The 63,907-nt window shown below is 40.5% G+C and overlaps 1 protein-coding gene and 1 long non-coding RNA gene across 2 annotated transcripts; one reads left to right on the top strand and one right to left on the bottom strand.

The window, feature by feature from the left end:
• Nucleotides 1–6,749: 6,749 nt before the first annotated feature.
• On the top strand, nucleotides 6,750–36,407 carry LOC127578850 (1,25-dihydroxyvitamin D(3) 24-hydroxylase, mitochondrial). The gene is made up of 12 exons (XM_052031370.1): nucleotides 6,750–7,006; nucleotides 7,231–7,421; nucleotides 7,794–7,887; nucleotides 8,795–8,891; nucleotides 13,816–13,907; nucleotides 16,996–17,107; nucleotides 25,778–25,923; nucleotides 27,649–27,815; nucleotides 28,448–28,526; nucleotides 31,087–31,284; nucleotides 31,389–31,502; nucleotides 35,294–36,407. Exons 1-11 carry the CDS (start codon nucleotides 6,785–6,787, stop codon nucleotides 31,497–31,499), a joined length of 1,509 nt encoding a protein of 502 aa, XP_051887330.1. The 5' UTR covers nucleotides 6,750–6,784; the 3' UTR covers nucleotides 31,500–31,502; nucleotides 35,294–36,407.
• Nucleotides 7,989–42,456, bottom strand: LOC127578851 (uncharacterized). The gene is made up of 4 exons (XR_007957581.1): nucleotides 42,350–42,456; nucleotides 36,682–36,753; nucleotides 11,678–11,744; nucleotides 7,989–8,436 (listed from the first exon to the last, which is right to left on the bottom strand). It is a non-coding gene; the product is annotated as an uncharacterized LOC127578851 (long non-coding RNA).
• Between the last annotated feature and the right edge of the window lie 21,451 nt (nucleotides 42,457–63,907).

The raw sequence follows: 63,907 nt of genomic DNA, 5'->3' as shown, positions 1-63,907 counted from the left end.
ATCTCACAACTTACTTTCCTACTTACCATTGTCTCAACAACAAACTTGGATGCATTATACCTAGCTCCTTCATCCAGCCTGTTAAGATAGATTGTATATAGTTAAGGGCCCAATGCTGATTCCTGTGGCATCCCCATGAGTTACATTTTGCCAACTTGAAAATAACCCATCTATCTCAGTCTTGTTTTGTGTCTGTGAACCAATCCACTGTTGTAATATACTCCCAAAACTCTATGAGGCCTTACCCTGTGTGCTAACTTCTATGTAATATATTATCAAATGAGCTTTGGAAATCCAAACAAAGTACATCCAGTGATTCCCATTTATTTATCCTACTATTTAATAAATTTGCTAAATATGAGTTTCCTTTCATAAGACAATGCCTTTCCAAGCACTCTGTTATTAGTTCCCTAACCCCATGGATTTCAGCATTTTCCTAACAATTATTAGGATGATTGCCCTGTAGTTCCATGTTTTTTCCATCCCTCCTTTTTAAACAGTTTGTCATATTTATTATTTCAAGTCTTCATCAAAGTTGTACTGCAGCATACAAGTGAGTAAGAAACTAACAAGTAACAAGAGCTCATCGTATTGGGGGAGGTGTGTCAGCATGGATTGAAAATTGGTTATCACATAGAAGACAGCGAATTGGAATAAATGGGTCTTTTTCAGGCTGGAAGGATATAACTGGTGGAGTGCCTCAAGCATTAGTATTGGCCCACAATTATTTACTATTTATATAAATGGTCTGAAGAGAGTAATGTATCCAAGTTTGCTGATGATATGAAAATAGGTGTGAGGGCAGGGTGCAGTGAGGATATTTGGACTCTGCAACAAGACATAGGGTGAATGAGTAGGTGAAAACTTGGCAAATGAAGTTTAATATGACAAAGTGTGAGGTCATGCATTTTGATAAGAGGAATCTCAAGGCAGACTAGTATTTAAATGGAAAGAGATTGCAGATGAACTAAGTACAGAGGAATCTAGGTATTCATTGGCATGAATTACAAAAAGTTAGCAAGCAGGTACAGCAAGTGGTAAAGAAGGCAAATTGGCCTTTATTGAAAAAGGGTTGGAGTTTAGAAACAGGGAAGTATTGCAATAATTGTACTAGTTGCAAGTGGGGTCACACCCTGAAGTATTGTGCACAGTTTTGGTCCCCTTATTTAAGAAAGGATATGCCAGCATGGAAGACAGCCCAAAGGAGGTTCACTCAGCTAATTCCTGGAATGAGAGGGTTGTCCTTTCACAAGCAGCAGAGAAATTAGATCTATATTCTTTGGAGTTTAGAAGAATGAAGGGTGATTTATTGAAACATATAAGCTTCTTAGGGACTATGACAGGGTGGGAGAATCTCAAGCAAGAAGACATAATTACCTGACTAGAGGGCAGTCATTTAAAACTGAGGTGTGTAACAACTTCTTGCAGATGATGGTGAATCTCATTGGGTTGTGGAGGCAGATCTTTGCAGGTATTTACGGAGTAGGTAGATAACTTTCTGATTGATCAGGGAATCAAAGGCCGTGGGGAACTGGCATGGAAGAGGAAGTGAGGCCTGGGGCAGATCAGCCGTGATCATATTGAGAGGCCACCAGACCTAATCTTGCTCCTATTTTCTCATGCTCTTCTTAAGTTCAATTCAATTCATCAGTCTAATATGCAGTGCACTCAGAGGTTTGTGTGCATGTGTCTTCATGGGCACACGCATGCATGTAAGAATATGCTAGGTCAGGAATTTATAACTCACTGGCAGTAAATCAAATGAAGAGACTAGATTCTGGCCATTGCAATTGGTGAGTAAATAAAACATGTCTAGGTCATGGAGGGCAATTTGGCTCATCATGCTTTCAGTAATGACGCTGGTAGTAATTTCACAAACTTCTCTTAGGAAACACTTTCTGATAGTGCAGCTTACTGGAAAGAATCCGGTGACCTGATTGAATGTCTCCTGAACCTGCTGATCCATTTTGTTTTGCTGGATAGAAAGAATAAAAGCACAGAGCCTTTCAATATTTCTATATCTTTGTTTTAATTGGTGGAAAAAATATATATACCACAAAATTATTGAATGTCCAAATCAAAAAGTATGCAAAGTTTATATGCAGAAAAGGTAAATAAAATACATTGGAGGTTAATTGAATAAGGAATGGCAAAATGCTGATTCATTGTTTTAAATGATTGCTTCATATAGCCAGAGCCACCTGTACTTTGTTTTAGCTACAAGCATCAGCAAGATGTCCAATATTGTGAGTTACCAGGTGCTATAGGAGATAGTGTGCATTTCTTAAATTAGAAATACATTATGGGAGCAGGATGTGGTGGAATAAGTCAATGTTCAAAGTAAGACTAATTATGCAAGAGAGTGAGTACCAAGCTGCAATGCACTACATGCTTTCATGCAAATAATGAGAAGATTGTGAGGTCAAGAGTTCATTTTATCATACAGAAGGTCCGTTTAGTAGTCTTATAACTGCGGGATGAAAGCTGTCCTTGAGCCTGATGGTACATGCTTTCAGGATTTTGTATCTTCTGCCCAATGGGAGGGGGGAGGGGGAAGAGAGAATGTCAGGGTGGGAGGGGTCTTTGATTATGTTGGCTGCTTTACTGAGGCAGCGAGAAGTGTGGACAGAGTCCATGGAGGAGAGACTGGTTTTCGTGATGCGCTGAGCAGTGTCCACCACTCTTTGCAGTTTCTTGGGGTCTTGGGCAGTTGCTTTACCAAGCTGTGATACATCTGGATAGAATGCTTTCTATGGTGCATCTTTAAAAATTGTGAAGGTCACTGGGGACATACCAAATTTCCTTAGCCTCCTGAGGAACAAGAGGAGCTAAAATCAGAAGTAAAGATCCAGCACAGGAAGAAGTTTAACAATCTGAAATTATGTAAAATGGCATATTTGAACATAGAACAATACAGTACAGGAACAGGCCCTCCTGCCCACCATGCCTGCACCAACTATGATGCCAATCTAACTCATCCCATTTGCCTGCACATAATCTGTATCCCTCCATTCCTAGCTGTTCGCTTGTCTATGTAAACGCCTCTTAAATGTTGCTAACGTATCTGCTTATACAACTTCCTTTGGCAACATATTCCAGGCACCCACTCTCTTTGTAAAACACTTGCCTTGCAAATCTCCTTTAAACTTTCTCCTTCTCACCTTAAACCTATGCCCTCTAGTATTTGACATTTCAACCCCGGGAAAACGACTCTATCTATCCTATCTGCGCCTCTCATGATTTTATGTACTTCTACCAGGTCGCCCCTCAGCCTCCAACAATCCAGAATAAACAATCCAAGTTTGTCCAACCTCTCCTGATACCTAATACTGTCTAATCCAGCCAACATCCTGGTGAACCTCTTCTGCACCCCCTCCAAAGCTTTCACATCCTTCCTGCAGTGTGGCAACTATAACAGCACCATACTCCAAATGTGGCCGAACCAAAATTTTACATAGCTGCAAAATGACTTCCCGACCTTTATACTCAATGTGCAGACTGATGAAGGCAAGCATGCTATATACCTTCTTTACCACCCTATCCACTTTAAGGTGCCACTTTTAAGTAACCAATGACCTGCACCCCAAGATCCCTCTGTACATCAATGCTCCGAAGTCCTGTCAATTAATGTATTCTTTCCTCTTGCATTTGACCTCACAACATGCAGCACCTCACAGATTAAACTCCATCTGCCATTTTTCCACCCATATTTCCAGCTGATCTATATACTTTTATATCCTTCCCTCACTAACCACAATTACACTAATTTTTGTGTCATCTGCAAATTTATTAATCAGCGCACCTACATATTCATCCAGATCATTAATATATATCACAAACAACAGTGGTCTCAGCACTGATCCTTGCAGAACACTACTGGTCATAGTCCTCCAGCCAGAGAAACACCTCTCCCCCACTATCTTCTATGACCAAGCCAATTTTGGATCCAATTTACCAACTCATTATGGATCCCATGTGACTTAATCTTCTGGACCAGCCTACCACAAGGGACCTCGTCAAATGCTTTACTAAAGTCCATGTCAACAATATCCACTGCCCTGCCCTGTAGTATTTGACAATCAATCTTCAAATATAGGCTACCAACTGTGCCAGTAGCCACCCACTAATTAACCATCTGTCAAACATTACTAAATTCTTCATTTGAAACACTTTACCTCACCTCATGCACATAACACTATTACAAGCCTTGTGCTCATTACTGGCATTGTTCTCAAAAGACATAACTGAAGCTGTGACCACTAGCAAGGCCAGAGGCAAGGCAGTGAGAGGGTCCAGATACTAAATTATCCTCTCTTTTTTCACTTCTTCCTAATCCCACAATCTCCTCTGATTTAGAATCTGCAGATTGTACAAACTATTCTTACTATCTCCACTTACTATAACCTAACCATTTTATCTTTTTTAAGTAATGGTCTCAAAAACTAGTGTCTTCCTAGTCAGCAGAGGAAGATGAGGAAAGCAAGGAGGATGATGAAACACCATTACTTGAGCCCACAATAGCAGTGAACAGTTCTGAGGATGAAATGTGGGAATATTTTATAGGCTAGGATAGAGGAATGGTCTTCATGTGTGCAGGAGCTAGCTCAGGATGGCTCATATTTCTGCAAGTGCATCAGATGAGTTTTCATTGGACCAGACTATGGAAAAAAATGTGAACAATCAAATATTTGTTGGACTGGAAAGCCAGCCAGAAAGCCTGTGCACAAATAAGGGAGCTCGGAGGAGTCCTGCACAAAATTGGCATGAAGCATTGTGCAGGGCTTAGAAGCATTCATTTCCAGCATGGAACCAGTGGTCAAACTTGTGGAAGCCATCCTGATATAGTGGCAGATAAACAATGTCACAAATTCTATTGCAGCACAATGAACTTCCATCAGAAGTCTAAGCATTAAAGTAGGAGCTCAGACTGGTGTATTACAAGTTTAAGTTGCTGCAATCATGACTCTGGATACCACTGTTCAACGAGACTTCCAGGACAGAACAGCAGTCCTCCAATTTTGTTCTAGTAGATGGGTTGGGTTGTTGCCCTGAGATATGCATGATGGTGTATCCTGAAGCTCTTCCATTCAGTTCTTCTGAGCCAGAACTGTTTATGGTTGTCCTCCAAGGCAGCCTTCCATTCCCCATGCTGCTGCCATTTGGAAATACCTTGGAGGCAACAAGAATTAGCAAAGTCACACAGGAGGCAGACACTGAAGGAATGCACAAAAATGATATAATGAGAGAATTTACAAGATTGGACAGGAATGTGCATTTTCTGGTGGTTTTATTTTTGAGTTGTTGGAAAGAGAAGCATGGGCTGAACAGTGATAGAGAAAAGGGAAGTTTGGGATGGTTGGTGATTGGGAGGGAGGGCTGACATTAGTGGTCCCACTTGTAGATTTAAGCAAAAACACTGCTTTTGTTTTTTTCTTCACCTGCTATTGTACATTCTCCTTACCTTCTTCCTTATTCTGCTGCTTTTTCCATCAATGATATGGTAGCAAAGGTTGTTTACTTACACTAGTAATACATGCAGCATACTTATACTGCTATAAATCTTGATAGTTGCTTGGCTGAGTTTTACAGGAATCCTCCAGAACAATTTGGGCACCAACTTGAGCATTCCAATGACATGTTCTATATTATTCCTTGTGACCACTGCAGACCTGCTGTTCCTGAGTGCACCAGAATGATGAGCCATGCCAATTGTGGATAAATCTCTTCCCCCTTCACTAGATTTTGACTTGGTGTGTTAAATACAGGTAACACAGAAGAGTTCTGCACACACCATGCCTGTCAGAGGGTCCTTAGAAGGTAGATATTGGGATTACATTCCAAAGATATTAACTTTGCAGAAGAGTCTCTTTGTCATGCCAACATTCTATGCTAAGCAAATGTTCATACTGTATCTTCAGGACAGTCTGAAAATTTCTACAACTAATCAATTGCAATCGCTGCTTTTAAGTTGACAAACACTGAACCCAATTTTACATATTTCAAAAAAATCATTAAAATAAATAAGATGCTTCTGTGACATTGGTGAAGAATATTGGTTCAAATATTACCGTTCTTTTAAAATTATGTTGAGGTATTTAACACTCAATACACCGTACAGCCAGCAGACTATATATTCTGGCCCTAAAATATGTAATCCTCACAAATTCCAGTTTAATATTGGTTTCAAAAAGAGTTGTAATCTTAAACTAGATTCTGGGAGTTGTCCACCTGAGTCATATGCATTCTGGGAACCTGCTTCTGGAGTGATTCATTCTTCTCAGGGATTTCCAAGGTATACAATAGAGTTTGTAATTGCAACGTATTCAGATTGGATTCAATTCATTTGAAGTGACCTTTCCAAAATTGCAGCCATTTGTTTGCATGCTCTGTTCTTCCATTTTTTTAAAAAAAAGTTAATCCTAATTGAGTTTTCCATTGCGATTCCTTTACTAGTCGAAACGATTCCAAACTGCAGTGCCCTGTTGTTGACTGAAGCTGCAGCCTGAAGCACTCTCAGTCAGGTGAGAGCCAACTTGGAGAGGCTCAGGGTGCGCTTGAGTTCATTCCCAGAATCTGCCAGTCTCCCCACGTGCTTGCAAAAAAACATAAATGAATAGTAGGCTCGTCAACCACACCAACCAAGCGCCGTTCCTGATTGGTCAGAAGTTGAGAACGGTACCAGCCAGTGCATCTATATATTTGGTGAGAAAATATCATTCTAAATAGAGTTGTCAGGACCGCTAATTTGTTGTTGTGGTTTACAATTAGAGATTTATTTTCAAAAATGCGATTTCAGTTTAAAAACGCAAATTTACTTCTGCAACTTTTAAGAAAAGGGGACAAGTTGCGGCAGACCGTTCCGATTTCTACTGGCAGTAGTGACTTTAAAAAAGTCTTGGCACCGTGTGAACATAACTCCATCCCGGGCCCCACCAGGTGGCCGGTGGTGGGGAGCCTGCTGGAGATCATAAGGAAAGGAGGACTCCAAAAACAACACACAACACTGGTAAATGTAGTGATGCAGCCGATTAATTCTAGAGTTATCTGTCGGGCTGCAGTATGAATGAATCATTACCGTCTTCAGAAAAGGCTGCGACTAATGCAGTGGGTCAAAACTAAAGTGTTCTTAAAATTAAAATAAAAACTAGTAATTGTAAACAGAAAGTTGACGAGCATTCATTTCACCGCGCTTTTCCCAAGCGTCACTAAGCAAGCTTTTTCTTTAAATAGGTGGAATTTCATAAGAAATTTGGGAAGATTTTTAAGATGAAATTGGGGCCGTTTGAGTCGGTGCACGTTGGGGCTCCGTGCCTGCTGGAGGCTCTTTTCCGCAAAGAAAGCAGCTACCCCCAGCGCTTGGAGATCAAACCATGGAAGGCTTACAGAGACTACAGGAATGAAGCGTATGGATTGCTTATACTGTGAGTACAAGGAAACGGTCGCTGTCAGTGAAGATTGAACTATTTCTTGAAATGAATTCATACACAAATAAACACCAATTTATTTTGTAAAATGAGCAAATATTAATCATAGACATTTTGAATTAGTTTATTTATTACTCCATGGATATTAAACTGTTACCACAAATGAGCGGCAGTTATTGCGAATATGAGCAGTATCATGGAGAATTAGACAAAAGTTAGTATTTTCAGACTGGTACCTGTCAGCTTTAATCAGCCATTTAGAAATCCTCCTTTATTTCCAGTGGCAGGCAGGGCGACCGATGCAATAAACGTGAGCGGCCGTGACTCAGGGCTTTTTTCCCTGTTTTTTATCGTTATCTTGATTTTTAGAGAAGGAAAAGACTGGCAAAGGGTGAGGAGCGTATTTCAAAAAAAGTTGATGAAGCCAACAGAAGTACGAAAACTGGATGGAAAGATGAATGAGGTAAACACACGCGTCACGCACTCTCGCACCCACCGTTTTACACCACAGCCGCAACGCATGTATTCACAATGTTGTCTGCTCCCCGCAAGAGACTCCAGATTTCTAGCCTTGATGTGAATTCGTGCGAAACAAATAACAGAGAACTGTCCAGTTTACGCGGTCCTGCATTACGATATCTTACACAAATATGGTTAAAAAATACACATTTTATTGTTAGCTCTTTGCAGCACGATTTAAAATATTAAAACTCAACATTTTGTGAAGCACACGATATTCCAAAGCACAGTTTTGCTGCCAGCGTAGAGATGCGTTTGTGTATTCAGAGTATTTCTATTGATTCTTGTGACAGTTCTGATTTCGGTGTTTGTTAAAGAGTAAGCATCTCAGTATATTTAACCCTGCATCTCATCAATATTGACCCGTGATGGCAAGGTGCCTCTATATTCTGGATCAAACACCCTGGGGGCGTGCGAGGGGAGCTCCAATTGTTCACTCGAGCCACGGTTATTCGGAGAAGTGCTCAACATTCCGAAGAACTCTCTACTACGGCTGTAGAAAGGGAAATAGATAGAAAACAGGGTTTAATGAACTTGTCCAAAAAAAAGGATAATGGACTCCAGTGAAATATATCGCTGACCGGCTTCAAATATTGTTTGGGGGGAGCGCCTGATGCAGAGGGTTGGGGAGAGGCTTAATTTACAAACTATTGGCCCAAACGCAATAGAGTTGTGTTCCTGCTCAAAGGAAGAAATTCTGCGCCCCTCATTCGACGACCGAAATCTACTTGAAGATCAGACTGACAGAGAGCTAACCAGTTCCAGGAATTCTTACCCGAGCCGCCCTAATCCCGCAATCACCAGTTGGAATCTGTGCTCCTATTCACTTCTCTTTTCTAAATAATTCTCAGGTTCTGAAAGATTTCGTCGGAAGATTAGAGAGGCTTCGCGACGAGACAGGCAAGATTGACGATTTATACCAGGAACTGAACAAATGGTCCTTTGAAAGTAAGTTCTTCAGAAAATGTTACGTTGCAAATGTCTTTGGTCATTGACAATAAGTGAATATTATCATGTTCACCGAATATTTGTTTAGGCAATATATAATTAGAAAATAATAGAGGTAAAATTGGAGTAAGCTAGTTTAGTTATGATTATTTAACGAGTTTAGCTCAATTTCGTTGAAAGAAACTATTTCTAAAAGTTTTAGTTTTGTTGGCAACTGAAACACTTAATAATTATTCCAATGAAGAGCCCAGTTACGCCATTAATCATTACTATTAATGTGACCATTGTTGACTCACAATGGTTTGTTAGGTGTCTCAGCAGAATATCTGGAAATCTGAAACAAAAGGAGAAAATGCTGGAAATACTCAGTGGGTCTGGCAGCGGTTCTGTGGAAAGGGCATCAAGCTGAAACATTCATTGTGTTTTTCTCCCCACAGATGATGTCTGACCTATTGAGTATTTCCAGTGATCTCTGTTTTAATTGCTCAATTCCAGCCATTGTTCCTGGTTGTGAAGGAGACTTTGTGGTTTGCACTTAGGCTACAGATCTCCGCTCTTCAATTGTTACTTATCATTAAGTGCTGCAGAAGCATATTAGACACTTATTTATCATGAAGCTATTATCTGCAACAAGTGGTACAAAAATGTACAAAAGTGAACAGTACGGCATAGCAACAGGCCCTTTGGCACCACTAAACCCATTTACCTGCACATCGTCGATATCCCTCCATTCCCTGCTTGTCCATGTGACATCCTCAGTGCCTCTTAAACATTGCTGTTGTATCTGCTTCCACTAGCGCCCCCAGCAGTGCATTCCAGACACCCACCACTCTCTGTGTAAAAAAACTTGCCTTCCAAATCTCCTTTGAACTTCCCACTCTCACCTTAAAGCTATGCCCTGTAGTACTTGACATTTACACTCTGGGAAAAAGACTTTGACTATACAGTCTACCCTACCTACACCTCTCATAATTTTATTTACTTCTATCAGGTCTCCCCTCAGCCTCCGGCACTCCAGAGAAAACAATCCAAGTTTGTCCAACCTCTCCTTCTAGCTAATTCTCTCTAATCCAGGCAACATCTTGGTGAACCTCTACTGCACCCACAATATTCCTGTAATGCGGCAAGTGGAAATGCACACAAGACTCTAAATGTAGCCTAACCTAAGATTTATATAGCTGCAACATGACTTACCAACATTTATACTTAATGCCCCGACTGATGAAGGCATGCATGCCATATGCTTTCTTTATCACCCTATAAACCTGTGTTGCCACTTTCAGGGAGCAATGGACTTGCACCCCAAGATCCCTCAGTGCATCAATGCTCCTAAGGATCCTGCCATTTACTGTATACATTTCCCCTTGCATTTGACCTCCCAGGGTGCAACACCTCACATTTGACTGGACTAAAGTCCCATATTTCCATAGTCCCATGGATTTCTCGACCCATATTTCCAACTGATCTATATCCTTCTATATCCTTTGCCAGCCTTCCTCTCTATCCATAAATCTGCCAATTTTTGGGTTGTCAGCAAACTTGCTAATCGGCACACCTACATTTTCACCCAACTCAATTATATATATAATAAGCAAAAGAAGTCCCAGCACTGATCTGTGTGGAAGACCAAAGGACACGGATCTCCACTCAGAATAACACCCCTCCACCACTACCCTCTATCTTCTATGCCAAGCCAATTTTGAATCCAATCTACCAAACTAACATGGATCCCATGTGCTTTAATATTCTGGATCAACCCATCATAAGGGATATTGTCACATTCTTTATTAAAGTCCATGTAGACAGCATTCACTGCCCTACCCTCATCAATGATCTTCATTACCTCCTCAAAAAATCAATCAAATTTGTAAGACATGACCTCTGCCACACAAAGCCATGCCGACTATGCATAGTAAGTCCATGCTTTTTCAAATGTGAATAAATCCTATTGCAAAGAATCTTCTCATAATTTCACACCCACTGATGTAAAATTCACTGGCCTATAATTTGCTGGATTATCCCTATTGTCCTTTTAAACAATGAGGCAATATTGGCTATTCTCCAGTCTTCTGGGGCCTTGCCTTTGCCTACAAAGATCTCTGTCAAGGCCCCAAGCATTCTTCTCTCTTGCTTCCCTCAATAACCTGGGATAGATCTCATCAGGCTCTGGGGTCATCCACCTTAATGTTCTTCAAGAGACCCCAAACCTCCTCCTACTTGATAGCAACATGGCCTGGAATATTAACATACCCCTCCCTGATCTCACTATCCTCTATGTCCTTCTCCTTGGTAAATACCGATGTACTCATATAGTACCTTGTCCACTTCCTCTGGCTCCAGGCATAAATTCCCTCCTTTGTCGTTGAGTGGCCCCACCCTTTCTTTGGCTACTCTCTTGTTTTTGATGTATGTATAAAATGTCTTGGTATTTTCCTTAATCCTACTCACCAAGGAAATTTCATGGCCCCTTTTAGGCCTCTTCATTCCCTGTTAAGCTCTTTTTTGCTTCCTTCTCAAGGGCATTGTTCAATTTCAGCATCCAAAACTTTACATATACTTTCTTCATCTTTTTGATAAATGTACAACATCTCTCGTCATCAAATTAATATCTTCCCTCCATTGGTTATTGATTCTCTCTACATACTCAGGATTACCCATTGCATTATCTATTCCATGGAAGTGATGATCTCACAACCTCTATCTTTATTAGTCTGTGATCAACCAATGAAAATTTTGTGGGATAACTGGTAGAAATGCAAGAGGGATATTATTTTTAAATAACTTACCCTTCCCATGGTTGCCAGGCTTTCTAGGAAAGCAGCTGACCTTTGTTCAGTACTCCACCCCAAAGATCTGAAAAAAATATTGCTTAAAATAAGTAACTATGTACTTTTAAATGTTTAATCCACTGCCCCACCCTCATCATTCAGTCTTCAAATACATCCTGTTGACTGAGCCAGTAGCCACCCACTAATTAACCATCTGTCAAACATTACTAACTTCTTCAATTAAAATGCTTTACCTCCCCTCACACAGATAACACCATCACAAATTTGTGCTCCCAACTCAAAGCTTGTTCACATTGGAAACTATTCATCCTTTATAGTCACAACCCATTTCAAGAGCTATCAGTGGTGAATGATAGGGGAAATGACATTACTGAAGCTGTAACCACTAGCAAGGCTGGAGTGAAAGGGTCTAGATACTAAATCCTTCTCTCTTTTTTCACTTCTTCTTAATCCCACTATCTCCTCTGCTTTAGAATCTACAGGTTGTATAACACATTCTTACTCTCTCCCCTTACTATAATCCAACTATTTTTATCTTTTTCATTTCACAAGATCACAAGATCAAGGGAGCAGAAGTAGGCCATTCAGCCCATTGAGTCTGCTCCAAAGAAAAGGGGAAAAAGAAAAAAGAAATGAGAAATGGGGGGGGGGGGGCAGGTAAATGTTCTCAAAAACTAAAGCCTTGCTAGTCAGCAGAGGAAGAGGAAGAAATCGTGGAAGATGATGAAACACCATTATTTGAGCCCACAATAGCAGCAAACATTTCTGAAGGTTGATATTTAGCGTATTTTATAGGCTAAATACGCTAAAGGAAGGGTCTACTTGTGTAAAAGAGCTATCTCAGAAGATGGCTTATTCTTCTGTAGATGAGTTCATTGGATCAGACTACAGAAGAACATTTGTTTGCTGTGAACGGTCAAATATTTGATGGACTGGAAAGCCTGCCAGAAACCTTGTGCACACATAAGGGAGCATGGGGGAGCCCTGCACTAAATTGGCATGAAGCTTTGTGCAGGGCTTAGAAGCAATTCTTTCCAGCCTGGAGCCAATAGTCACATCTAGTATCAAACTTGCGGAAGCCACCCCGATATAGCGACAGATAAAGAATGACACAAACTCCATTGGAGTTAATAATGGTTCCAGTGAAGAGTCCAGTCACGTCATTTAATCATTTACTATTGATGAGACCATTGTTGACGTATAAGGTTTTTTAGGTGTGTCGGCAGAATGTCAAATGGCTTGCTGAATTCAAGAGCAAAATACTGCAGATGCCAGAACTCTGAAGAAAAAGAGAAAATGCTAGAAATACTCAGCAGGTTTGGCAGCTGTTCTGTGGAGAGGGAATCAACTGGAAACATTAATTCTGCTTCTCTCCCCACAGGCACTGCCTGACCTATTGAGTATTTACTGCAAGCTTTATTTTAATTGCTTAATTCCAGCCTTTCCTGTTGGCTGTGACAGAGAGTTTGTGCTTTAATCTCCACTCTTCAATTGTTAGCTGTCACCAAGTGCTGCATAAGCACATTAACTATTTATTTATCATGAAGCTTTAAATACATCTGCTACCAATGGTCCAAAAATGTTTCAAGTTATTATGTTCCCTCCATTTGTTGTTGATTCACTGTACAAACCCAGGATTACCCATTGCATTATCTGCTTTTTGGAAGTGATGATCTCACAAACTTTATCTTTATTAGTCTGTGATCAGCTAATGAAAATTGTGTAGGATAACTGGCAGGAATGCGAGAGAGAGATTATTTTAAAATATCCTCCCAACATCCCCTCCCTGTGGTTGCCAAGTTTTCTAGGAAAGCAGTTAACCTCTGTTCAGTACTCCACCTCAAATGTCTGAAAGGACCTATTGCTTAAAATAATTAACTATATACTATTAAATACTCTTCATACTTCCAAGGCACCTTTTGTTTTCCATAGGTTAGAAGCAATATATATCAATATTAACAATTTTTCGGCAAATAAATATTTTTGATCTTTCTTCAATCATTGAAATACTAAAGATGTAAAAGGTACAATATAATTTCATGAATTATGTATTTGTCAGTGCATCTGAGAATTATGTATTTGTCAATGCATCTGAGACTTGTATTATGCACTTATCAACGACTTTCTAATTATAGCAATTTGCTTGGTGCTGTACAATAAACGATTTGGTCTTCTGGAACAAAATGTGGGTGAAGAATCTTTGAACTTCATTCAGGCTATTAAAATTGTAAGTCATTGCAGTAAATAATTTTAATCTTGCTCGCTAATTTACATTAAAATAAAAATAAAAAAGCTTTATTTCTGTAAAACAATCAGTTTAACAAAGTAACATATTCACATTACTAATATAAATTGCTACAGGAACCTGCAACATAATTATTATTAGAATAAGATGTAAGATATTAATTTATTAGTCACATGTACATCAAAACGCACAGTGAAATGCATCTTTTTGCATTACTGAGAATGTGCTGGGGGTAGCCTGCAAGTGTCGCCGCTCTTCTGGTGCCAACATAGCATGCCCACAGCTCCTAACTTGTACATCCTTGAAATGTGGGAGGAAGCCAGAGCACCCGGAGGAAACCCACGCAGACACAGGGAGAACGTACAAACTCCTTACAGAAAGCAGCGGGAATTGAACCTGGGTCACCAGCAGTAACATAGTAAAGAAGAAAAATCAATGATGAAAATCTAAGTAAAACTCATGTTATGTGGCAAATGTTTGTCAAAGTCCCAATGAAAAGTCTGCACTTGAAACGTTTACCATCTTTTCTTTTCATTGTTGTTGATTGACCTGTTGTGTAGTTCTTGCATACTCAGTTTTAATCAAATTTATTAGATGTAATAGTGCAATAGAGATTCATAATGGATTTTAAAAGTGATTGTATATTGATGGACTGAACCTTTGTTGACCTGAAACATTTGACTGAAAAAGAATATATATGTTTAATTATGGGCATAATTTGATATAAATAAATAATGGATTTTAGAAATACAAACAACCAATTTAAAACAGAGCCTACAATACAACATTCTTAATAGTCCTTGTAAAGGTAGCGGTGAGCCACCTATTCGATCATCGCAGTACTTTTGATAAAGGTACCACCTGCAGTGCTGTTGGGTAGGGAGATCTAGAATTTGTCCACACAATGCAGGAGAAGTCCAGTCTAGCTGAATGCTGTCCAATCAGTCTACCCTCAGTGATCAGAAAAGTGATGGAAGATGTTGCTGTGGCAACACCTCTCCAATAACCTGCTGATTGATGCACAAGTTTGAGTTTTGCCAGGATTACTCACCTCCAGAACGTATTGCCTCATTGGGCTAAGTATGGACCAAAGAACTGAATTCCAATGTAAGGTGTCTACTGATTATTTCAAAGCAGTTTTATTTGCTGAGTGTGGCATCAAGGAGCTCTGGTAAAATTGTCAATGGACATCAATGGGAAAGCAGTCCAATGGCAGAAGGATGACTGTGATTATTGGAGGTCAGTCCTCCCAGTTTTAGGACAACCCTGTGGTACTGCCTCAGGGCAGTATCCTAGGCTGAAGCATCTTCAGCTGTTTCATCAATGATCTTTCTTCTACCGAATATTGAAAGGCCTGGATAGAGTGGACATGGAGAGGATGTTTCCAGTAGTGGGAGAGTCTAGGACCAGAGGGCAGAGCCTCAGAATAGAAGGACATCCCTTCAGAACAGAGATGAGGAGGGTGGTGAATCTGTGGAATTCATTGCCACAGATAGGTGTGGAAGCCAAGTCATTGGATAGATTTAAAGCGTAGGTTGATAGGTTTTTGATTAGTAAGGGTGTCAAAGGTTACAGGGAGAATGGAGGAGAATGGGGTTGAGAGGGAAAAATAAATCAGCCATGATCAAATGGCGGAGTAGACTCAAAAGCCGAATGGCCTAATTCTGTTCCTATGTCCTATGGTCTATCAAAGTCAGAAATAGGGGTGTCCATTGATGATTGTGCAAGGCTCAATTCCATTTACAACTCCTTCACATTCAGGCAGATCGAGACAAAATTTAGGCATGACCTCACGAAAGGCAAGTAACCTTTATGCCACAAAAGTCCTGGGCACTATCCATCTCCAACTTACCATTGCCTACTCTTCCACCATCAACATCCTTAGAATCAACTTTGACCAGAAACTCAATTGGACAAACCATATAAGTACTTGTAGCTACAAGAAAAAGTCATAGGCTGTGAAGCCTCTGGCAAGTGACTTGCTTTCTGATACTCTAAGTTTTTCCACCAGCCACAAGGACAAGTCAAGAATGTGATGGAATAGTCTCCATTTGTGAGATAAGTACAGCTCCAACAATACTCAAAAAACTTGATCTCATTTAGGAAATCCAGATCATTTGTCTAGCACCCCATCCACCACCCTAAAGATTCACTCCTTTCCACCACTAAGCTGCAGTGTACATCGTCCACAGTTACTTGACTCGGTAATGCTGATAGCATCTCCATAGAACCATAGAACAATACAGCACAATACAGGCCCTTCGGCCCACCATGTTGTGCCGCCCTTCAAACCACACCTAAGACTATCTAACCTCTTCCTCTCACATATCCCTCTATCTTAAATTCCTCCATATGCTTATCTAACAATCTCTTGAACTTGTCCAATATATCAGCCTCCACCACCACCCCAGGCAGCGCATTCCATGCACCAACCACTCTCTGGGTGAAAAACCTCCCTCTGACATCTCCCTTGAACTTCCCACCCATTACCTTAAAGCCATGTCCTCTTGTTTTGAGCATTGGTGCCCTGGGAAAGAGGCGCTGGCTGCCCACTCTATCTATTCCTCTCAATATCTTGTATACCTCTATCATGTCTCCCCTCATCCTCCTTCTCTCCAATGAGAACAGCCCTAGCTCCTTTAGTCTCTCCTCATAATCCATACTCTCTAGTCCAGGCAGCATCCTGGTAAATCTCCTCTGCACCCTTTCCAACGCCTCCACATCCTTCCTATAATGAGGCGACCAGAATCTCCCAAACCCATGACCTCTATCACCAAGGTCCAGGGCTTAAGATGCATAGGAACATCACCACTTGCATGTCTCCTCCAAGTTGCAGACTATTCTGACCTGGAAATATATTGCCCTTCCTTCATCATTGCAGAGTCTAAATCCTGGAACTTCCTGCTCAGCAGCTTTGTGAAAGTACCTTTGATAAAAGGATTGCAGCAATTCAAGTTCGTGGCTCACCACCAACTTCCTAAGGGCATTTAGGGACGGGCAATAAAGGTTGGCATTGGAATTTATTCACTGTATGTAATTTGTCTTTCCCTTAACCCTCTACGTATCTTAGATGATGAATACATTTGGTAAAATGATGGTGACTCCAGTTGCACTTCATAGGAGCTTTAATACGAAGACTTGGAAGGACCATACAGAAGCTTGGGATAATATATTCAGAACAGGTATATACCCAATTAAAAATACCTATGGAGAAGTATTTTTTGTGGAAATGATATTTACATTAATGTTCTGGAAGACTAATGTTTTAAACCTGGAATTTATATCACCCTTCAAATGAAAATCTTTGAGCATCTATGAGTAGCTAAAGTCACAATTTCAAAAAAATGTTATGGAGGTCTTGACTCTCAACTTCCAGTGAATTTGAAATATTAGAAATAGAAGGGATTACAATGATGTTTTACCTCTGGAATTTTAGTTCAAATCTTAACATAGATTGGGTGAAACACCCTCACTCTGCACTCCCAGGAGCATCATCCTACAGAGAACATTAGAAAGTTTGAAGCAGCTCAGTCTATTGTTGGTGACCTTATTGAAGATGGGAGGACAATTTTCACATTTAAGATGCTGTCAGGAATTATTTCTGACAGCAATTATGACTTGGCTTCCTCACTTCTTCTCATTTTACAAACCAGTTGCCGTACATCATTCTATCTTAATCCCTACCCCCCAACCCCACGCCACCAAACCTCATGCACATTCCCGATCACCCCTTCTTTACCTCAAGCACATTCCCAATCGCCCCACTACTGACTACACATGCATTCCCTTCCTGACCTCAAGTACCATGTTGTCTGGAGTCCAGGTAAACCAATGACTGAAGGTGACTCGCACCTCCTTTGACATGGATTAGAATTTTAAAGTAACCATGTTAAAACAGAAAACCTGTTCATGTCTGCCCTGTTTTTTTCCCCTACATGTGTTCCTTGGTACAAGCCTATTCCCTAAAACTTGTTCTCACAGCTATTCAATCTTCCATTTTATCTAGTATCTATCTATCTTAATAATTAATGTACTCAGCCACAATGAGGAATTGGTCACTTCAGTGGCTATAAAAAAGGTGAGTAATTCAAATGCTGCAAGTTTGGATGTTCAAATGCCACAATGGTAAAATGCAAATCAATAAATGGGACTAAAAAGTTATGCAACAGCAACACTGCTCCAATAAGGCCCCAATTCAATTGACATCCTAATAAAACAATTTGCTGATCTTCTGACACACATGCTTCTTTAAATTGCTTTCCTTCTTCTGTTGGCTCTCTCAGTGCAGAATTAGGATGATAGAATAGAGACATAGAATTGTTACGGCATAGAAGGAGACCTTTGGGTCCATTGGGTCAATGTTGGCTGCTGGTACAGAAATACCATCAGTCTCTTTTCCTTGTTCTTTCCCCATGGCACTCTAAATTATTATTCCTTCAGTCTCTGTCCAATTCCTCTTAGAAGACAATGATTGGCTTTCTTCCCAGCAACCTTCTGAGCAGTGAATTGTGGATCCTAATTAATCTGATAAAAAAGGCTTTTCCTCCCAGTGCTTTGGGCACTTGTCCGACATTTTAAACTTTTATGCCCTGGTCCTTGAACTGCTTGCCAATGGGGACAACTTCCCTTTATCTACCTTATCTAAAGCAGGCATGACCTTTTACATCTCCATTTTGTGTGCATCAATCTGTGCAGCTTACTCTAAACTGTCCACATCCAGAAATCAATCCCTGTTATTGTGCATGGAAGTGCAATTGGTGTGGCTGAAATGCACACATTTCTTGTGGGAATACCACCAAGACTAACCTCCCTGCATTTTTTTCTGTTTTAATGGCTCTCTTTTGATATTTGAAGTCCTGCTGGATGTCTGTTTTGAATAGTTACTTGTCCATGGTGTCATGGCCATGATTGACATTCAGTCCTGTACTTCATCTAAAGCTAATGATTCCAACTGCATTTTCTGTGGCCTTATCCTCCCTTTGCAGCATACTTCGATAACCTGTACATCTGCAAACCAAGCCCACTACCATCTCTACTCTACTTAAAAACTTAATATTTTAAAATGTATATCCTTTCCCTATTTTTACTTTAAAAATGTATTGCTTACATTTCTTGACCATAAAATGCACCTGTTCACTTTCTGGCTCCACCTTCAGTCATTGTTACAATCATAATCCTTGTCACAATTGGTCATAACCTCAAATACATCTCAATAATTATCATATTGTTTTTGCAATTGCAAAGTTTGGATTATTTGTCTGAGTATAATGAATGAACATGACCTCAAAATAAACTGGGTGGAACACTCCATCATATTTTTAGTCTAAGGAATTTAATTTTACAAATTTTTCAAGATCTATTTATATTTAACTAATTTACATTGCTAAAACACCCAAGAAACATTATCTAATAAAACAGTTTGATTTTAGGGTCCTATGTCCTTGTGCTGCTTTGTTTTGTACATGGTTATCTTTGCCTGTCTATGATGTGATGTTTTACACAGTGGTTTTCTAGAATCCACACTACAGCATTTTTCTTACTTCGTTTCTATTATTTCTGAAGACATCACATTAACTAAGCTTAAGTTTCATTAGTTTGCTATTTCCGTGTTAAAAATAGCTTAAGCATGTCAATGAAGATGAAATACTTTCAATATGTCTAGTGAAAGATATTAATCCCTCAAAGTATATTTGTTTTGCTTCCTAGGTAAACAACCGACTGTGTTCATGTTCATGGCTTACACTTCTCTCATGTGAATTATGTAAAAATGTGCTTGTCTGAGCCCCTAAAACCAACCTCCTTTGCCCAGCAGCACCCCATCCCAATCACAGTTCCAAATTTGGCCACACCCCCTTCATGCCTCAGACTCCAGCACACAAACTCATGTCCAAAAACCTCCAACTCTACCAACTGACTACATGCTTCACACCTTCAATCCTCAACCCCTGACTCCATGCCTACTTGACCTTCCTCTTCTAGTAAGCATAGAATTTTGTTGCTGGGACACTTCCCAACCATTGCAGATCCCTCTCCCACCTTTCTCTCGATGGAAGTATTTCTAGCCTAAAATATTTGTGTCAGTTGGACGTAAGACAAAGTGGTCTATAAAATCCTGTCATCTGACTTTTTAATAAACTAAATCAGTTTCTATTATTCTATCAAATGATTAAAATAATCTTCAAAGTACAAGAAATACAATATGTTATCAAAGAATCAAATTATTAGTGTCCAATTTAATAGCTTTTTACATTACTGTATTTTTAGGTTATCATGCATTTTATTCAGTTCAGAAAGAGAAATTTAGAGTCACCTACGTCACGTGGTTAATGCTGAACCTTGTGCCATTTCTCTGGAATGGCATGCACTAGGACCAGTCATCAGATTTGCACTAATAAACTGAATGACCTGGAACAGGGCATTGGAGCTAAGTGTTTATAATAGCCTAAGGTCAACAGGAGGCATTGGCTGGGGTCACTGAACTGACAGGGATATGCGGCTCTTGTTACGCACACGGCTGATTCATTCGAGGCACTATTGACTGACACACCTACTTTCCTGTTTCAGTAGTGAAAACAGCTGAAGCAGATTAGTGAAGATAAAACATTTTCAACATGACTAGCTGCAGATATTAACCCTTGTTAAGTCCACTTGTTTTGCTTTCCAAGTAAACAGGTTGTGGTCTCATTCCTTGTCTGGTTCTTTTATGTAAATGCTGCAAGAATGATATGACGAAATTATAACTATGATTTCTGAAACAGTAAATCTGGCGAAGGCTTGTAGCACGTGGAAGCCTACCAGAATCTAAATAGTATCAGAAAAGCCAACAAAATGCCCAAAAATGCTTATTGCTCAAGATTACCTCATATTGTAAGCTTTTGACTTACAGGAGCAGAAATTCGTAGTAGCTTTGTTACTCGTAGTGGCTTTTTTACTGTATTGGAAGAATAAAACATAAAGTCCAGAAGGGAATATTAAAATATTGATGGAACAGAACTGGTCATGCATTTTCTGGGTGAAAGGGTCCTGGGACTTGATCCCAGACATATTTTAAAAAAACATTTATATTAAAATGATGCTCAATCAAGAATTTACTTTTTATATATATTTCACATTTAAATGATTTTAAATCAAAAAGAAATACAAAGTGATATTTGTATTTTCAAAACACGTTGTATTTTCCTGAAATTTAACTCCATTGTTACATTTTCATATCCGAGTCCTTTTGCCTCAGTTCACAGTCACAGTATTCCTTTTCAATGTTCACATTTTTTCAGAGAAATTTTCCTCTTTCACACTTGGCAGGCCACACTGCCCAGCTGCATGGCCCAGCCCAGCCCCTTGTCTACCTCTTCCCTCTCAGTTCAACAACACCTCTTCTCACTTGCACCAACACCTTACCCCAATGCCAGGCATCATTGCATCATTTGTCGAATGAGGAACAGAATGACTACAAGAATGAGTGCATTTCAGGTTGAGGGCCCTTTGTAAGAGCTGGGAACAGATCTTCCATCTGAAATGCAAACTCGGCTTCTCTTCACAGATGCTGTCTGACTGCTGAGTGTTTCAAGCATTTTCTGTTTTTATTTCAGATTTCTAGTATCTGTGCTGTTTTGATTTTCATTCACTTGCTAGGAGGGATGGAAGAGGCTGGTATGAAGATGTGGAGACTGGGGGTAGATCACAGAGGCAGACATGAAGATGTGGAGACTGGGGGTAGATCACAGAGGCAGACATGAAGATGTGGAGACTGGGGGTAGATCACAGAGGCAGACATGAAGATGTGGAGACTGGGGGTAGATCACAGAGGCAGTCATGAAGATGTGGAGACTGGGGGTAGATCAGAGAGGCAGACATGAAGATATGGAGCTGGGGTGGGCTCAAGAAGGTTGGCATGAAGATGTTGGGGGTGAGGATGCTTGGCAGTAAAGAGGAGAGGGACCATAGCTCAGGGGACAACTAAGAGTTTGGGTTGTTTGGGAGTGATCCATTGTGGGATGGGAAGGTTGGCCAGAGATCCTAGGTAGGTTTCTTACTTACCAACTAGTTTCCCAGGTGGGTGCTGTGCATTGCTCTGATAGTGCACCCCCCCCCCCCACCTCACCCCCTGCCCCCAATAAGGGCTTTCCAGGCAAGTTTTCCTGCCACATGGAGTGATGATATCATGTGTGAGCCTGATGTGCAAGTCATGTTGAATTGCCAGGGTAACACATGACAGGAAGTGCCTGGATGAATTTCAAGAGCAACTAATTTTGATTCAGAAGTAATAGCAAAAGCAATTTACTTATGATTCAATTGATTCAGTTGTACATTAATAGACAAAAAATTAACCACAGTACAATCAAAATTCTAGGCAGGATGAAGGCCATTTAGCCCAGCAGCTGTACAACGATGTGTCTGCTGCACAGCAGCCTCCTCTAACTCTACTTAATCTAAACCTTGCAGAATTATTTTCAGTTCCTTATTCCTCTCATATTAATCTAAATTTTCCTTAAAGTGCACCAACATTAGAGAGAAAGAGAGAGAAACAAACAAACAAATGGACGTGTAAAAGCTGTGAAATGCAGGCCAGAGCTGTCATTGAGATGTGAAACCAAAGGCAGGATGCTGGAAATGCCCAGTAGATCAAGCAGAGTATGTGGAGGGAAAAAAAAGTGGAGTTAACATTAAGCATGGATAACTTTGCACCAGAACTGGCCAGTTCTAATACAAACAGAGAAAGTAAATTCTCTGAAATTGTACATTGGCCCTTGTTGGGACAGTGCAGAAAGCCACTGTGGGAGTGGAATAGAAAACTAAATTGAGAAGCAACTGGAAAATCAGTGTCGCTCCTGCGAATTGAATGAAGATGCTCCAGAAAGCAGTCACCAGTCTGTGTTTGGTTTCTCCAATGTAGAGGAGACCACATGGTGAGCCCCAAATGCAATGCTCTGGATTGGAAGATGTGCAAGTGAAATGCTACTTCCCCTGAAAGGACTGTTTGGATTCCTGGATAGAGGCCAGTTCTGCTGTAAGGTTATTCATAGAGTCATAGAGTCACAGAGTAATACAGCATGGAATCAGGCCCTTTGGCCCAACAGGTCCATGCTGACCACAGCGTCCTCCCTGCTAGTCCCAGTTTCCCGTGTTCAGCCCATAACCCTCCAAGCCCCTCCCCTCCATGTACCTATCCAAATGCCTCTTAAACGTTGCAATTGTACCCGCCTCAACTACTTCCTCTGGCAGCTCATTCCAGGTACTCACTGTCTTCTGTGTAAAGAAGTTAACTCTCAGGTCTCTGTTAAATCTTTCCTTCTTATCTTGTATCTGTGCCCTCTAGTTATGGACTCCCCAACCCTGGGGAAAAGACTATGACCGTTCACCTTATCCATACCCCTCATGATTTTATAAACTTCTGTGAGGTCACCCCTCATTCTCCTATGCTCCAAGGAATGAAGATCCAGCGTGGCCAACCTCTCCCTATAATTCAGGCCCCCTAGTCCAGACAGCATCCTCGTAAATCTCTTCTGCACACTCTCCAGCTCGACAATATCTTTCCTATAACAGGGTGGCCAAAACTGAACACAATACTCCAAATGTGGCCTCACTAATGACTTATATAACTGCAACATAATGTCCCTACTCCTAAACTCAATGCCCTGACTGATGAAGGCCAGCATGCTAAACACCTTCTTCACCACCCTGACTACTTGTGCAACTGCTTTCAGTGAATTGTGCTCTTGTACTCCCAGGTCCCTCTGTTCCACAACACTCGTCAGTGCCCTGCCATTCACTGTACAAGTCCTGCCCTGATTTGACTGTCCAAAATGCATCACCTCACATTGATCTAAGTTGAAGTCCATTTGCCCTTCCTCAGCCGATCTCCCAAACGGAGCAAGATCTCTTTGCAATTCATTGTAACCTGCTTCACTATCAACAAGTCCCCCTAATTTAGTATCATCACCAAACTTGCTAATTGTGCCATGTACATTCATAACCAAATCATTTACATAGATAATGAATAACAGAGGTCCAACGCTGACCCCGGGGCACCCCACTTGTCAGGGGTCTCCAGTCAGAGAATTGACCTTCAACCATCACCCTCAGCTTCCTATCATCGAGCCAATTCCGAATCCACCTTGCTAGCTCCCTCTGAATCCCATGCAACCTAACCTTTCAGATCAACCTGCCATGTGGGACCTTGTCAAAGGCCTTCCTAAAGTCCATATAGACAACATCCACTGCACTATCTTCATCTATCCCCTTAATTACCTCTTCAAAAAACTCCAAAAGATTCATCAAACATAACTTCCCATGCACAAAACCATGCTGACTATTCCTGATCAGACCTTGACTATCCAAGTGATGGTAGATCTTGTCCCTCAGGATTCCCTCCAGTAACTTCCCTACAACTGAAGTCAGGCTCACCAGCCTGTAATTCTCTGGCCTGTCCTTGCTACCCTTCTTGAACAAAGGAACGATATTAGCCACCCTCCCATTTTCTGGAACTTTGCCAGTGGTCAATGACAAAGCAAATATCTCTACAAGGGCCTCAGTGATTTCTTCCCTGGCCTCCCACAAGGTCCAGGGGTGTACTTGGTCAGGCCCTGGGGATTTTCCCACCTTAATGTGCTTCAAGGCTGCAAATACCTCCTTCCTTGTAATATGCACATGATCCAAGACTTAACTACTATTACCCTTATTTCTCTGGCATCCATGATATTTTTCCTTAGTAAACACAGAAGAGAAATAGACATTAAAAATCTCAGCCATCTCCTGCAGCTCCACACAGAGGCGGCCCTGATGGCTGTTAAGATGACCTAGTCTTTCCCTGGTCACCCTTTTACTGTTAATATAACTGAAGTATCTCTTGGGTTTATCTTTAACCCTGCCTGCCAAATCCATCTCATACCCTCTTGATTTCCCTCTTAAACCTGGTCTTAAACTTCTTATATTCATCAAGGGATTTATTTGTACCCAGTTACCCAAACACAATGTACGCTTCCTTCTTTTTCCTGACCAGAGTCTCAATATGTCTCATCAGCCAGGGTTTCCTAAACTTGGTATATCTACCCTTCACCCTATCAGGAACATGCTGTCCCTGGACTCTTGATATGACCCTTTTAAAAGCCTCATCTGCAATATTAACTCAGTTCTTTTTTTTCTCTCCAAATACACTGCTCGTGCATTTCCAGCATTCTGCCTTTTGCTTCAACTCTCAGCAACGGCTCTCATCTGCATTTTACAGCTTTAACATTTGCTTGATTTTTCGCTCTTTCTAAATGCCTTCATTAATGTCAACTACATAGCTCTGTAAACAGTGGAATCACCTCTGCAGCCCTGGCTTTACCCTTTAAGAGATATTCCTTCATCCTATCCATCTCTACCCCACCATTTCTGCAACTAACAGCCAACTTGTTTTCTTGCTTTCCCAGTTCCAATAGACCTTGATCTGAAACATTAACTCAATTTCTCTTTCCAGAGATGCTGCCTGCCCAACTTAGTCTTTCCAGCAATTTTTCAGATTTCAAACATTTGGTTTTTTGTGATGTACATTTAAAAAGCACTTGGACATGTACTTGAAATGTCATGACCTGTAGGGCTATAGACATGAAGCTAGGAAGTGGAAAAGCTCTTTTTCAACTGGTACAAATGCACAAAATAGCTTCTTTCTGCAATGCAAATTTTTGGTTTTAAGGATAATGCCACATCAAATTTGATGGTCTCAACGAAAATGTCTGACAGTATCTGAAGTCAATCAGAAACAGCATTTATGCCTAAAGATTACTCCTCAAATAATAATCTGTTTATTTAGCTATTTTGTTTTCTTGGAGGTATATTTGTAATTTATGCTTTCTCTGTACATTATTTTGCAGCAAAATGTCACATTGATGGAAGACTGAACAGAGACTCATCCTGCCCTGCCAATGACTTCCTTTCAGACATCTACAATGACAGTGAACTATCAAGAAAAGAGCTGTACGCTGCCATCACTGAGCTCCAGGTTGGAGGAGTAGAGACGGTAATATGCTGACTGAAATCCATATGCCGCTTTTGAGAATGAAAGATTTAGCTCAGAACTAAAATGAGAGAAAGCACTTAGTTACAATTACTAAGTATCATCCTGACCTAGTGGTAGCTTTCACAATTTGGAGTCAGAACATGCTCTTTCCCAAGCCCTGAACCCACAACCTAAGCATGACCATTTAAGGTGGGGTAAAGACCATATCGTTGAAGGTTACTTGAAAACTGTTATCTTGACTGGACATCCATCACTTTGCCTGCGCATTTTCATGGTAACATTAAATCAATGATCTGCCAATGCCAACTGATTATATATTCATCTTATTGAGGAAGTTGTGTTATGAGAAATCTGGCAGCTTCTCCATGAAGCTACACAAACAGGGTAAGTAGGAATTAGTTAGTGTCTGAGAGGGGCAGAGTGCATGGAGGAATCAGCAGTGATAGGACATCTTTTGTGAGCAAGGATGACCAGTCATGTTTGACTGAAACCTTGAAAGTGAAAGCACAACACAATTTTTCTAGCCCACCTTCTAATTCTACCTTTATGGTATTCTGAATAGTCTGAAAAGCAAAAAAAAATCAGATGTTAGAAATCTGAAATAAAAGCAGAAAATGCTCAGCAAGTCAGGCAGCATCTATAGGGAGAGAAACTAGTTTAATGTATCTTATCAATGATGCTTCATGATGATATTTCATGATAGTACTGGAACTGAATTGATTGAACCATCAACATATGTCTCTATCTGACAGCTTTCATTGTAAGTATGTGAGAGTACATGGGGCAACTATTACTTCTTACAGTTCAAACATCTACTGAATTGTTAAATATATTTTTGTGTAGGTCTTCAAAGTGGAATTGGTACTTTTTGTTGTATTGTGAACAATTGTGCTGGGAATTTATGTTACAAATCAATCCCGTTTCAGTAATTTGTTTGAGTGCTGGACATAGCAACAATCGCTGAAATATCATATGACAGTTTGAATGTGTTCACTATCCATCACTTTGTAACTTGAAATGACATTGAGGTCAACAGCAATTAGCTTCACTTTGTAGAGCGACTCTGCTTTAGCTCCAGCGACCTGTCCATCTTTATGAGGTTAACTCATGAATTGAAGGTAAACAAACTAAAGATCTCAGACCTAGACAGATTTAAGTATTAAGTGTCAACCAGATTCTGATTTTGATGTAACAAATCCTACAATAATATAGGAAAAGTAAATTCATCAAACTAATTTTATATAGGATCTGACTTCAATATAACATGTGTAATGTACCTTTAAGAACTGAGTACACCATGTGGTACAACTTTTGACACCTTGATGTACCAGATCCTGCCTTCAATAAAGGATATTTAATTGATAACTCTGTTATTTGATTATGCAAGCAGCAACACAAAAGAGCTTGCAGATATTGTATTAACAATAAAATTGTTAATGATTTAGTGATAGTTAGTATGGAAGACAGCTCCTTTAGATTTCAAAGATATGTAGAGTATCCCCAAGCTTTTATCAATCCATATAACCATGATTAACCATTTTGTGAAGAAGATAGAAAGTGGCTCTCACATATCTAATGCCTCTCATAAAACAAGTCATTTTGTTAAAATAGAAGAAATGATCTCCTTATAAATGTTGTAACTAGCAAGAATTAATTAGGTGAATTCAAATGAATGTGAAGTCTGCTGAAGAAAATTAACACTCTCTACTTCCTGTTATATTGCAGACTGCCAACTCTTTGCTATGGGCCATCTTCAATATCTCTCGCAATGCCAAAGTGCAAGAAAAACTTAATGAGGAACTGTTGCGTGTGCTGCCTGAAAAACAGACCCCAACTGCAGAAGATATTAAGAAAATGCCCTACCTGAAGGCTTGCCTGAAGGAGTCTATGAGGTTTGTTTGACTTAATATCTTTGTACTTAATTGTTTTGAACTTCCTGTTGAAATTTTCAATGTCAAATCATTTTTTGAATTGTTTGTTATGCATTATATCCCAGTCAAGAATCTCTTACCATTAGCAACTGGTAGGGAAAACACACAGAGCTTCTTTCCTCAATCTAGTGAGCAGTCCCTTTTTAATCTGGTTTAAGACTGAGAACTTCACAGAATTGTGAATGGAAACAATCCGATAATATAGTTTACCATTTTAGATCACCTACAATAAATTACATCATTGTATTTCAGAACTGGTAGATATTCAGTTTATAAAAATGCAACATTTTGTGAATTATATTTGAATTGAAAATCTTGGTTTTAGTAAAGTATGAAATGAAATTGATTTTGCTATTATTGTACTTTCGGTTATAATCATTTTTGTCCAATTTTTAACGGAACAACTAAAGAAATTTAATATCTTTATCACAATACACTCTTGACACCTTAATCTTTACTCCAAATAATTTATTGCATAAATTAAAATTTAACAATAGCTTTTAAGTTTTGAGATTTTAGCAGTCTTGGTAAATATACAGATGTAACTAAACACCTCAGTAAAATGATTACTTACACACCAAATATTTGTTTAGAATTACTCCTTCTGTGCCCTTTACAAGTCGGACCTTGGATGAAGAAACAATCCTTGGTGACTATTTGCTGCCTAAGGGAGTAAGTATCCGACAAAATACAAACCAAAGAATACAACATAACTTCAGTTAGCCTTGATCTTGCCACAATACTAAATTATTGATTGTTCAATATTTTTCAATATATTATTACAGTAAGTGATGAAAGGCAGAATCTGATCACACGCCCCCATTTTCCTGATCTGCCTGCCCCAATCAGCCATTGATACCACTATCACGACTTTAATCTGCACATAGACTGGCCAAACCAATTCAGCAACAATACTGAGGAAAAAGAATTCCTGAAGTATGCGCGAGATGGCTTTTTGGATCAATATATTGAGCAGACAATTAGAGAGTGAGCTATTCTAGATTAGCTATTGTGCAATGAGAAAGGTTAGTTAATCATCTTGTATGCAGGATGGGCAATGGCTAACATTTAAGGAATGAATGTAGGAATAACATCTATTATACACTCCCACTGGGTATAAAAATACAAAAATAAAAGGAACCATGGCTGACAAAAGAAGTTAAGGACAGTATTAGACAAAAGGGCAGTCAAATAAGATTACCTGACAAAGTAGCAGACTTGGGGACTGGGAGCAGATTAAAATTCAGCAAGGGAGGACAAAAAAAGTGTATAAGAGAATGAGAATAAGCACAGGAAACATTAAAGTGGATTGTAAATGCTTTTACAAGTGTGTAAAAAGAATATTTGTGAAACCAAGTGTAGGTCCCGACAGTCAAAAACAGACCATTGATAATGGAGAATAGAGCAATTAAGCAAATACTTTGTTCTGTCTTCACAGAAGAAGATGCAAGTAATCTTATAGAAATGTTAGGGAATGAAGAATCTAATGAAGGTGGAGGTGAGGAGGAACTGAAGAAAATGAGCAAGAAAATAGTGCTGGAGAACTTAATGGCTTTGAAAACTGTTTAACCCCGAGGACTTGATAATTGCATCCTTAAGTACTAAAGGGCCTAGTTGTGGAAGTGGTGAATGTGTTAGTTATCATATTCCAAAATACGATAAATATGGAAGAGTTCCTGCATATTGGAGGGTGACAAATGTAACCCCACTATTTAATAAAAGATGGAGAGAGAAAACATGAAACTACAGACCGATTAGCCTAACAGCAGTGAGATAATGCTAGAGGCTATTACAAAACAGGACACTTAGAAAAACTGAATGGGATTAAGCAAGTCAATATGGATTTATGAAAGAGAAATTATCTTTGACAAACTGGATTTTCTTGAGGATGTAACTGGTTGAATAGATACGAGAGAACTAGGAGATGTGGTGTACTTCAATTTTCAGAAAGCTTTTGATAAGGTCCCACATAAAAGATTAGTATGCACAAAATATTTGTATTTTTGGATTGGTGAGGATTGAAAATTGGTTGACAAATAAGAAACAGGTAATATGAATTAATTGGCCTTTTCCAGAATGGCAGGCAAAAACTAGTTGGACACTGCAGTGATGGCTGCTTAGGCCTCAGTTATTCATAATATATATATCAAAGATTTGGATCAGCAAACCATATGCAGTATTCAAAGGTTTCTGACGACACCAGACTGGATGGGATTATGAATCGTGAGCAAGAGGCAAAGAGAAATGGTATTAGATTGGGAAGTGTTGTTCCACAAAGAGACTTGGGTATCCTTGTATGATGGTCACTGAAGCAAAGCATTAAGAAGGCAAATGGCATGTTGATTTTCACACCAAGAGGATTTATGTACAGAAGCATAGACATCTTACTGCAATTATACAGGGACTTGCTTGGAGTATTGTGTGTAATTTTGGTCACCTTATCTAAAAGAAACTTGCCATAGAGGGAATGCAACAGAGGTTTGATTCCTGGGATGGCAAGTCTGCTCTACGAGGAGAGGTGAAGCTGACTAGGTTTGTATTCACTAGACCTTGGAAAAATGAGGTGGGTGGGGGGGAATCTAATTGAAATTTACAAAATTCTGACAGGGGCAGAGAAACTGCATGTTTCCCTTGGCTGTGGTGTCTATAACCAGGGGTCACAGTCTTACATTACAGGGCAAGAGATTTAGGACTGAGATGGGCAGCAATTTCTTCTGAGAGAGTGGTGAACCTGGGGAATTCACCACCACGGAGGGCTGTGGAGACCAAGTCACCGAGTATACTTAAGAAGGAGATAGTTCAATTTCTTGACACAGAATATATGAGAGAGAGCAGGATTATGGTATTGAGACAGATGATCAACTACGATTGCATTGAATGGCAGGGCAGGGTCAAAGGGCCAAAAGAGCCTACTCCTGCTACAATTGTCTATATTTCCCTGTTTTATTCACTCCCCTAACCTGGTTCTGATGCTCCCACCCACAGAGGCCCAGTTAGACACGTGGACATATTGTACACCCTTTGTGAATCAATAGAACCACATTTCAGAAAGAGAGAAAGCACAACTGCTACTATATAACAATTTAGTACCACTGATAGTGGATGATGGGTGAACTTCCAGGCATATTTATGTTTAATGTCATGGAATTGAGAGTCTAAAAGGCTATTCATTGCTTTTCAGAATAATTGTATATCAAAAGTAAGAGAAAGGTGCCCATTCTTTTTCTTACAGACTATTTTAATAATAAGCTATCATGCATTAGGGTGGAATGAAGAATATTTTGATGAAGGGATGCAGTTCAAACCTGAGCGCTGGCTGCAGGATACGGATAAAATCAATCCCTTTGCTCATGTGCCGTTTGGTGTTGGAAAAAGGATGTGTATTGGCCGGCGGCTGGCAGAGTTGCAGCTGCAGTTGGCCCTCTGCTGGGTAAGTTGTGTGTGCTGAGCATTGACATTGTATCAGCTTTTGCTTACATGCAACAAATGGCCATGGGCACGGCCTTCTCATATTTGGAATATTTTTCACTGCAGTTGGTACAAAGGTACAAAATAGTGCCAACCGATGAAGATGCTGTGGAAACACTGAATTCTGGGATAATGGTGCCAAATCGTGAGATCCCTGTTGCATTCCACAACCGTTAAAAGGTACACTCACAATTGTTTTCAATTTTATATTCAATAACTTCCTTTTGTGTTTCCCCTCTTTCTCTCTGTGCCTTGTGAATCAATCCCATACACTCCTCGCTATGTGTTGTGAACCAAACTCTTACAACGATGTCTGAGAAATGTGAACCATTCCCAGACACTTCTGTCCATGCATTGTGAAGAAATCCCTCAGAATCTTTTCTGTGTATTGTGAACTGAGTACTTTCACTCCTCTATGTGCATTGTGACCAATCTCCGACACTCTTGCGTATTGTGAAGCAATCCTTTTCAGACCAATACATGTTCTGTGAACCAATCCACTCCCTTCTTTTCAGTGTATTGTGAATTATTTTCTTTGAAACCAATATGTGTATTGTGAACCAAGTTCTTATACTCCTTTCTTTGTAGTGAACCAATTCCTGGCACACCTGTGTGTGTGTTGTGAACCCAGCCCTTACACCCTTCAGAGGATTGTGAACCAATCCCTTCCTCTCTTTTCTGTGTATTGTGACCCAAGTCATTATACTCCTCTCTGTGTAATGAACCAATTCCTGACATACCTCTCCATGTAAACTGATCAAATCCCTTACACTCCTCTGTGTATTCTGAGCCAATTTATTATATTCCTTTTTGTGCATTGTGAGTCAATACATAATATCCCTGTCTGTGTTTTGCCAACCAATCCCTGATCCTCTTGTCTATGTATTGTAAATCAATACAAGACACTCTTGTCTGTGTGTTGTAAACCAGCCCCTGGCTGTCCTGAAAATTAGGAACCAGTCCCTGAGACACCTCTTTGTGTGTTCTGAAACAATCCACCATACTGCTTCTGAACTTGCTGCAGGAAGTATAAGGGTGATACAATTTAACTTATGTTTTACATTTTATTTCTCCTCTTCTCTGCTCAGTCTTTCCAAAATGGGATCAGAAAACCACTGGAGATAACTTTTTTTTATCATTAGTGAAGTGAATGTGATGGACAAATTACCCCCGGCATCCTTTACATTTTACCTTATAACCTAACTACATGACTGAGTATTTCATCATCTCCTCTTACATCTTGAGACTTACCATCAAATTTTATATAATAACATCTCCATGAAATGTTATGATATTTTCTCTGCATTTAGAGGCACTATATGAATGAAAACTATTGTTGTAAATATACAAGTCAGATCTTCACCCCCTACCTCATCAGCCACGATCTCAGTCAATGGTGGAACAGTCTCAAAAGGTCCTTCACATGTTTCCATGTTTGCAAAGGACAGGTGATCTGGTTACAGTTCAGTGTGTGAGGAATGCAGATGAAAACCAACACCCTCAATTCAATCCTGTAAACACATCTTAGTATTTTTTTAAAAATTTAAAAAAAAAATTTATTTACAGCATTGTAACAGGCCCTTCCGGCCCATTGAGTCCGCGCCGCGCATTTTAAACCCAACTTACCTACCCCTACGTCTTTGCAATGTGGGAGGAAACCGGAGCACCCGGAGGAAACCCACGCAGACACAGGAGAATGTACAAACTCCTTACAGACAGTGACGGGAATCGAACACCGATCGCTGGCGCTGTAATGCCGCCCCTACTGGTATTCTGGTACAATAACTCAAGTTGGAGACACGAGAGACTTCAGATGCTAGAAATCTGGAGCTAAACACCGGAGGAACTCACCGGGTCAAGCAACATCTATGGATGGAAATTGGCAGACAACATTTTGGGTCGAGACCCTTCATCTGGGCTGGAAAGAAAGGGGGGAGATAGCTAGTGTAAAAAGGTGGGGGGGAAGGGGTGGACCAAGAGCTGGCGGGTGATAGGTGGATCCAGGTGAGGGGGGGTGATAAGCAAATGATGGATGGAGGAGAGTGGGAGTGATGTCAGAAGCAAGGAGATGATTGGTAGAAGTGACAAATGACTGAAGAGGATGCAATCTGACAGGAGAGGCTGGTGGAGCAATGGAATAAAGGGAGGGAGGTGGGGAGGGAGGAAGCCAGTGGGAGGAATGTGTGGGTGATAGGCAGTTGAAGAGGGTGGGGAGAGGAAAGACAGAGGGTGGTGTGTGCCTGTTGGGTCAGGAGAGAGAGAGAGAGAGACAAGAAAAAAAGGGGGGGAAAGGGACAGAAGGGAGCGGTTACAGAAAGTATTTGATGTTCATGCCGTGAGGTTGGAGACTGCCCAAGCAGAATATGAGGTGTTGTTCCTCTGATTTGTGTTTATCCTAGACCTGGCAGTGGTGCTGGTGTGGGAATGAGAAGTAGAAATAAAATGGTTGGCCACCAGGAGATCCAGGCTGGCACGGCAGATGGAACCAAAGTTCTCAGGGAAGCGATCCTCCCCCTCCCCCCCCCCCCAACTCTGTGTTGGGCCTCACTGATGTAGAGGGCCACCGAGGGATTCACCTGTGAAAGACTGCCTCACCTGGAAGAGCTATTTAAGGCCCTGGATGGTGATGAGGGAGGAGGTGTAGGGGCAGGTGTTACACTCGGCATGGTTACAGGGACGAGTGCCCGGGGAGGGAGGGGGATTGGTGGGGAAGGATGAACAGATGAGGGGGTCCAGGAGAAAGCAATCCCTGCAGAAAGCGGAGCGGGGAGGGGAAGATGTGCCCAGCGGTGGGATCCTGTTGGAGATGGCAGAGGTTGTAAAGAGTTGGATGCGTAGGCTGGTGGGGTGGTAGGTGAGGACTAGGGGACCTCTATCCCTGTTATGCATGGGGGAGGATGGGGTGAGGGCAGAAGTGCGGGAAATGAAGGAGATGCAGGTGAAGGGCTCCATCAATAGCAGTGGGGGGACAGCCCCGTTGTCTGAGAAAGGAGGACATCGCAGATGTCCTGGAATGGACAGCCTCATCATGAGAACAGTTGCGGCAGAGACAGAGGAACTAAGAGAAGGGAATGGCATCCTTGCAAGTGACAGGGTGGGAGGAGGTGTAGTTGAGGTGACTGTGGGGGTCAGTGGGTTTGAAGAAGATGATGTCGGTGGATAATAGAAGATGCCAGTGGATAATCTGTCTCCTGAGATAGAGGCAGAGAGATCAAGAAAGGGGAGAGAGGTGTTGGAGATGTACCAAGTGAATTTGAGGGTGGGGTGGAAATTGTAGCAAAGTTGATGAAATTGATGAGCTTTGCACGGGTGCACGAAGTGGCACCAATGCAGTCATCAGTGTGGCGGAGAAAGAGTTGGGGAGTGTTACCGATGTAGGTTTGGAACATGGATTGCTCCACGTAGCCGCTGAAAAGGCAGGCATAACTGGGGCCCATGCGAGTGCCCATGGCTACATCTTTGTTGTGGAGAATGTGGGAGCAGTAACATAAGTTAATGCTCTTTCTGCATCTCACCTGCACTTGTCATTTAAAGCTACAAAATATCATTGTTATTTATCCAGATTTGCAAACAGCTATCACTAAACAGCACTAATGGAGAAGATTTTTCACGGACATTTGGTATGCAGCTTGATGTCACAAGAGAACAGAGGAAAAGCTCAAGAGAGCTTCCGCTGATTAAAATAATGCAGTGTAAAGGAAATATTTATCTAGAAATTCATCCCCGGTCAGTGGCATTAAACACGTGAAGGCAGTGTGTCAAACTCCTGCCCTTGATGAGAGGCATCATATTAGTGCAACTGGTGTTCAGCATTATTGATCAGAAAATAATTTCTAGGCAATTACCTCATATAATAAATGAGCATAATTAGTAGGCATTAAATAATTAAATTTGTAAATTGGATATTTTATATTAATTTATCTCTCTGTTAGTATAGTAGTTGCATCAGCTAATGGACTTTTTCTTTTCAGGAGCACCGTGATTCTTCGACAGCACAGCCCAACCTACACTTTTGTTAACCTCAGCATTTTATAATCAGTCAAAAAGGCACCACAAGGCCAAAAGAATGTTGTGGGAATGGAAGGATTACAACACATTCACTGACCACAGAGGATTACAGTCTGCGCTTGGTCTGATAAGAAATTAAGTAATGCAACCTTATTTTGACAGACCCATTCACTGAACAATAGCCTTACGAGTAAATTGTAAAGAGATACTGTGTGATATTTGATTCTTAATATTCTGTAAAGTTATAATGTATTATATGTAAAATCATTTACCCAAAAGAAGTAAGGATTTTCAAATAACCAGAAGAAACCATCTCCATGAAAACTTGTGACTGTGCCAGTGTGCTGCAACCAAAACTTTTACAGGAACCTGCTAGTCCACATAAACTGGAGTGTGGTGAGGTGGATTTGTGTGTTGCTGAGGGTGGAGAATCTGTCCCCTGCAAACAACCATATCTGCAAGGTGAGGGAGGAATCAGAATCAGTGACATATGTCATGAAATTTGTTGTTTTGCGGCAGCAGTACAGTGCAAGACATAAAGACGTAAAAATTACTGTAAGTTACAAAAATAAATAATGCAGAAGAGAAATAATGAGGTACCGTTCATGGGTTCACGGACCGTTCAGAAATGTGATGGCAGAGGGGAAGACCTCTGTTTCATTTCTAGATTAACTGGAAAAATTGCACAGTAAAGTATAACTGGTGTAGAAATTCATCTTGAAAGGTAGTGAAAAACAGGATATATCACATTGACTATTTCATTCAATATTCAATTGTGTCAATAAAATGTAATATCCTGCTGTGATGTACAATATGTGATCAAAGTTAATCCTCCCACTCTACACCCCTTGAAGGATGAATCCCTGCTCTGTTTTCTTGGTAACATTTAACTATGTAAATAGATATTATTTAAACTGCATATTCATGTATCAAATCAATATTCCTATTTAAATCCTTATAACTATTGATAAACTGCCATTTACGGAACAAATTAATCTGTTCGTGTCAGATGTTAAACTGCACTCAGATAAATTGGCTCCTTGCATCCAATTTAAAAGTAATAGGCACTTTGTAATGCATTAGTCAATCTGTATAGCAAATTTTACGACCTGACTTGTAAAAATATCAATATGCTAATAAAAGGTAATAAAAACAATTTAATAAGCAATTAATAATTCATTCAATTCATCTTAGTAAATTTTTCATGATATTTGTCACAGTCAGTGAGTCATACAGCGTGGAAGCAGTCCCTTTGGCCTACCAAGTCCACACAGATCATCAAGCACCCATTCACATGAATCCTATTTTATTCTCCCCACATTTCCATCAACTCCAAGAATCCACCACTCACCTGGGGGCAATTTACTGTGGCCAATGAATCCATCAACCTGCACATCTGGGAAGTGGGAGGAAACCGGAGCATCTGGAAGAAACTCATATAATCACAGGGAGAACATGCAAACTCAGAGCACTGAAAAATTTGTAACACATGCAAAAGAAAATTGAACAAAATTAGGCTCTGAAGCAACCAATATTGGGGTTGCAAGTGAACGTGCATTTCCAAAATGTGTCCATGATTTGCATATGCCTCAGTGGGACAAATCATGCTGTGAGGATATTAGCAGCTTTCCAGAGACCCTACAGTGGAAGTATGCAGAACATTCAGACAAAGGTATTCAACAGGCGATATTGATGGTGGAACAGCTGTGTCTGAGCTACGTGCTCCAACTAACACTCTGCTAAACCTTGGGTACCTAAACTTGAATTTAGCATCATGAAAGAACTTTTATTGGTGCTACTTCAAGGGATCATCGGATACTAACAGTTTAGTTACTGATTGGTTTCTTCTGGCAGTTGCTATGGTTCTACAACTGTATGGTGTTTTCAGACATCAGCACAGTCCTTCAGCAATCACTGAACAGCCAAACCTTCAACTACCCACTCACCAGTGAAGACAGTTCCTTGCTTGTTCCTTGCTGAGCCCCAAACACACCGGTCAAACCTCCTGACCCTCGCATCAGTGACTGGCCTCTTCCAACAATTCAGGTTGCACTGAAAATTTTAAGTGCATCTGGACCATTGACTGGTGAGAGGCTTTGCACAGAGTGAGACACAAGGAAGGAAAGGAGTCTTTGGTTCAGTCCGAGACTCAGATTGGGTGGGGTGAATAGGGATGGTTACGGGAAGTATTCCAAGTTGTGTTTGTCTTTGTGCCACATTAAGTATCTGTTACATCACTCCCATTCCAGAGCTATGCAAGCCCTTACATAGACCTATAATGGATGACAACAGATTTTCTTTAACTATGAATCTTTTGCACTCAATTTGCAAATGATTCAATGGCTGTATTTTAAAAAATAGATCTGTCCAAATAACAAACAAACATTTCATTATGAAATTTAATGGTTAATTCATTCATTGTCAAAGCTCAGCTCCACAATTTCAAATCAACAAGTGGCAAATAGAATTTCACAGCATTTACATGCATCTAAGAACATAGAACAGGCCCTTGGTCCATGATGTCTGTGCTGACCGTGATGCCAAATTAAATTAATCCCATCTGCCTGCACATGGTCTATATCCCTCCATTCCCCGCCTCTTCATGTGCCTGGTTAAATGTTGCTGTTGTATCTGCTCCCATGGCAGTGGTTTCCAGGGACCTACTGTCCTGTGCAAAGAAAACTTACCTTGTAAATCTCCTTTAAACTATCCCCCTCTCACCTGAAAGCTATGCAGTCTAGTATTTGACATTTCCCCCCTGGGAAAAAAATTCTATCTACCCTATCTATGCCTCTCATAATTTTATATACTTCTATTAAGTTGCCCCTCGGTCTCTGACACCCCAGAAAAAAACAATCAAAGTTTGTCCATCCTCTCCTTAAGCTAATACTCTAATCCACGCACCATCTTGGTGAACTGCTTCTGCACCATCTTCAAAGCCTCCCCATCCTTCCTTTAAAGTGGCGATTAGAACTGCACACGATACTCAAAATTTGGCTTAACCAAAGTTTTATACAGCTGCAAAATGACGTTCCTACTTTTATTCTCAATGTCCTGAACAATGAAGGCAAGGATGCCATAAGCCTTCCTTACCACCCTATCTACTTGTGTTGCCACTTTCAGGGAGTCTTGCCCCCAAGATCCCTCTGTACATCAATGCTCCCAGGAATCCTGCCATTTATTGTATAAGTTCCTCTTTCATTTGACCTCCCAAAGTGCAACATCCTACACTTGTCCAGATTAAACTCCGTCTGCCTTTTCTCCACCCATGTTTCCAATTGATCTATGTCCTGCTGTATCCTTTGACAACCTTCCTCTCGATCCACAAATCTGCCATTTTTGTGTCATATGCAAACTTACTAATCAGCTCACCTACATTTCCATATATTTATGTATATCACAGAGTTCCCAGCACTGATCCCTGCAAGATCCTAGTGGTCACAGACCTCCAGTCAGACTAACACCCCTCCACCATTACCTATGGCCTTTGAGAGCCAAGCCAATTTTGAATTCAATCTACTAATCCCCATGGATCTCATGTGCCTGAATCTTCTGGATCAGCATACCATGGGGGACCTTGTTGAATGTTTTACCAAAGTCCATGTAGACAACATTCACTGCCCTACCTTCATCAATATCTTCATCACCCCTCAAAAAACTCAATCAGGTTCATAAGACATGATTGCCTCTGCACAAAGCCATGCTAATTGTCCCTAATAAATTTCCTCTTTCTCCAGTTTTGTGTGCAGATTAATTTCTATTCTCATTAGAGTCATTTTTGTGTTCTTCCTCTAATGGGATTTCATTATGCTAAAAAAAATAAAGTTTGTGCATATTTTAAGCCAACTGCATCAAAAATGACACAAACCTAAGTGGAACCAGAGCCAAGAATTAACCTTGGGTCTGGTTAACCTACTTCTAACATCATAAACACACATTCTCAGACTTACTTTGTCTTCATCATGTCCTTTTATAATGATCCTATTACTGTGAATATGTTACTTGTTGAATGTGATCCTTCTTATGCAATTCATTCATTTTCACACAACATGTCTAAGAATTCCATTTTGGCACACCACACTGTGTATTGCTTTTGTTGATTTAAATTGACCTCAGGAATTTGGCATTCTAATTATGAAGTTATTCTGGTTATAAAATAGGGCAGAAGAAACTTTACCAGCCTGTTGAACATTGGAAAACAGGCTTTTGGGAGGGGTGGGTATGTTTCTAATACAGATATCATCAATGTGTGAGATGGTAGGTCACATGGCATTGCCCACATGCCGATGATCAGAGAGTGACAGAGTCTGCTGCAGTGTCAGCCAGCCACCCTCAAGTCAAGAGTTTGGCAGTTTTGCGGTCCATTGTCCAGTGGTGAAGGTGTAGCAGTAACTAGATGGTGAGTATTGGGTGGCCAATTATTTCTTGTTTAGTACAACTGTTAAGTGTATGAGTTGCTATGGCCTAGGATCTGGATGGGTAAATTTTGAGAACAGGTTAAATAAAAATGGCTTGTATTCCCTTAAGTTCAGAAGAATTTGATCTTATTGAACATTTTAAGATGTCAAAAGAATTCAATAGAGAGGACACGTTTCCTTTGTTTTCTCACAACACAGGAGGCCTTCCTGCAACCCATTCTCTCACATACCCATCAATTCACCCTGATTCTTCTGCCACCCAGCTACATTAGGGGCAATTTACAGCAGCCAATTACCCTACCAGAATGTCTTTGGGATGTGAGAAGCAACTAGAGCACCCAGGGGAAATCTATGCAGCAACATGAAGAATGTGTAAGCTCCACACAGATTGTACCTGGGTTGCTGGAACTTTGACATAGCAGCACAACTTGCTGCACCACTGTGTCTGCCATTACAGAAAGAAAGAACATGCTATTTAAGGAGGAAATCGGGGAGCATTTCTTCCACATAAACTATAAAAGTAATTTGGAATTCTGCCCTGCAGATGAACAAAGACACATGGCAACAGGAGCTTTCAAAACCAAGAAAAAAATTGTGCTCAACTCAGCCAGTGCTTCTCAACTCTTGTGTGATTCCTGCAGCAGACTAACCTTTTACTGTCAGAATGCCTTCTCCATTGTTTCTAAATGTTTCTAATGATTTGAGACAGTTAAAAAACATTAAACAATATCAATAAATAAATGCAGAGTTCAGTATATTTTATTTTTTAAAATGTTTTATATATCTAATCTGAATTAATTCAAAACATCATTATCACTAGTTGAAAGTTCTCCATGGAGTGCCAGCTCATCATCAGCACGATCTGGCCCATAATGTTATATGTATGAGTGTCAAAGAACATGAGGCCATGATGGGTAAATGGCATTGAAGCACAGCAACACTTTCCCCTGTCTTTGTACTCAAATCAGAAACTCTTTACAGTGACAGGATCACCTGAGAAGTGGTTATTTATGACTTAGAGCTCACCATAAAAGAGATTTTCTAAAGAAAAATATTTAAAAATCCTCTTAGCTTTATGTTTGTTACATTATAAATAATACATATTGAAAGAAAACACAGCAGTAAAGAACATCATACTTCAGAAAAGTGTCAAAATACAATTTCTACACTTGTAAAAAAATTAATGATAGTATGATTTCAGTTATATATTTTCCTAGACGTTACTACAGTAGAACTTCAATCTTTGCAAATATGATGTTGGGAAACCCGAATAAATGTCATGGGGTTCAAACAATGATAAAAGTTCAATGTTCCCATGGTTATAACATAAGACAGCAATGGGATTTAAGTTCCTCCAGTGACCTTGTCCTTGTTGAACTATAAAAATAACAGAATAAACAGAATAAATTGAAATGGATTTTGGTTATCTAGGAGCTCAAACTCCATGACGTGCTCATCATTCCTGCATTACAAATATCAAGCAAATAAAAATATAAAATGATCTAATTATATTGCAAATTATTGTGACTTCTTTCATTGGCACACCTTAAATTTGGGTAGCAGATAATAAAAAATTAGCCACAGCTATATGTTCACAAAGAACATGACTTAATTAAATTCTATTAGCAGTTCTTATACATGGAATGTAAATCATCATGACATATTGCATTGTGACACGATGTATATGTATAGGAAAATTATAAATCATTCAAACCTTTAAACGTTGGAAATTGTTACAAAGTTTTATCATGTAACTGTTTTATACTGCTAATTTGACTTTGTGGTTATACTGTTGTTTCTGACTCATAAATCAGGATCTACTTCAAAACCCAAACATGGAAATTAGGCTGCTACTTCAGTTTAATACTAGGGAGTGCTGCATTGTCAGAGATGTGTACTTTGGAGGAAATGTTAAAATGAGGACTTAGCAGCTGGTTTAACTAAATATTAAAACAAAACTCTCAGAACAATTGGAACAGGAGTACAGAACATTATTGGATTAGAGATTCAGGCTTTGTGAATTCACATCTCATCATGGTAAATTGTGAAACTGTATCAATCTGATCACTTGTGGTCTAGCACAATAGAAACTTAGATCACTAAATCAGCCAGATTATTGTAAAAGTTACTTCACTTGTTCTTTTCAAGAAAATTAACTAAGCGGTACTTCCTTTGCTGGTCTAAGTGTAACTTAAGTTCATAATGTAGAGGTGACTCTAGCTGCAGTCCAAAGCAGCCCAGCAACAATAGTGTGAAACACAGGATTAAGAAAAATATCAGACAACAACAACAATTACAAATAAGTAATTGCCATCAGAACTGTTCTGGTGAAAAGTGTTTAACCTGGAACCCTCTTTCCTTCCCCAGAGATGCTCTCATTTTGAATATTTCCAACATTTTCTGTATCTATTTTATACCTAAAATATTAACCTGATCAAGTTAAACCACAGGGCAATGTTTTCTATACCTCCAAAGCAACAGACCTTGGGCATAGCTAAATACTTCTGTAATCCATTGGTAATTCAACACAAATTAGAAACTAAGCCTAGAGTCTCCTTGGATTGTCAGTCTAACTCTTCTTACCCCCTCTAATCACTTTACCTAAGCAATGAGTGGTCTCAGATCTCCACAGCATAATGAATTCAGACAGAAGAGGCAGCTCGGTAAAAAGCTTACATATATCAAGGACAGAAACTGCTCTTCCAAAAGTCTCATGATGTTCTCAAATAACCACAACCTGGTCAACAACCGAAGGTCCTTATCATATTTAGAGGTGAGCTGGTAATTGGTTATCTGCAGTCACTCCTCCTCTTCACTTGAGCTTTTGCCATATTTTTTCTACTCAACAGCTTCCCAGAAGCACCAGCAAGGCAACTAGCTTATTCAAAGCAGTCGACATGTCCTTGATGTAATATTCAATCCAATGAGAGATTGGAAAAGATTAATAAAAATATCATATCATAAAATTTTGTTGCCTTGTTAAAATCCTTAATCATTTTGAAATGTAAAACACATTTAACTTGAGAATCACTATTTACATAATCATTATCTATTTAAGATATTTAATTTGAAGAATTATTACTATAGTTATATGCACATGCTTTTATTGAAAAAAATCAAAAGGAAACATCACTATACATTTATGAAAGGGGAAAAAGACATTTGATTCCATCTTTGAATGGAATCATGTATATCATCTTTCTTTCTCAAATCTGTGTTAGGGTATGTGAAATACTGGCTGTCATTTTTCAAGTGAGAAACGATCATACGAAACTGAAACATTGCAACCTACTCTTTCTCTTTACAAGTAAGGAGTTTGCTCTGTATTTCAGACAATATTTGATTTTAATTTTTTTCCAGCATTTGCTGTCCCTTTATCAACTTAGGCTGTTAAAGTTGTTTGTAGTAACTTACACTGCCGAAGCTCCCATCTTGGGGGAACTCAGTGGAAGAGCAGGAAACTCCTGAAATTCAGAAAGCTCCAACTTCACTATATTAGAGATTGATTTGTAGCATCTAATGTGTTCTGATATTTTCATGGACTAGTCATGCAACAGTCTGACATAGCTATTATCAATTATACTGATCAGCCAAATGTCCCAGCCCCTTCCATCACCATCCTGTCCCACCAGCTGGATAGACCAATCAGAGTGATCACACAATGAAATAGAGTAGGGAAGAAGTGGTTGTGCGAGACCACAACATTGACTATGTACCCAGAAATTATGGCATTGGGAAAAATAGGGACTAAGAAACCTCCTACTGATTACTAACTACTCTTCTCCCTTAGCTGATGCAATACTACTCCTCCAGGCTAAGCAGAACCCAGAAGAAATACAGAAGGCAGAAAGTGCACAGGATGTAAACTTGGTGAAGCACTGTAAAGTCTGTCACCAAGAAGGGCTCACTTTCACCACTGACTAACTCGGCTGAGCTCTGAGGGACAGAGGTGCCGGATTGTGCTTGCAGCTGTTGGTAAGAGAAGCAAAACAAGGGTAAAATGATCTGATCACATCCTCACCAAACTACCTCTTGCAGTTTCATCTGTCTGTACTGGTATTGGTTACATTGTGCTTGTGCACATGGTCATGCTGAAGACATCCTCTATTGTGTTGTGTGGGAAAGATTAAAAACTGATTTAGCAGATCAAAATTTAACAACCTTAAGACACTGTTGGCTATCCACCACAATCCTGGCATATCTCTCAAACTACTATCAAGTCCAACCCCGGTGCAATGAGGAGTGTAGATGTGCACCTTGCTGTATCTAAAAGTGAAGCTGATAGGACTGCATGCATGTTGATCACACAAACCTGCTTGGGTGGTGTTCCTGCAGGACCGGTTGGATCAGATCTCTTTACAACCTTGATCCAAAGGAAAGGTAAAATGCCAAAGGGGACATCAGAGCATCATTTGATGGAGAGCAGCATCAGGAACCCTCGTATAACCAATCGATGAAAAACAAAAGGAAAAGTGACAACCGATTTTAGACTTAAAGTCCACAATTACCCTCAACACTGGTGCCCCACAAGGCTGCATCCTCAGCCCTTACTATTCTCCCTATACATTCACAATGGTGTGGCCAAGTTCTGCTCTTACTCCATTTATAAGTTTGTGGATGACACCAACGTAGTGGGCTGGATCTCATTTAATGACGAGATGGAGTACAGGAAGGAGATAGACAGTCTAGAGGCATGGTGTGAAGACAACAACCTTTCCCTTAAGGTCAGCAAAATGGAGGAGCTGGTCATTGACGTGGGGTGGAGGACACACCCCTGTCTGTGTCAATGTTACTGAGGTGGGGATGGTTGAGAGCTCCAAGTTCCTAGGTGTAGATATCAATAACAATTTGTCCTGGTCTAGCCACCTGGACACCACGGCCAAAAAAACACATCAACTCCTCTACTTCCTCAGAAGAATAAGGAAATTCAGCATGCCCACAATGACTCTTACTAATTTATATTGATGCACCATAGAAAGCACCCTATTCTATACTGCAGGCACGGTAGTGTAGCGGTTAGCATAGCACTATTACAGTGCCAGTGACCCAAGTTCAATTCCAGTCACTGTTTGGAAGGAGTTTGTACGTCCTCCCTGTGTCTGCGTGGGTTTCCTCCGATTGCTCCGGTTTCCTCCCACATTCCAAAGACTTACAGGTTGGGAAGTTGTGGGCATGCTATGTTGGCACCGGAAGCGTGGCAACACTTGCGGGCTGCCCCCAGAATACTCTACGCAAAAGATTTATTTCCCTGTGTGTTTCGATGTACATGTGACTAATAAAGATATCTTAACTTATCACAGCTTGGTGTAGCAACTGCTCTGCCCAAGACTGCAAGGAATTGCAGAGAATTGAGAACGCAGCCCAGTCCATCAGGCAAATCAACATCGCCTCCACTGAATCCGTCTACACTTCTCACTGCCTCAGGAAAACAGCCAACATAATCAATCTCCCAATCCTAGTCATTCTTTCTTCTCCACTCTCCCATTGGGCAGGAGATACAAAAGCCTGAAAGCACAAACTTTCTCTGTAACTGTAACACTATATTCTGCATCCTGTTTCCTTTTTGCTGCCTTGACGTAATTATGCATGGCATGATCTGTCTGGATGGCACGCAAAACAAAAGCTTTTCACTGTATCTCAGTGCATATGACAATAATAAACCAATACCAATAAATAACACAAAGGAAGATTGTTGTAGGCCTGTCAAGTAGCATTTGGGCTTCACCACAGGAATTCCTTAACACAGTGTACTAGGCTCAAGTTGTCTCAAGAGGGGTTCTTGAAACAGTATGTGGAGAGTCCAACTAGAGGAGAGAACGTACTGGACCTAGTTTTGGGAAATGAGCCAGGCTAGGTGACAGACCTGATAGTGGGTGAACATTTTGGGAATAGTGATCATACCTCATTATGTTTTAAGATAGTTATGAGTAAGGATAAGATCGGATTTTGCGGGAAGGTACTAAATTGAGGGAGGGCAAATTACGACAGGATAAGACAGGAGCTAAGGGGCGTGGATTGGGAGCAGCTGCTGTCGGACAGTCCACATCTGACATGTGGGAGTTGTTTGAAGACCAGCTGAGCAGAGCTCAGGATCGGCATGTTCTGGTAAGGCGTAAGGACAAGGATGGTAAGGTAAGGGAACCTTGGATGACCCAAGAGGTCCTAAATTTAGTCAGGAAGAGAAAGGAAGCACGCATAAGCATCAGGAAGCTAAAATCAGACTGGGCCTTTGTGGAATATAAAGATAGCAGGAAAGTGCTCAAGCAAGAGATTAGGACGGCCAAAAGGAGCCATGAAATGTTCTTGGTGAGTGAGAAGGAGCAAGGAGAATCCCAAGGCATTTTATACTTACATTAAGAAAGAGAGGATAACCAAGGAGTAGGTAGGTCTACTCAAGGATAACGGAGAGAATTTTTTCTTGGAGTCAGAGCAGGTGGCTGAAGTATTAAAAGAGTACTTTGAGTCGGTATTTACCCAGAAGAAATTCGAGGATAGTGAAGACAGAGTGGGTCATGCTAATATGCTGGGACATTTTGAGATTAAGGAGGAGGTAGTGCTGGGTCTTCTGAAAAGCATTAAGGTGGATAAGTCCCCAGGGCCTGATGGCATATATCCCAGAATATTGAAATAATCAAACGAAGAGATTGCTGGGGCTTTGACAAGGACCTTTGTGTCCTCACTAGCAACAGGCGAGGTCCCAGAGGACTGGAGAGTAGCAAATGTTGTGCCTTTGTTCAAGAAGGGAAATAGTGATCACCCAGGTAATTATAGGCCAGTGAGCCTCACGTCAGTAGTAGGGAAGCTATTGGAAAGGATACGGAGGGATAGGATTTATGCACATTTGGAAAGGCATGACCTGCGTAGGGACAGTCAGCATGGCTGAATTGCAAGTTTGGATTTGGAACTGGCTTGCCCATAGAAGACAGAGGGTAGGGGCGGAAGGCTGTTATTCTGACTGGAGGTCTGTGACCAGTGGTGTTCCGCAAGGATCGGTGCTGGACCTCCGTTGTTTGTGACATTTTTAATGATCTGGATGAAAATGCAAATGGGTGGATTAGCAAATTTGCAGATGACACCAAGATGGGTGGAGCTGTGGACAGTGTAAAGGACTATCAAAGAATACAGCAGCATATAGATCAGTTACAGATATGGGCAGAGAAGCGGCAGATGGAGTTTAATCCAGGCAAGTGTGAGGTGTTGTACTTTGGGAGGCCAAATGAAAAGAGCAAGTATAAAGTTAATGGTTGGCCCATTAATAGCATTGAGGTAAAAAGGGATCTTGGGGTCTAGGTCCATAGTTCACTGAAAGCGGCTACACAAGTGGATAAGGTGGTAAAGAAGGTGCATGGAATGGTTGCCTTCATTGGGAGGGGTGTTGAGTATAAGAGTAAGGAAGCCATGCTCAGATATATAAAACTTTAGTCAGCCCACACTTGGAGTATTGTGTGCAGTTCTGGTTGTCCCATTATAAGGAGGATGTGGAGACTGAGGAAAGGGTGCCGAAGAGATTTACCAGGATGCTGTCTGGATTAGAGGGTATGAGCTATAAGGAAAGGTTGGACAAACTTGGGTTGTTCTGTCCAGAGTGTCAGAGGCTGAGGGGAGACTTGTTAGAGGTTTTTAAAATTATGATAGGTAGGGTAGATATTCAGAGTCCTTTCCCCAGGGTAGAAATGTCAAACACCAAAGGCGATGTGAGGGGCAAGTTTTTTTTAAACTCAGAGAGTAGAAGGTGCCTGCAATGGGTTACCAGGGGTAGTAGTGGAAGCAGGCAGTTTGGTGGAATTTGGGAGGCTTTTAGATAGACGTATGAATATGAAGGAAGTGGAGGGATTTGGATGATACACAGAAGGAGGACATTGAGTATAAATTGGTATCAACATCGGCACAACATCGTGAGCTGAATGGCCTGTCCAGCACTGGACTGTTCTATGTTCTACATAACATTGCCTTCTTTCCGTGATGGGGCCAGAAGTGGAGATGTTCACTGATGGTTACATGATCCTTTTCAATCCACAACTCCTCAGATAACGTCTGCTGACATGAACTGCTTCATTAAGACTCTGACATCATTCAGACATGGGCTGATAACTGACCAATTGCACCAATCAAGTGCCAGACAATGACTCGTTCCAACAAAGTTAAATCTAATCACTTCCCTCGATATTCAGCAGTGTTACACACATTGCATACTCCACCATCAACATTCTGGAAGTCACCATCAACCAGAAGCTTAACTGGGCCAGCCACATAAATATAGCACCTATAATAGGTCACAGGCTGGATATTCCTTAAGTGACTCACCACCTGACTCTCCACACTCTTTCCACCATTGACAAATTACTCACGTGAAGGAGTCACACAAGATCACAAGACAAGGGAGCAGAAGTAGGCCATTCAGCCCATCGAGTCTTCTCCAAGGAAAAGGGAAAAAAGAAAAAGAAATGAGAAATGGGGGGGGGGGGGGAAGGAAAAAAAAACTATTCTAATCCCAATTTCCGGCCTTATCCCCATATCCCTTGATATCCTGACTATTTAGATATCTATCTATCTCTTCCTTAAACACCCCCAATGATCTGGCCTCCACTACTGTACCTGGCAAGGAATTCCACAAATTAACCACACTCTGGCTAAAGAAATTTCTCCTCATCTCTGTTTTGAAACTGTACCCTCTAATTCTAAGATTGTGCCCTCTGGTCCTGGACCCACCCACCAAGGGAAACAGCCTGGCCACATCTACTCTGTCCAGTCCTTTCAACATTTTAAATGTCCCTATGAGGTCCCCTCTCATTCTTCTGTACTCCAGTGAGTACGGTCCAAGAGCTGACAAATGCTCATCATACTGAAGCCCTTTCATTCCGGGAATCATCCTCGTAAATCTCCTCTGAACCCTCTCCAACATCAGCACATCCTTCCTAAGATATGGGGCCCAAAACTGTGCACAGTATTCCAAATGAGGCCTCACTAGTGCCCCGTAGAGCCTCATCAACACTTCCTTACTTTTATACACTATACCTCTCGAAATGAATGCCAACATAGCATTCGCTTTCTTCACCACCGATCCGACCTGGTGGTCAACCTTTAAGGTATCCTGCACGAGTACCCCCAAGTCCCTTTGTACTTCCATACTTTGAATTTTCTCTCCTTCTAGATAATAATCTGCCCGCTTATTTCCGTTTCCAAAGTGTACAAATGCAGATTTCTCAACATTGAATCTCATCTGCCATTTCCTTGCCCATTCTCCTAAACTATCTAGGTCTCTCTGCAACCTTCCTGTCTCCTCAATACTCTCTAATCCTCCACCTATCTTGGTGTCATCCGCAAACTTAGCCACAAAACCATTTACTCCATCATCCAAATCTTTAATGTACAAGGTAAAAAGAAGCAGCCCCAACACCGACCCCTGCAGAACATCACTAGTAACCAGTAGCCAACCAGAACAAGATCCTTTTATTTCCACCTTTTGCTTCCTGCCAACCAGCCAATGCTCCACCCATTCTGTTATCCTGCCTGTAATTCCATGACCTCTCATCTTATTAATCAGTCTCTTATGCGGCACCTTGTCGAAGGCCTTTTAAAAGTCCAAATACACAACATCTACCGCCTCTCCCTTATCCACCCTACCTGTGAATTCTTCAAAAAACTCCAATAGCATGTTGTAGATCAATAGCAGGATCTTCCCTTCACAAAACCATGTTGGCTAGGACCTATCTTGCCTTGCACCTCTAGGTATTCCATAACCTCATCCTTGAGCATAGATTTCAATAACTTTCCCACCACTGACGTCAGACTAATAGGTCTGTAATTTCCTTTATGCTGCCTCCCACCTTTCTTATACAGCAGAACTACATTTGCAACCCTCCAGTCCTCCGGAACCATGCCGGAGTCTATCGATTCCTGGAAAATTATCACCAATGCCTCCGCTATCTCTAAAGCCACCTCCTTCAGAACCCGGGGATGCACCTCATCCGGCCTGGGAGACTTATCAGTCTTTAGCCCATTTTGTTTTCCTAGCACCACCTCTCTAGTAATCTTAGCTGAACTCAGTTCCATTTCGTGAGTGTCCTGACTAACCGGCACATTGCTGATGTTCTCCACAGTGAAGGCCGATGCAAAATACTCATTCAGTTCCTCTGCCATCTCTTTATCGTCCATTATAATATTTCCTGCACCGTTATCAATTGGTCCTATGTCAACCTGTGTCTGTCTTTTACTCTTCATATATTTTAAAAAACTCTTAGTATCCTTTCAAATGTTATCTGCCAACTTCCTTTCATATTTCATCTTTTCTTTCCTAATGACCTTCTTAGTTTCTTTCTGCAGGTTTTTAAAAGTTTCCCAGTCTTCTGTTTTCCCACTAATTTTTGCTTCCTTGTATGCCCTCCCTTTTGCTTTTATTTTAGCCTTCACCTCTCTCGTTATCCACATTTGTGCCTTTTTTCCATTCAAAACCACGTTTTTTCTTGGAATATATCTATCCTGCATTTTCCTTATTTCTTGTAGAAATTCCTTCCATTTCTGCTCTGCCGTCCCTCCAGCTAGCTTACTCTTCCAATCAATTTGGGCCAACTCCTCTCTCATACCCTTGTAATATCCTTTGTTCCACTGAAATATCGATACACCAGTTATCAGCTTCTCCTTCTCAAACTTGAAACTGAACTCAATCATATTGTGATCACTAGTTCCCAATGGTTCCTTTACCTTTAGTTCCCTAATCACCTCCAGTTCGTTACACAGCACCCAATCCAAAACAGCCAATCCCGTGGTGGGCTCATCAACAAGTTGCTCCGAAAAACCGGCCCGTAGACATTCCACAAACTTACTCTCCTGAGTTCTACAGCCTTGCTGGATTTCCCAGTCCACCTTCATGTTAAAATCCCCCATAATTATCTTCACATTGTCACTCTGGCACGCATTTTCTATCTCAAACTGCAACTTATCATCCACTTCCTGACTGCTATTTGGGGGCCTATATATAACTGTTACTATTGTCCTTTTACCCTTGCTATTTCTTAGCTCCACCCATAAGGATTCCACCTCTTCTGACCCAATGTCCTTCCTTTCTATTGATTTAATATCACTACTAACCATCATGGCCACACCTCCCCCTCTGCCTACCCGCCTATCCTTCCTATACACTGTGTACCCCTGGACATTCAGTTCTCAATCACATCCACCATAAAGCCATGACTCGGTGATTTCCACAATGTTGTATTTATTAACCTGTAGTTGTGCCACTAGGTCATCTACTTTATTCCTAATGCTATGTGCATTTAAATATAGTATATTTAGTCCAGTATCTGCTATTGATTTTGTTGTACTTCTATTGTTCAGCAGATTATCCTGGCTTTCCACCTGTCTATCCTTCTTACCATCTTCACTACATACTACCTTAGACATGTTCCTATATACCTCATCCCCTATCCTAACATTCTGTATCCTAACATCCTGACTTGTTGTACTTCTATTATTCAGCAAATTATCCTGACTTCTCACCTGCCTGTCCTACTTGCCATCCTTACTGCACACTGTCTTGGACTTGTTTCTACAAACCTCCTCCCTTACCCTAGCATCTTGTATCCTAACATCCTGGTTTCCATCCCCCTGCCAGATTTGTTCAAACCCTCCCCAACAGCTAAATTAAACATTCCCGCCAGGATATTGGACCCATTGGAGTTTAGGTGCAACCCATCCTTAGCGAATAGGTCATGCCTCCCCCAAAAAAGGTCCCAATTATCGAAAAATCTGAAGCCCTACCCCCTGCACCAGTCACTCAGCCACGCATTCATCTGCCAGAGCTGTCTGTTCTTTCTACCATTGGCACGTGGCACAGGTAGTAATCCTGAAATTACCACCCTTGAGGTCCTACTTCTCAACTTTCTCCCTAACGCCTTGTATTCCTCCTTCAGGACTTCTTTTTTTCTACCTATATCATTGGTACCTACATGTACCAAGACTTCTGGCTGCTCACCCTCTCCCCTCAGAATACTCTGGACCCGGTCTGTGACATCCTGTACCCTGGCACCAGGAAGGCAACACACCATCCGAGATTCATTGTTGGTTTTGCAGAATCTGCTATCCATACCCCTTACTATCGAATTCCCAATAACCACTGCATTTTGCTTTCTCCGCTGGACCACAGTACCAGGCTTGGTGCCAAGGTCCCGGTTGCCGAGGTCTTCCTCTGTCAGGTCATCCTCTCCAACGGAATCTAAAATGAGATACCGGTTTTTGAGGGGGACCGCCACAGAAGTACTGTCTACAAGCTCTTTATAACTCCTGTCTATTTCCTGCTCGCTCTCCCTAATCAGCCGAAGGTCATCGAGCTGCTGCTCCAGACTCTCAACCCGTTCCTTGAGGAGCCGCATCTGGGTGCACTTTGTGCAGATGTAGTTATTGGGGAGTCTGGTAGTCTCCCAGGGTCCCCACATCTAACACTCCAAACATAAGACCAACCCCAGATGCATACTGCTAAATACCACTGAGATAAATAAATAAACTAATAACTTACCCTCTCTCTATAAGTCTCGCCTCTTACCCGGTCTCACCGAAGCCCGTTGAGCCAAAGCCCAAATCACTCTGCTCCCTCTCACTCCGCTGCCCGCTCCGACGCTGCCCGCTGGATATGGCAGTCTTCTTTTTAAATTACCCTCGCGCTTCCGTGTGATGTCACGCGCCTGTGCAGTCACTCGCAGCTATCCCGAACGCTGGAAAGAAAAAAAACTCACTCCTCGTTAATTTCCTGCACTCTGCACTCTCTCGTCGCTGGAAAGAAAGCTGAAGGTAAACCTCCAACTTTCAAATCGCCCGTGCGCTTCCGAGTGATGTCACACGCCTGCGCAGTCACTCGCCGCTATCCCGAACGCTGGAAAGAAAAAAAACTCACTCCTCGTTAATTTCCGGCACTCTCCGCTCTCTCGTCGCTGGAAAGCTCTTCACTTTCCCAGAAAACTGCATTTCCAACGACACTCAAAAATATCTGCTCCACCCAGATATTAACTGAACTCAAATAAACATAAATGAACATTTGAAAATATTTAAGGAAACTCAATTAATAAAAAAAGGTACAAAAAAAAACTGCTGGAGGAACTTAGCAGGTCATGCAGCATCTGTGGGGGGAAAGGAATTGACAACATTTTGGGTTGAGGCCCTGAGGGCAGAGAGGGAAGATGGCCAGTATAACGAGAGGGTGAGTAGATTCAGGGGCTAGTAGATGATACATAGATCAGACAGGGGTGATGGATGATGGGCAGAAGGAGCCTGTGGGTTGGAGGAGGGAGTGGGGGAGGGGAGGGTGAAGGTGGACACAGAGGCTGGAGGGCAATTAAATTGGACACAAACTCTACAAGTGCTGGAATCTGATAAGTAAGGAAGGGGATAATGGGAACCATTAGGAGAGAGATGAAGGGCAGATGCAACCAGAAGGGGGAGGGGATACAGTGGATGAATTGTGTGGGCAGTTGGTAGATGCAACCAGGAGGGGGATGAAAATGGATGATGGCGGGTGGGGTGTTTGGAAAAGTGGACAGAAATGGGAGGACCCAAAGTGGATCAGGAGGGGATCACAGGAGGTAAGGGTTACCTGAAATTGAAAAGTTCAATGTTCATATCATTGGGTTGTACACTACCCAAGCAGACTATGAGGTCTGGTTCTTCTAGTTTGCATTTGGGCCTCATTCTGGTAGTGGAGAACACTGAGGATGGACAGGTCAGTGTGTGAATAGGAAGAGGAGTTGAAATGGAATGGGGTGCTCGGGATGGCCATTGTGGACAAAGCCCAGGTGCTCAAAAATGGTAACTCATCAACAGAGGTAATCTACTCAATATTCTTCATACCTGTTCCTCTCTTAGAGTAAAACCAGCAGCAGATCTAAACTGGCATGGGTTCAAGCATTAGTGTTGGGGAGTTGCAGGAAATTAGTGCTCTCTCCATGAGGAGCCCAGCAACAAAATGTAGATAAGGGAAAACCTAGTAAATATCTCTGTGGAAGTTCTATATTCCTCTATTTGTGCATGTCTGCATGGAATTTCTGACTATTTAAGTGGAAATTGCCAGCAATTCCTTGCAGCACTGCCAGTATTTCCTGAGAAATCTAAAGCACTATGAGAATGCTAATTACATTCATTGGCAATTAAAATTCAACATTAGGATAAAGTAGGTTTAAACTCACACTATTACCTTACTATCTTTAGACAACAAAGAGGAATATGTCAGTCACTCCCAGGTCACTACACAGGACATTAAATTTATTTGCTAGATTATTCACAGTTCTTTCAAAGCACTTTAAAATTAATGTCTGAAAGCAAGGGAAAATAGTCTATAATGGTTAAACCCATGAGTTGAACTGGAATGAAATAGGAACTCAAGGTAAAAAAAAGTCTGGAGCAGAATGTTATCCAGCTTGGTTAATGCTTTCTCTATGCTGACCTTCAAAGGAAAACTTAAAAAGTTCTGATAATGAAATTGCAGTAAGACAGAGCATTGATGTACAGGATAAAGACAGAGGCTGTTAGGTTTATTCTAGGGAGGAGCAAACTAAAAGAGATGCTGGGTGATGCAAAAATGCATTTCCAAATAGACAAAATGAACTCAATGACCTGCTCAGCTTCCTTTCAAAGCATGTTCTTTCACAAATATATTTTTAAATGATTAGTAATTATATGTAATAAGGGAAGACATTTAAAAAGATGAATAGTTTAGAATCACTCTTTTTGTTCTTGTTTTATTTGATAGCATTAAAGTTAAATCTACACAGTGCAATTAAGTGAACATGAAAAACTCATGAGCTATTTTATTGAGAAACCAAGGTGAAAGGCCAAGGCCCAGAGTGCAGGAGAGCAGCAAATTTGCCAACTGTGAAAGATGAGACAACACAAATTGGCTGGTGGTTCAGGGGCTTTGGAATGTAATGTTGGTTGGACTGGTTGACCCTGAGGTACAGCAAGTCCGTGGGATGCAGGGACTGTGTTTCTGACAGTTTGGTGAAGATGGGTGTGGATACGACCAGTTTTGTGAAGGAATATTCCTAGTCACCTCTGCTGAATAATTTACCTTCAACTGGATTACCAGTTTATACAGTGTAGGGTGTGAAATGCTCACTTTCCCACTACTAAAATGGTAAATGGGATACTAGGTATGCTTTATCATCACAACTTACATATTAAACACCCCGTCTGGGAGTGGGAGAGGGTATGTTCTGCAGCCCAGTGGTAGGTCGAGAGGAAGATTGACAAAACAACAGGGATATAATTCAGTCCCCAGTATTCTGGGGACAATTCCATTCCATTTCTAACAGTCAGAAATGGTCAAAATTCCCCACTGTTGCTGGAAGAACTGAAATAAACAAAACTTGTTGAACTGAAAGACAACAGACAGTTGAGATATGGTGATTCAGCCATTGAACTGTGTCAGCAATTGTGTTTATCAAACTAAAGGATGAATAGAGAATAGTTAAGGTGTCTTTTGAATTAAAGGGAAAGTGAGGCCCTTTAGACTTTAAACAGCTAATAAAATTTGAAACAATGATTCCAGTTGCATGGGTTACAATTGATAAAATTTGGAAAAAAGATAAGCACTATAATCATTATGGAAGTGAGTCATACAAACAATACAGCAAATGTTGGGCTCAATCTCTGATATGTGCAATCACAGCAATGCAAACTCCTAGAATTTTTCACAATAGGCATGGCCTGGAACGGCAAGATCCACTACAATCCCACTATTGACCTCTATTCCTGAGTAATACACATGTACAGATAATAGAGAGGATAAGGTTAATCTTGCATAGGATGCTCCTCTATCTATCAGACTTAAAGGTGATTATTGATTAATTGGCCAGAGCGACCAGCCGTATGGAATGACACCCCAATTTAGGTGATGAGGGAAAATTAATATTGGTAAAAAAAAATTGCAAAAGATGATCTTGTGCCGTCTAATATGGGCAGTCTTGTTTCAGTCTCACAAATCAGAGGATGGCATATATCAACCTTTTTCATTGTCCTATTCAATGATAAGTATAAGTTGTAGGTGCAGTGATTCACCCCTAACTCTGGGAGTGATGGATATTGAGTACCTGAGGACATTCCATTCGAAGAAAGTTGCAGAACATTGATTGGGATAATGCATGTTCAATGAATTGCAAATCATGCATTAGTTATTATGGAAAGTATGAGGATATTTGAACTTTTGATTGCTTGTAAAATTCTGAAAGATTATTTCAGTTGACTGGATTGAAATGAGAATAATGCCAAATGAATTTATTCAGTCGAGGAACTTGCAAAACTTGTCACACCGCAATCACTCACAATGCATCAGCTGGATAGGTCAAGAAGAATCCACTTTTAATTGCCATGCATTTTGTCCCAGTGATACAGCTTGTGGAGCCGCTACCTCACAGCGCCAGCAGCCTGGGTTCAATCCTCACCTCGGCTGCTGCCTGCATATTCCCTGGAACTGTGTGGATTTCCAATGGGTGCTCTGGTTTTCCCTCACTTTCCAAATACATATGGGTTGCTGGGATAATTGGCAACAATAAATTGCCCCTGGTATTTTGGTGAGTGGCAGAATCTGTGGGGAGCTGATGGGAATGTTTGGAGAACAAAATAGGATTAGAGTAGGACTGGTGTAAATAGGTGCTTGATGGTCAGTGTGGATTTGGTGGATGGAAGGGCTTGTTTCCATTCTGCATGAGTCTTTGATTCTTGTTGGTTTACATAAGCGTGCTTGCAGACAATGAGCACAGACTGAAATTGACTGGAATGTGACGTCTGTAGTGATTTAATTGTCAATGGAAATCACAATGATTTTTAACCAGTTGGTTAAATTGTTGGGAAGAGGAGGGAAAGATGGATTAGCAGCTATAGAACTGAATCTCAGATACATCTCAAGTTTTCATGACATCAACATGCAGTTGATGAGGACAAAATTCTGTCAAACAAATTAATTTTTGGTAAATAATCTGATAAATAATATTTTAATAATCATATAGACCTCATAAAAGCGTAAATTTAACAATTCACTAATCCTAATGAGGATTACAGAATAAAGCAAGCTGATGTATACTCACGATGTAAGGCAATCTATTCCAAATGATAGAAATCTGAAATATAAACAGAAAATGCCGGAAGTACTCCACAAGAAAAAGAAAAAGAGTTAGTGTTTTACCTCGATGACCATCTATCAGATGTGAAAAAAGATGGAGATAAATTGGAGAGGAAGAGGTAGGAATGGTGGGGTTGTTATCCAAGGTGATGGTTTGTGGTTATTGGTGGTGAAGGAGAAAACAAAAGGAACAAATGTGATAGTGTAGAGGCAGGAGAGATTTCAGGACAAAGTAGTGTAAGGCTGATGGAATGTTTAGAATGGTGGTACACTTATGAAATTATTTTTTCATTAACATTCACAAAGTAAATCTCAATTCTTTACAAGACCTTTCACAACAACCACATTGACTTGTATCTTGCTGGATTTGGCCATTGCCTGGAGTTGGCATCAACATGCCCCAAGAGACCATGCTCACGTGGTCCAAATGCAGAAGGCCAAGCTCAGGCCCCCTCCCCACATGCAAGTCAGGCACCAAAGTCTAAGCGCCAACTAGTTCTCGGGTGGCTTGACATGTGGGCCCTGCCTCCAGAAGATTTTGATCGAAGGCAAAGTTGGTAGAGATTTGTTTTCTATCCAAACTGCTAGTTAATGAAATAAATAATAAAAAATAAAATAATTTTCAAATTAAAAAACTGAATTGACAACTCAAACATTTTTAAAGAAATAATTAAAAATGATTAAACTAAAGTAAAATACTGTTTCAAGAGAAAATACTTTCCTCATTGACTCCTAATCCACAAACCATTGAAATCCTTGGGGTCCCTGATCTGGCTTGGCATAGGGTCAGGTAATTTCCAGCATAATGCTGGGATATTACAGCAAGACTGGGCTCCACCATTGGTTTCCATGTGTTGTCTAATGCCAGAGAGAAGGAACAGATGTGGCATCTGACTGATATTCACTCAGTCCTTGACATCCACATTTGGCAGTGTACATATGGAAGTCTGAAACTTGGAGAAATTTCAATGGCTGAGTGTCAGAAATTCTAGTCAAAACTGTTAACTTCACCTGGCAATCACAACCCCAATGTCATTTTGAATGTGGATAAATATAACAGAATGCATATTTGAGTGGACTTTACGGAATGTGACCGAGTTCTGATAATGATAGCAATGGAAAGGCAGAGCATTAAAGTTCAAGATAGAGACAGAGGCTGTTGGGTTTATTCTGGGGAGGGGTGAACTACAAGAGATGATGGGTGATGTAAAATGCATTTCCAAATGTCAAGATGAACTCAGTGAACTCAATGCCCTCGTTTCACCTAAACAGAATGTTTCTGGGTATACTGTTAAACTATGTAGAGAACGTATTTCCATGAATGAAAATGCTTATAAAGGTTGACTTTAAAATCAATATTCTTCATTCTTTAATTATTCCTTAAAGTTGTAATTACAAGATTTATTTAATACCATTAAATGAATGTGAAAGAGTCATGTATATTTTTATTGAAGAACCAAAGTGAAAGATTGAGTTGATCAATGCAACATGCTCCAAGGCTGAAGAAAATAAAAGGGAAAGACAAAGCAAAGCAGAAAATCGAGGGAGATGCAGGAGTTTTATCATTTGCATTCCCATCAAGGCAGGCATTAATGTGCAATTCCAGCTGCAGTATCAGTTCTGAAATGTAGAAGTTTATAACTTACTCAACAGAGTACTTTACTCAAATCATAATTCAGATCAAAGTTATATCCAAGGATTAAAGTCAAAATATTCCAGCAAATGAAACTTAAAAAAATTAGTTTGAAAGTCTATGTAGTTTCTAAAAGAGAAATTCAGCCTTCAGCAGATCAGGCTTCTGGGTGCTCCCCACTCACAAATGAGTTCACTATGTATTTTTAAACTATTTTATAAAATCAAAGCACCAACACTTGACTCCATCAAAGACTGCTGCAGAGCATTGAAGGCAAGGTGAAAATCCTGAATGTTAATCCCGTGTTGTCTAGTCCACACAGAGATACCTTGATGGAGGTGACACTACACATGAAACTAATTCCCTTTTCACCAGGACTACTACATCCCTAGCAGTATGAACATAAGTACATTCTTCATCTTTAAATAAAACAATTAAGCTAATCTTTCATGCTACATTCTACTTCCTCAGGTGCACTAATTCAGAAACATGTGGGGATCAGGCCACCTGAACTACAATTACTTCCAAAGACAAACTCTAACTTCCTTCCTGGGTTGTTACAGCTGCATATCACCACTGGCACTGCACTACACTGCAGTCACTCACCTAGCCTACCCTGTTACCACCTCCTGAACCTGCAACCTCTCTCCACTAAAAAAGGAAAAAAAGCGGCAGACACATGGGAACACAGCAACCTGTATGTTCCCCACACCATCCTGATCTGGAAATTTTTCGCTGCTCCTTCTCACCACTCAAAGTCCTGGAACCTCCAAGTAAAAAGCACTGTGGGGACTTTCTCAAGGGAGATTAGGGATGGGCAAATGATAAAAATCCCATAAATGAATAACAAACAAAATCACTTATTATCTCACCCATTTTCCTCAGATATCATCAACTAGCAGGACAAATTAACACACAATCTTTGCAAAAACAAGTCACCAGAGGCCTACCCCCACTTTCAAACTCCAGGTTACTGACAAAGTGCTTACATAAATACTCTGGTGTCATACAGTCTTCCAAACATGTTATTGTCATTTTAATTCTTGTGTGATGCTCAATAATATTTTCTTTGACTTTCCATACCTACAAAGCAGCAAAGTGACACAGGAGGATAAAGATGATGATGGTGGTGAGGAGAATGGTGAGGAAAGGACACCTCAGGTTTGCAGCTGTATGACATTATTTTCTTTCGTCATCAATACCATACCTGTTAACAGGATTCTCCTGGTCTCCAACCCATGTTCAGAATCAGAATCAGGTTTATTATCACTAATGTATTCGATGTGAAATTTGTTGTTTTGCAGCAGCAATACAGTGCAAAAACATAAAAATTACTTTAAATTACAAAATAAATAAATAGTGCAAAAAAAAGTAGTGTTCATGGGTTCAGAAATTTGATGGTGGAGGAGAAGAAATTGTTCCTAAATCGTTGAGTGTGGGTCTTCAGGCTCCTGTACCTCCTCCCCAATTATAGTAACGAGAAGAGGACATGTCCCAGATGGTGAGGGTCCTTAATGATAGATGCAGCCTTCTTGAGGCTCTGCCTCTTGAAGATATCCTCGATGGTGGGGAGGGTCATGCCCATGATGGAGCTGGCTGAGTCTACAAACCTCTGCAGCCTCTTGCAATCCTTCCAGCTATCGCATTGCATCATGCAAGCTTAGTATAAAGTTGTCTATTTTGTTAAGTAAGCAGTAGTTTGGTAGTCTAGATTTATAATCCAGAGATTGTGAATTCAAATTATTCCATGCTAATTTGAGAATATAAATTCAATTCCAAAATATCTGCAAATAGAAATATCATTGCCGAATATAATTCTGAAGATGTCAAACTGCGGTTAAAATCGAATTGGTCATAATGAGGAAACTTTACTCAGTCTCACTTAATTTGTGTGCACAGTAATTGCTCCAGCTAGAAAGCTCTTGATTTTATCCATTCTGCATAAGTAAGGAAGGGGGTTATGATCGCATAGATGTGAAGTTAAAGGATTAAATCAATATCCAGAGTCTGAATTATTGATCTGGAAATATGTGGTTTAAGTTTATTACAGCAGCTGGTGAATTTAATATGAACAAGACTAGAATAAAAAGATAGTACTAGTAATGGTCCACGAAATAGTTGGATTGTATTGAAACCCCACCTAGTTCACTCATATCCTTTAGGGAAGGGAATCTGTCATCTGTTTGGCCACATGTGGTCTCAGATCTGCAGAAAGTTGGTTGACTTTCTGCAGATTATGGATGGTCAATAAATGCTGGCCTGACTAGCAATACCCCAGTTGTGTGAACAAATAAATAAGGGAAAAGAATATGTCAGCTTGTCAGTGACACTAAAATCAGAACAATGAATAACAAAAAGTATAATCTTGCTCTCCTCACAGACATGGGATTAAGGAAGCTCAGCATCCCAGAACCAAGAAAGACCAAGTTTCTGTGGGATCAGGAAATTATGATTGCCATCTTTATGGGCAACCAATAGAAGAAGGTAGGTCCTCTCATCAGAGTCATGACAAAATATACAATAGGAAATTTAAAGCACATTTTAGCTGTCTGGCTTGTCCTGAACTGCACTGTGCTATAGTTCAGCCTGGGTCTCAAGATTCATGATGTTATGTGGGTTACAGAACTTTGCAATGCAAAGTTACTTCGTAGCTCAAACCTATAGACTCATAAGTGGATATCTGAGCATCTAGAACTTGGAGACACTGTTTTAAAATAAGGGGTTGCCCTTTTAAAACAAAGATGAGGCAAAACTTTTTCTCTCAAGGGGCAGTGAGTCTTTGGAATTCTCTTCCTCAAAGAGGATAGAAGCAGGGTTGTTGGATATTTATAAAGCAGAGGATGATAGATTCTTGATAAATGTAGGCGAAAGGTTACAGGGAAGAATGTGTAATTGTGATTACAGTCAGATCAGCCATGATCTTATTGATTGGTGGAACAGGGCTTGAACCTGCTTTGGACCTTATCAGTTTGGTGTAGGGATTAAACGCTAGGCTACCCGCATGACCAGAAGTAATGGCATCTGAATTTTTTCAGTTTTAATCTTTGATTCATCAGTATTGGTTTGTCGTTCATTTGGGAATTATTCTCACTGCCAAATGAAAAATACATCAAGTGTGATCAAAATGGCATTAATCTCCTCATCAATAGAAACTCAGATCCTGAGACCAGAGAGTTTGGAGGGAATCTGAAAAAAAAGACAGCAATGTATTTTGAAAAATTTAAAATGAGTATGACAAAAGAGTGGAAAATCAGAGTGTCAAAAAGAAGTAACAGATAGCATGAATCATAACTTGAATTCTTACATTACATCAACAGAAATTAAAGATCAGAAGGGATAAAAAAACTTTGAAAGTAAGAAAAATCCATACCAAATGCTAACAGAATGTTACTTATTAAAGTACTAATGACATAATACAATGATAAATTAGCAATATTTTGGACGAGCACCCAAGGATCAGAGTTGCAATTAAAAACAGCTCGAAGGATACATGGTGCAGTATAAGTTCTTTTTTAACCAGACAAGTGTTGACCAATGTTAGTGTGTTAGTATCCTGCTCCATCTTGCAGCAATAAACTCATGTTTACATTTTCATTTACTAAATCACTCCACATGTCAGAGAGTGCAAAGAGGTTATCTTGTTACAAAATGAACTGTTCTAACACCAACTAAACATTCCAAGCTGGAGATATACACTTTGTGACCTTCCTGCTAATGAAGCTGTTAATACCTATCCAAACAAAAAAGGGCTCAACACAAGGTTTCCTCATGCTTTAACTTCAGAGGTCTGAAAGTTCAGGTAATGTCGATGTGTGGTATTATCATCTGGTAGAGCTATCCAGCATATATGCTCTGAGGCTCCTGTAACCATTCCTTTTTCAACAATTTTGAAGAAGAAAATTGGACAAAGAAGAAAATGTTCAAAGAACACATGTTGATTCTCTCTACAATATCAGAGGGGCTAAATAATCCCTGTTCCAAACCTAATCACCTTGTTGATAGCAGCACAAAAAGTGGATACTGTTATCAATATTTCATGCCATCAATGACAATATGATTCACACTTTCCTGCATTTAATTCCATTCAGTGGGCTAGTTCCTATGCATCTGGAGAGGACTACTCTGTGATTTTTTTGTGAGATACTGAGGCCATGGAATTTTCTCATACCTGAGACTCACTGTTGTGTATGATAAACCTAGTCTCACCCTAAGGGGCTCACTATAAATCCTGGCCTCTCCTTACTCCACTGTAGTGAGGTGTAGGAAGTTCAGGGGTGGAGCCAGTGGGACCAGAAACATCAGGGCATGGAGTATCAATAGTTAAGGGGTTTGGATGTGTGATTGGGTTGAAGTCTGGGCTCTGTTCAGACATGCAGTTAGGAGTTAGGATGTATGGCTGGGCAGTGAACAGGATCCCTAACAATATTGGTAGCAAGAGGTTACGGGGCTGTTAATTAGGGGTAGGAATGAACACTGGGGAAGTAATTAATAGATTGTCTACCTGGAATGTAACTGATGTCGCAGACAGTGTATCAACAACTAGGAAAGCAATGAGGTCATGCAGGCATGCAGAAGTAGGAAAAAGGTCAAGAAGTTGGAATTCAAAGGATTACTCCCGGAGGTGCACATTAGTAGATATTGAGTAGAGAAATAGGTGATAGAGCTGATGATGTGTGGCTGGAGAGGTTTTGGAGGGCTTTACATTCTTGTGCAATGCAACAGGTTCTAGGAAAAATACGACCTATACAAGCCAGATAGATTGCACCTCGATGGAACTGATATTTGCTTGTGCACTTGGGGAGAGTTTAAATTAGCTTAGCGAGAAGATGGGGAGCTAAGCATGATTCAGAAGAGAAAGAAAGTAGGTCTGGAAATGGAAAGTAGAAAATCAGTGAGAATACAGAAGGCAGAACAAGCTTTTGGAAAATAGATGAAAAAGGAATCTGGTTGGACTTTTGGTATATACTTACCTGCATGGAGCAAATAAAGCAGATAAGCTGAAGGCACGGGTGTATGTATGGAACCACGATATTTTAGCTATTAATGGAATATGGTTTAAAGAGAGCTAGGATTGGGAGCATGAGTTTCCTGGTTACAAGGCTTTCAGACGAGGTAGAGAGCAGAATGTAAAGGAGAGGTGGTGGTGGTGGTGGTGGATGGGTAGATATGGTGTTATTGCTTAAAGAAAGAATCACAGCTGTGAGAAGGAATGATCTATTAGAAAGATCAGCAAATACAGCCATTTGCGTTGAACTAAAGTTCAATCAAACTGTTGGGACTGCACCTTAGATTTCAAAACAGTCTGAGGGAGAGAGAAGAGCAAGATGTAGGTTGTTTCAGAATCAGAATCAGGTTTATTATCATTCGAGCCTCCATGTCAGGCGGTGATGCAACCAGTCAGAATGCTCTCCACCATACATTTATA

Source organism: Pristis pectinata, chromosome 16 (assembly GCF_009764475.1).
Source record: "Pristis pectinata isolate sPriPec2 chromosome 16, sPriPec2.1.pri, whole genome shotgun sequence".
Lineage (NCBI taxonomy): Eukaryota > Metazoa > Chordata > Chondrichthyes > Rhinopristiformes > Pristidae > Pristis > Pristis pectinata.
This window is presented reverse-complemented; position numbering and strand designations above follow the sequence as displayed.

What these genes read in the sequence shown, in the direction of transcription:
- LOC127578850 (XM_052031370.1), top strand. Translation starts at nt 6,785, where the DNA reads ATGCGATTTCAGTTTAAAAACGCAAATTTACTTCTGCAACTTTTAAGA. An exon ending in GCGTATGGATTGCTTATACT is followed by an intron (nt 7,422 to 7,793) that starts GTGAGTACAAGG and finishes CTTGATTTTTAG; the next exon opens with AGAAGGAAAAGACTGGCAAA. An exon ending in TGCAGTTGGCCCTCTGCTGG is followed by an intron (nt 31,285 to 31,388) that starts GTAAGTTGTGTG and finishes TTTTCACTGCAG; the next exon opens with TTGGTACAAAGGTACAAAAT.